The 72089-nt window shown below is 33.2% G+C and overlaps 1 protein-coding gene, 1 long non-coding RNA gene and 1 pseudogene across 2 annotated transcripts; 1 reads left to right on the forward strand and 2 right to left on the reverse strand.

Annotated features, from left to right (window-relative positions):
- The first annotated feature begins 8126 nt into the window (after nt 1-8126).
- On the forward strand, nt 8127-10595 carry LOC132307614 (uncharacterized). Its single transcript, XR_009482279.1, has 2 exons — nt 8127-8942; nt 10325-10595. It is a non-coding gene; the product is annotated as an uncharacterized LOC132307614 (long non-coding RNA).
- A 279-nt stretch (nt 10596-10874) lies between these two features.
- LOC132307606 (probable leucine-rich repeat receptor-like serine/threonine-protein kinase At3g14840) lies at nt 10875-35803 on the reverse strand (annotated as a pseudogene).
- An 11842-nt stretch (nt 35804-47645) lies between these two features.
- Nucleotides 47646-50738, reverse strand: LOC132307610 (probable leucine-rich repeat receptor-like serine/threonine-protein kinase At3g14840). Its single transcript, XM_059805420.1, has 6 exons — nt 50170-50738; nt 49678-49796; nt 49350-49560; nt 48987-49224; nt 48642-48792; nt 47646-48229 (listed from the first exon to the last, which is right to left on the reverse strand). The coding sequence occupies exons 1-6, from the start codon at nt 50177-50179 to the stop codon at nt 47861-47863; spliced, it is 1098 nt and encodes a 365-aa protein (XP_059661403.1). The 5' UTR covers nt 50180-50738; the 3' UTR covers nt 47646-47860.
- Between the last annotated feature and the right edge of the window lie 21351 nt (nt 50739-72089).

Here is a 72089-nt window from a genome sequence, read left to right on the forward strand (position 1 = left end):
TCCAATTGGTACGAGGCCTTTTGAGATAAAACCCAATAATAAAATCGTGCGGGCTTGATCCCAAAGTGGACAATATCATATTATGTGATGGAGTGGATCGTTACATAAAACCTTTGATAGGTTATAACATCAGTGCATATCATTTTCTTGTAGGCTAGAACGTCTACATCTTTTGGTCCTAATTTTTTAGTATGTTTATTGGAGAATGAGCCACAAATCTTTTTTCTTAAATTAATTATGTGATATAATTAATCATGTGATATAATATGAAACAATATTGTTATGCAAGTTCAATATTATTTTTACAAAAATTTATAATTTGAGATTATAATATTGAGATATGTAGTTGAATTACTTAGTGTATGTTGTAATTTAATTTTACAATATAACTTATTTAATGTGTGATATTATTAATTTTGTATGAGTTCATGACTGGTTTGTGTATTTAATACAACAGACAAAAATTGATTAGTCTAAGTATGTCAATTCTTCCAATAGTCAAGTGAGAAAGATCTATACTAATGTCTAAGACACGTATAGCTGTGAATGGGCTAAATAAGAAAAGATTTTCCGATAACTCTAAAGAGTTTAATGGAAAATGTTATGGATAAACTAAGCTAGTACACTGAGATAAGCTAAATCAAACTAGTTAGCTCTAATGTATAATTTAGCTAAAAGCTAAAATGTTAATGAGTTGCAAACAAGGTAGCTTAGTTATAAGTTAAAATGATTAATGAGGTGCACAGAACCTAAGAGGAAGATGGAAAATCTGTTAGTTGGTTCTAGCTCTCAACTTGGTAGTGAAAAAAAAAAAAAAAAAACACGAGGGTGACGAGTAGCTATTTTAGCCATAAGCTATTTGAGCTATTCATCATAGCTGCTCATGTAGGAGAGAATAATATTACTTGTAAAGTAGTAGTTTTTGAAGAATATTCTTCAAAACAAATTACTCTACTACCAAGATAGACCACTTAGATAAGTGTGTACTAAAGGTATGAGCTACTAGAATTGCTAGCTAAACAAATTTAACTTCAAGCTAGCGGTAATAACTGAAAAGTAGGTGCTCATCATAATTTAGTAGTGAGATATGAGAAGAGTGTGTAATAATACTTGAGAAGTGAGTGCTCACTCTGTAGTGATTGTATCCAAAGCTTAAATAATAAGATAATTATTTGCTTAAATGATTGAGTTATGTGATGTGTGACACATGAAAGGTTATAACATGTTAATATGACTGACTTAACATGAACCTAAATATGAATAACTCAATTTATAAATATAAAAGAAGTAAAATCAAATATATTAATTCGAGCCCATTGTAATTAATATCTTTAGCATTAATTCACGGTAATGTCGGTGAATTATTATAAGAATATGCTAAAGATAAAGTGAGTACATATGCACTAGAGACTGTTATATATGCTTGTTGAGAAGCGAATATGGAACCTTTAATAGGTAGATGAGGTGAAGTATTTAATATATGGTACTTTCAAAGTTGAAAAATCATAATAAATACATTAGAGATAAAATTTCAGGATTATCCCAAAGTTGTGGGGAGATATTATCCATAGATGAAATTTGTTACGAGTCACTCGTCTTAACAGAAATACTTATAAATGTGGGAGGTTCCAAGTCCTAAGAGCTTTAGGATATAACCAAAAATTATTTATATTATTATAACAATAATGCATATTATTTCCTACGAGGAAAATATTATGGAACAACTAGAAGAGTTCTTTATTCAGTTGAAGTGCTGAGTTATTTGTTCCAGTTGAAAAGTCAAATGTGCAAGCTTATAAGTCCTTGAATGGATTAAAGCTACTACCGAGACAGTGACATAAATGTGATGCGCAAGTCATTTTATGCCTTAAAATATAAATGATATACTGATTGGTATATTTGATATGAAAGATTTAACATCTGATAATATAGTATATTCTCAATAGAGTGAGATTGAGATAATACTAGTTATGATAACAAAAGCCTAGCTAACTTTTGTAGATGTAAATCTCAAATATAAATACTAGCCAAAGTATATCATTGGTTGAGATTGCAAGGCATTTTAATAACTGTATTTAATTGCACATTTTCAATCCAGGATCGGATCACTAAAAAACAATAAATTGGGTAATTGAGATACACCCTAAATCCAATATTGCATAGATCGAGGTATCTAACTAAATTGGAGGTGTAACAGTGATGCAATCTGGATATGGGATATTAAAGACTTCAAATCCAATAGTGGATATGTTTTTTATATTAAAGGTGTAGTTCTATGTTCTTAATATAACTCAAAGTTAGAAACTTTGAATAAATCAAATAGGGAAGTCAATAGACTTCACCTAGAGGACAATTCAAAGTAAGTCTACACCTGTGCCACTAAAGAAAATGATATTGCTAACAATAAGCAATTTTAGGGCACAAGGTATACAGTTGCTCTCACCTGGAGAAATCTCTGCAGAGTGTAATATTTCTAAACACAACCTTGTGGCCACATATAAAATTGAAGGTTGTACTAGAGAGCAATTGTACAGTTCATCGAGGGGAATGGGGTTTAAAGCCGAAAGTTAACGAGTCACCTTAATGGAAACCCAACCTAGCTGACTGGAGATCCCAAGATCTAGATTCAAAGGGACAACAGAAATTCTGAGTGACTCACCAAAAGCACTGGGAAGATATAAATATTCTACCCATTTCTATGATGAGACAGTGCTACCTACAACGATGATCAGGATAAGCTACGCTTTTAATGACTCTTATACCTTGAAAATTCAAGTGGGGTTTGGTAGGATACTCTTAATAAGAAGTCACCTATATGAGTGTGAAGTGGGGCCGCTTCTATGAGAACTATAAAGGCTAAGTTTTTTAGAGCACTCATTGAATACCAGGACTTGTTCAGGGCCAAAATGAACACAACAATGAGAACCAACTTTGTGAGGAAAGCTACTGTGTGTTTGTTATTGTCTTGGTTTACACAAATGGCTAAACAGTTCAAGACATCGCGTTCACTGGTTAGCCAGTAAATCCGATAGCAATACATTAGGGAAGGTTCAAAGCCAAAAGCCACCTATCCTGATGCAGTAACTTTTTGACTATACTCTCTCTAGTGTCTGCATGATCATCTTTTGCATTTTACGCAAATTTCCATTCATGTGGGGGATTGTTGGAAACGGGGGCATTAAAAACATAAACTTTGGATGAGATTTGAAATAGATTCCGTTAATAATTTTTTACGGATCTCTAGACAAGCCCGTTTCTCTCCATAAGGAGATGAATGTGGTATATTTACTTTCTGAAATCCGTTTCTGGATGAATGAGAAATTAGCTCCAAAGTGTGGTGTTTTGATAAGCCTAAATGGGTATGCAAAATGTGGGAAGTGTTTGTTCCACATGGAAAAAATGTTGAAACAAATTGAAATTTAAATAAGCTGAGTTTATGATTTGGGCTTGAGCTTGGGCCTAATTGTAAAGTCCAGATTATTCTTTTTTGGAATTTTGGATTGGGCCTAATTTTGGGCTGGGCTTATTTAAATAGGTTTTACAAATGAGTGGGTTTTTTGGGTGGTTGGTTTTTTAAATTAAAAAAAAAAAAAAAAAACTACTTTTTAGTTTTTCTAAAAGGTTACACCTTTTAAATTAAAAAACCATATTTTAGTTTTTCTAAAAGGTTACACCTTTTAAATTAAAAATCCACTTTTAGTTTTTTCGAAAGGTTACACCTTTTTCCGAACCATCATGACCCATGGTTACACCCACTCGAAAAGACACATTGCAACCTATTGGAATGGATGTGTCTATTGGTGAACAGACACCACGTGAACCATTGCAACCTATTGGAATAGATGTGTCTAGTGGTGAATAGACACCATGTGAACCATTGCAACCTATTGCAATGGTTGTGTTCAATAATGAAGAGATACACCCAATCCGAAAAGGCATTTCTGTTTCTATAAATACCCCCATTTGGATCATTTGCAATTCGTTCATTTTTCATTTTTCTTCTATCTCCCTCTCTAGACTTGAACCCAACCTAAGTGGGTTCAAACCATAGGTTAAGTGGTCCGAATCACTTAGACCCTAATCCAATTTCATCGAGCCATATTAAGATTGGTCCGAACCATTTGGTTCGGATTACACCTAATTCAGCATTTATATAGTATATAGATGCATTTTTTAGTCAGAGAGAGTATTACACAGAGGAGGTTCGCCGTATCCACGAGTTTGTAGTGCTGCTACTGGTGGATGTAGACCGTTGTATCCTGGGAGATAGACGCCACTGAGTCCGTTAGCACCATAGCGGGGCGAATCTGTCTTAAGGATATAGTATCCAATACTAGCCTCGGTCCAGGTTCATTCCTTGCATATTATTATTATTTTATTGCTTTATTTTGTATATTTAATTAAATATAGAGTTGCATATTTAATTAATGATTTATTAGCATATTGTTAATTATCTCATGACATATTAGTATAAGGGTTGTTATATCTTAAAAGTCACATTAAGCGTATATTTTACCAACACTCAATGTATCACCACACCTTCCTACTCCATTTCTCTAAATGGGGCACTCTTTGGGTTCTTTAAGGGAAAAAGAGGGATTCGACAAGGGGACCCCTTTTCCCCACTATTGTTTATCATTGCTATGGAGGTCCTCTCACTCTCCTTGTCTAACTCAATTAGCAGCAACCAGACTATAAGTATCATTGGAGATGTAGCAAACTGGCTCTTTCCTATCTATCATTTGCGGATGATGTGTTATTATTCTCACATGGCAGCCTTCCTCAGTCCAAACTCTTTATCAAGCCCTCAATAACTTCCTCACAATTTCTGGTTTAAGCATTAATGTATCCAAAAGTTTAGTCTTCTTTGCTGGGGCTGATAATCAGGTGAAAGCAGATATACTTGCCTTATTGCAGTTTGGAACTGGCACTCTTCCTGTAACCCACCTAGGTTTGCCACTCTCATCCAAGGCCCTTAGTGCAGCAGACTGTACTACACTTGTTGTTAGACTCACTGCAAGGGTGAAGAGGTGGTCTGCTAGATTCTTCTCCTTTGCAGGGAGGGCAGTCCTCATTAAGTTCATCCTTTGCTCAATGCAATCCTATTGGGCTCAGACTTTTGTGTTGCCTAAAAAGGTTATTGATGAAGTTAATCAAATTTTGATGAGATTCTTATGGTCAGGCCTTGAACTAAAGAATTCTTGTGCTAAAGTGGCATGGGATGTGGTTTGCAGACCTAAAATTAATTGAGGTTTGGGTTTTCCTAATCTTGAAATGGCCAACATCATTGCTAATTTGAAACATATCTGGAAGTTGTTTGCCAGAAGGAAGGATAGTTTATGGGTTGGTTGGGCATATAGATACTTGATTAAAGCTAGAAGCTTTTGGGCTGTGAATCCAACAGCCTTAAGTTCAGGGTTCTGGAGAAGATTACTAAAGTTAAGGGGCATGGCAAGAGGATTGTTGAAACATAAGATGGGAAAAGGCACAGACACAATGATGTGGATGGACTTTTGGCTACCAAATGGACCTTTAATTCAACAGCTCAACCTGAATGTTGGGGAAATTCTTCAACTGGACATGAGAGTCAAAGTTGGTAACCTAATTTCCTTGAACCATTGGGTTGTTCCACCCTCAGTAGCACACATCCCATTCTTCCGATCGTAAAACTTTCATTCCCAGCTTCATGATCTGCCAACCCCTTCAAATGAACCTGATACAATTATTTGCTTACCCTCACCAAACTTAAACTTTTCCCTTGCTCACACAATTAAGTACTTGCTCCCACCCACATTCGTCTTTCCTTGGCATCATATTGTTTGGTTCAAATTCCATATTCCCAAGCAAAGTTTTATTGCTTGGCTGGCAACAAAGGGTAGACTTAACACACTGGATAGGAAGTCTATGAAGCACAAACACCACATCAATGCATGCTATCTTTGTTTGTCCAACAGCAAGTCTATGGATCACTTATTCTTCAAGTGTGAATTCTCAAAGAAAATCTGGACTTTTGTTCAACACACAGCTGGATTCTACATTCAGCCAGCGAGTTGGAGGGGCTTAATTTCGTGGTGTTCTGATAACTGGAGCTCAAAGGGATTCCTTGTCCACAAGTTACTTCTCTCAGCTGCTGTTTATTTTCTTTAGATGGAGAGGAACAATAGAGCTTTTAGGAATTCCTCTTCATCCCCATCCACAGTCATTAATCAGATCAGGAATTGTACTAGAGGGAAACTTGTTTCAATCATACTGAAAAGTTCAACTGATTTGAGGAAAATGAATAAACTTGAGGACCTACAGAAGCTCTTCAATGATGGCTGCTACTTAGCAAATGCTCACTCTCTGGCTTTCTACTGAGAGTTGGTGTTCATTATGGTTGTAACTAGAAAAAAGTAGTGCATGTAACTGGAAAGTTGTTGATTTGCTTGTAGTTTTCTTTTGGTTTGCTGATGTATCTGGAAGTAGAGTTGCAAGTTGGGCGGGTTCAACCTAGCCCAGTCCCAACCCAACCTCAACCCGAATAGGGTTGGGTTGGGCCAACCCGAATTATACTTAACATGGGTTATAGTAAAAACCCAGCCCGAATATTTTTGGGCCGATCGGGTCGGGTTGACGGGTTGACTTTTTAAAAATTATTTATATTTTTTTTTTGGAAAATATATATATTATATAGATATATATATATATATATATATATATATATATATTATTAAAAAACAAAAAAAATTTAGGGCAAATCATTTCAGCCTCCCCTGTCTCATTCTCAACTCTCTCTCTCTCTCTGCAACTTCAAACTACAAAATCTACAAGAATCAGAAGTTCAAAATCCATATATTTCAGATCTGTCTGCAAGAATCAAAAGTTCAAAATCCATATATTTCAGATCATTTCAGATTGTTCAAAAAATCAAAACCCATATGTTTCAGTTTCCATCGCCGGCTGTTCCAATTCTTGCCGTTCGCAAGCTTCAGCCGTCTCAAGCTTGCCCCCCTCTCTCTCTGCAACTGCTAACTTGTATGTATGGGTTTTGTTTTTATTTTTGGAAGTGACGGCGGCGGCGGTGGATCGGCTGAGGACGGCGGCAGAGAGAGAGAGAAAGAAAAAGAGAAAGAGAAAGAAGAGAAAAGAAAAGAGAAAAGAGAAAAAAAAAAAATTCGGGCAGAGAGAGAAAGAAGAAAGAAGAAAGAGAAAGAGAAAGAAGAGAGGAGAGAGAGAAAAAAAAAATATATATTCGGGCAGAAAGAAGAAAGAAGAAAGGGAAAGAAGAGAGAGGAGAGAGAGAAAAAAAAAAAAAAAATATTCGGGCAGAAAGAAGAAAAAGAAAGAAAAGAGAGGAGAGAGAAAAAAAATTTCGGGGAGGAGAGAGAAAAGAGAAAAAAAAAAAAAAATTAATTTTGGGTTTTGGGTTGGGTTCGGGTTGAGCTCGAGCCCAACCCGAATTGTTTGGGTTTTGACAAAATCCAACCCGAGCATGAACCCGATTTGTAAATTGCGTGTCCAAATTTTAAAATTTTTGGGTTGGGGTTGGGCTGGACTGGGCTAACCCGCCCAACTTGCAGCCCTATCTGGAAGTAGTGCTTTTGCTTTGTTTCTGCTTAGGCAGTCTGTGTTTGTCCTATTTGGACTTCCCTGTAAATTCTTTCCTTCTTCTAATACAAGCTTACCTTTTAACTAAAAAAAAAAAAAGCAAAAAATTAAGAATCAAATTCCTTACATGTACTTTGTGTCTGATAAGGGAACAAAGCTTCTTGGAATTTCTCCACTTAGTTTGTTAAAGTTAAGGTCTCTCCAAGAGAAATCAGGAGAAACAAGAGATAAGTATGTGATCAAAAAGCCAATTAAGAAAATAAGAGATACATGAAAAAAGATAATAGAAAAGAAAGGTACAATAACAAGGTTTGCAACTTTGCCATTTCTCCAATATAATCAGGTATCTGTCCCATAATGTTACAGCTCCTTAATATTCTGCGATGCAATCACACACACACACACACATATATATATCACTTGAAAACACAGGAAGATAATAATAATATATATTCCATAAGAGAATATAGAAACTTTCAACGCACAGTGTCTTCATGATTTTCATATTACTACGAAGTGGAAAAGCTGCTTCGCTTCCACTTAAGTCAGCTGCTTCGCTTCCACTTAAGTCACTGATTCTCCTGCGTTTGTTTTTATTTTAATGAAGAATGAACACACATTAGATATTATTTTTACATAAAATGGGTAAATCTATGAAAAGAGGAATTTACTTACAAGTCAGTCAGATTTTTCAAGAGAAAAATTCCAGAATGAATTGGCCCATCCAAACCACTAGCCTGAATCACCCTGTCATAATTTTATTTAAATGAATAGATAAACAGAGAACATCTTCCAAAGAAAAATTGAAATACTAAAACAAGTAAAAGTCGCACAATTTTTCGAGATTTGTTCAGTTTTGGATGAAATTAAAAATCTTTCCTGTAAAGCTGTTGTCACTAATCCTATCGCAATGTGTAAAAGAATAAATGGAACAATTGATTTTAAAATTTAGACACAAATAAGTATCTAGACATAAAAAAATAAAAATAAATCAACTTTAGATACATACAATGTGATATCCTCCGTTTGTTTATTTTTAGTGGTGTATTATTTGTTTAAAAGAAAGAATGGATAATGTTATGTGGCACTTGTAGGAGTATAGTGGTGGCAACAGTAACACTTGTCCTTATGCATGGGATGAAGTTGCCAGGTGTATTTCCACTTGCATTAAAGCTTCTGGAAGAAGCTTAGTTGACTCAAAAGTCTTCAAGGCTTAGTGGAAAGTGTATATATCTTTATATAATAGAGTACAAAACCCCACACACACACACACACACACACATCACTTGGTCTCGGCTAGAGAGAGAGAGAGAGACTGGAGGGAGGAGGAAGGAGGAACCGGTAGCCATAAGGAGGTAGGTTTTCAGATCTTAATTTTTTTTTTTTATTTTCAAATCTGGTATTTAAAAGAAAAGGAAAGTTTGAAACTTTTGCTTCCGGATATTCTCTCAAAATATTGTTTTAGTTGTGTAATCTGTTGGCCAATAATCTGAAATTTTTGTAAATTTAGTCTTGTTGTGGAATCTGAACAGAACACTAGATTGGCTTTCGGAATGCTATTTTCATACTTTTACTTTTACTATTTTCTTTGAAGTTTTAAGGCATTGAAATATCCTATAAATTGAACTTGTGGAATTTTATTTGATTTGATTTACTTACCTATTGAATTCATTATGGAATCATTTTAGTGTGTAAGGTAGTCCATGGGATTACTTTTCACCCAGAAATCCCTCTATTTTGTGTGACTAAAATTAATTCCTGTATATAGTTTCTTTCTGGAATATTTATTGTGAATTTCATATTACAATCAATTGGGTTACAATTAGTTTTCGTGTATATCAGTTTGGTCAATAGAAGACTTTATACGAACTTTTGAGTAAATAATATTTTTTTTATTTGCTGAAAGATTTTTTTTAGATAGCGAGTAGCCTTGTTAAAATGGGTATTTTATGCTCATGAAGGCTGTGCACAGATTATGCTCTTTGCTGGTAGTATTTCTTTGAAGTTCTCTTTTACAGATTTGTATTGCATGTAGATTTCTTGTTTATTTTATTATATTTGTAATATTTGATTTATGAATTAGTAGTATTGATTTATTAGTAAATTTATATTTGTAAATTGTGATTATGTAGGAGAATGAAAATGTTTTTGGGTAAGGCTGCCTACGGTGGTAATTGATTATGTTTTTTTTTTCAACTGTGTATGTGACTCAGAGTCAAATAGGTAGGGTAAGAGTTTCCCTTAGGTTGAAAAACCTTAAATGGCCCGAGCCCTAACGAGGGGGTGTTCACGGTCCCGGGGTGAGAGCCCCTTAATCCGAATGACGGGGGCAGCGGTCCCGAGGGGTAGGTCCTTAAAGACGCGTGGGGGTACACAGTATTGGACCGATTTTGATTACTATTGTTTTGCGGGATTGGTTACCTTTGATGAGCAAATCAATTTCTTGATTTTTCTAGATACATGAGAGTTGATATGAGATGAATTTTGAATAAAATTTTTAATTTTTTCATTGAGTTGGAATACTATATATATTTTAGTTTTGTATTCGTGGACAGCCTACTTAAGTGTTCAGTTAAAATTTCCACATGGCTATAGTTCTTCGCTACCTCAACTATTAAAGAAGGTTCATTTGAATCTTGATTTTAAGAAAAATATATATATATTTCTATTTATTTTTCATAAAATCGGAAATTCTGGGCTCTTTTGAGCTCACCCTTTTTCTAAAATTTCTTTTCAGGTCCTAGTGGTGGTGAAAAGGTCGCGGTGCAGGAGTAGGGATGGCATTAGGCGGGTTTCTTTCATGGAGGCGTGGCAGTCCGTGGGAGACTGCTATGTATATATTTTTTTTGTACCGGCGGCTGCCTTGTTGTTTGGGTTATAAATTATGTATATAATGAGCAGCCTAGTGGGGACTTGTGTGTATCTCCTTTTGTGATTGTAAATGGAACTTTTGGTTGTATATAAAGACTATGGACGGAATGATCATGGGTACGTTAGTTGTTGTTTAAGGGTTTTTGGCTATGAGTTTGGATTTCCTTTATGTTATCAAGCAGGTTGTGATTTTTTTTTTTAGTATTGGTGTTTGATTCACGCTTTAGCGGGAAGCGGGGCGTGACATACAAGTCCTTCAAAGTGGTCAGGTCTGCAAATGTTCCCGGCAGCTCCCCAGAGAAATTGTTCGAGCTTATATTAGAAGAAAAGGCTTCCTTCAGATGAATAAGCTTTTGTTTTAGCCACAAACGGAAAAGGAAAAACAAGCAGTGTCAATTAGATGGTAGGAACAAATATATTTTAAAAGATCACTCAGCTGCCATTCATAATAATAACAAAAAGACCAAAACAAAGGACCAATATCTGATTCACTAATGCAATTCAAACACTCTTTTAAGAGAAAAATGAATCCCTTTTGCTATGGGATCTTTTTTTTATACAATGTTTCAGAAGCATTATGCGTTCATATGGCGTAAGGATAAACAAGTTGATAATCAGCGTCAAGACTCGAGACAAATAATCAGAATTCAGATTGACCAGGTAGAGATCAGCGGTAGATGTGGAAGAGGCAGTCCATTGCTCATCAGCTGACATACTTTTGATCAGGCTTTCTTTACTCATGTCAGTTTCATGGCTTTGTTGGAACACATCTTTCATTTCCTTGACATTTTTGGCGCTATTAGGAGCACTTGGAGTCAACTCCTGAGTAATTGCTCTACCTTCGAGCATGCTGACCACAGAAGACATGGTAGGTCTAACTGCTGGCGTGACATCAGTACACAGCAGAGCTATCTTAATCATCCCCAACACCTCTTCTTTGTTGAGGTCTGGTCCCAACCTCGGATCGACTAGCTCCAGCAGATCCCCATTCTCCTTCAATTCAAGTGCCTAGGAAAAATATAAAATTGCTATCTTAGAATTCAAGTATGATTGGGTAAGCATTGTGATTGGAAGTAAAGGGTACCAAATCTCTCTGTCTCAATGAAAATGAAATAAAATTTCCAAGTGTTGAACAAAGAGCATATCATTGTGATTTCAGTACTTAGTAGTATACTACTTAGCCAAAGTTTCACATGATATGAAATGAATGTGAATTATCTGCCAGCCAGTTTCGTACAAAGCGATATTCATCTTTGAAGAACTAATATATGTTACAATGAAATATTAAACTTCTTGCAATGCACGAGGTTAATGGCCAGTTATTTTAGAAGCATTTTATTGATCTGCTTTGTTTAAGCAACAAACACGGCTTAAAATATATTGACAATAAAAAACAAGTAGAAACAATAGATGCAAGAAAATGAAATTACCAAATCAAGAAGGTTAAAGCATTCCTCCTTTGAACGGTAGCTGGTGTTATTCCTCCCACTGACAATTTCCAATGTGACAACACCAAAACTATAAACATCTGCTTTGTCATTCAGGTAACCCCGCATTGCATATTCAGGTGCCATATATCCGCTGTAAAGTCATAAATCGTATCACATTCTCTATGAGATATATATGTTGTCAAAAATGTTGTTCTTACTAGATGAAATATAACTAATACTTGGTGTACGTTTCAACAGGGCACACCCATTAAGAAGGTATCAGTATATATGTGAGTAAAGAAATCTGAGTGAAAATAACGGTAGGCTCTGACTATGAATTAGAGCAGGTGACTCACTAAGTTCCAACAATCCGAGTGCTTATGTGGGTACTGTCCTCTTCATCAAGTTTGGCCAAACCAAAATCAGATATCTTAGGGTTGAGATCCTTATCAAGCAGCACGTTAGTGGCCTTGATATCTCTATGGACAATCCTTAGTCTCGATTCTTCATGGAGATAAGCCAAACCTCTAGCTATACCAATGCAGATCTTTTGCCTAGTTGGCCAACACAATTTCAACTGGAATTCTTCTGGGCCTTCAAATCATCAAGTACATAAACATAACTAATCAGCTAAAGCATACATGTATAAATAATGTCTGTCAGTCTATTTGTGGTCTGATACCAAAAGCAATAAAGCAAAGCATGTGTTTTAAGTTTACCCAATAAAGCATGAAAAAGACTGTTATTTTCCATGTACTCGTATACTAGCAACAATTGATTTTCTTCAATACAGCACCCATAGAGCTTTACAAGATGAGGGTGTTGCAATGCAGAAATCATGCCTATTTCATTCACAAATTCACGGTTTCCTTGCTTCGATTTGGAGGAAAGCTGCTTCACAGCAATTGTAGTACCGTCTGACAAAAGTCCCTTCATTTCAAAAAAAAAATTGATTTTCGCATTAGATTTTCTTTTTTAAGGAAAGAACATCACTATTTTTGTTTTTGATAAGGAAAGAGCATCACTATTATAGCTTTAAACATTAAAATGATAATGAAAGTAATCCTACCTTGTAAACAGTGCCAAAACCACCCTCTCCAATCTTATTAGCAGCATCAAAATTGTTTGTGGCAGCTTTTATTTGTCGTAAGGTAAATGAACCAGTCTGTAGGTCAAGACCCTTCAGATCTGTCAAAGAAATTGAGTTAGATAAAGAAATTGAGTTAGATAACCAAGCCGTTGCTGCAGCACCAAGTGTTAAACAGACCAATATCCAAACAAAAAAAAATTCATAAAAAAATTATTGTTCAAAGTGTTGAAATGTACAGAGGCATCCATATACCGTTACACAGCACTCATAATGACAAAACTATCTATAAAACATAACGAACAAAGCCATTTAGCTTCCTCATAAAGGAAGAATATGATGATGGTGATGGTGATGGTGATGGTGATGGTGATGATATTTAAAATTACTATTTCTCATAATTATCAGGGGCTTGCCTAAATGGTTTGCAAATACCTTGATTCATTGTATCATTTAGTCGCACGCAGCCTTTCCACCAAAGGATTCCCAGAAACAGGAAGGTAATGAATGCAACTGCAACCACAATTCCAGCCACAGAGCCTCCTGATAAACTTTTTCCATGTTCTGATAATGGAACAAAATCTGCTTGCGGAAACAAATTATTCAGCCATTAATAATATTTCAAAGAAGTCCAAAAGAAAAGGGGAAAAAAAGCACAGAAAAAGGAAGAAAGATGAAGAGAATTTTATTCTCTTTTTATTGTTAATATTTCACAATAACATGAACATAAAAATATATTTACTGGTATGATGATCTGTTTGGCATTTTCAAAGGGTCCTAAAAGAGCTGCAGAAGGAACATATAGATAGCAAACCATTCCATTATCTAATGGTAATTCAATAATTAATTAAAAAAAAAAAATGGAATTTCACCAAAAACTGATACTTTGGACTTCGAGTTCAGGTCATCTCCTGAAGTTGTACACATTCAGCCAACAATGAAAAAAAAAAGAAAAAGACGTTGTATATGATATTAAGATAAAAACCAAAAAAGACTCGGTGATAGATAACGTGAAAATTCCAGTTCAGTTCCCATTTATTTTTTCAAAAAACAGTACTGTAGTCTCTAACCATGTGAATCAATTTCCTCTGTTACATATGAAAGTAAACTTGAAACCATATTGTGAAAAGTATGGGGCAGTTCCCAACCATTAACACCATATATGATGAATAGAAACCTCACTAAAAGTATACAACTCACCAGGATCCACCAAAATAGCCGAAATTAGAGGACCATATACGCCTTTAACAGGGATAGATATTGTCCCTTTTCCAGCCCAGTAGAAGCGGATTTCCAACGTATCATTAGTGACTGCTGCATGAAAATTTCTTACGATTGCCTTACCAACACCACCCGCTTCACTTTCAATATTGAAATCCTTCAGCACCCGCTCTCGCTGCAAAATTTAATTAAATACAATTACATGCTGTGACAAGGGTTTAGATTTCAGTTTGATATTAATTTAGAAGCAGGTGAAACTCAAATTATAGTCCAAAAACTGAATTGTTTCAAAGAAGAAGAAGAAGAAGAAGAAGAAGAAAATCTTGAATTTGGTATGGTGAAGATGAAAAATCTAAATGGCCCAAAGTAGATAAAATAAAATAAAATCTTTTAGTAGATGATCACTTTTTATTTTATAGATAACGGCCTCTCATCTCATTAACATCATGAGTATTGCAACTGTATCAGATAAATAGGCTTCTTCTACCAATTCTTGATAAGAAAAAAAATGTGAAAATCTACCTGAAGGTAAATGTCAAATATGCGCCTTCCAAGGCTGAAATAGCTTTTGTCGTCAGTAAACATGATCTCTGCAAAGTGAAGCCTTACTGTGTAGTTTCCATTTTGCAGACAGAATCCATAGTAAGTCAGGGAGAGGGGAGAAATTCTTGCTTTCATGTACAACTCGGGATTTTTCATATAGAGTTTAGAAGCACTTTCCAAAGTAAAGGACTTTTCATTGGCGGAGCTGTCCAAGAAGTGACCAGTGCTGCTAAATGCCCAGTTCGTTTTACTCTTGAAGAACAATGATGGTCCACCTGATTCTGTATCACCTTCATATCTGGTTCCACAATTTATATGGAGAGAAGAGTATGGAACTGAGACCAAAAAAATAAGTTAGTCACCAGCACGCGCGTGCACAGAGAGAGACAAAAAGTAAACTCCCCCTTCTAAATTTATCCACCTACTCAATTGAAACCTCTCTAACTTTTGAGACTAATCTATCAAGTGGTGTCCAGATACGCATTGTGACATCATGTACGTATAATTGCTCTTAAACATATGTACAACTTTGAAAGAGAAATAATTTGATTTAATAAGAAAAAAGAGTAAATTTCTCTTAAAAGTGAGAATTGCATAAACAGGTTTATTGTTCACTATTGGTGCATGGCAGGACAATACATAGCCCTAGTTGATCAACTGGCGCATGTTCAAAATCAACATCTTTTATTAAAGAATCTCATCAACGATTGAATTAAAATTATTAAAGCAAATAAAGAGAAAATAAAATAATAGAAAAAAAAAAAAAAAAAAAACATGGCTTTGGTTGCACTCGTGGGATTTTTGGTGACTTGGAGAGATGAAAACTTATTTATTATGATGTATGATAATACAAGTGACCTAGATGAGTCTTTCCTTGCTGTAGCAAAATTAAATAATAAGAAATAAAGAATAAAAATAAGAACTTTGTGACACTAACCATCTAAAAGAGCAGATGACATTTTTACTTACTTCATGGACAAACAACACTTCTCATGCATGAAACAATTCCACTGAAAAAGCAACGTGGCATTAGGAACAAATTACTATCGCATATTAGAATTTTTGTAATAACAATATAATAAACTGAAGCATGTACTCAGTAACGTAATGTAAATGATGGAGAATTTTATGACGGAAATTCTTCTAATGCTTTAGAAATTTACAATGTGTTGCCCGCTGAAGAGCTGCTGAACAAGTTTCTGAAGAAAATAAACACAGTGAAAAGTTAGGCTGGTTTGAAGAAAAATAATAATGATTTAAGAACTTGCAAGTAATCTTACACGTTATTTAATTGACATTTTGGAGATGGTCCTGATTGATCAATTGTAAAGTTGTTGTATGAAAGATCACTGCATATATTATGATCCTCTTTAATCAGAATGACAATAAGAATTATGTTTCATGCATTTTAGATGATTAACTGAAAGAAATTTAAAATAAATAATAATGAATACATCTGAGTAAAGTTGTTGTATGAAAGATCACTGCATATATTATGATCCTCTTTAATGAGAATGAGCATACGAATTATGTTTCATGCATTTTAGATGATTAACTGAAAGAAATTTAAAATAAATAATAATGAATACATCTGATTGAGTCCTTGTTAAGGTGTCTGTGCGTATTAATTTTAAACAATGCAAAGGTACATTGATGATACACTAGATAGCAACACTGACAATATTAATGTAAAGGATCTTTTAAGAGGAACTTACATGGCGAATTCTTCTTTTGGCATCCAATCAGGTATGGATCCAGTTAATAAGTTTCCGGTTAAATAACTCAAAGAAGAAGAAAAAAAAAATCAATCCCATAGATTATCCTCCTTTTAATAAAAGAAAATACAGAAGACAACCTGATTTAATCCATCCATTGCTTCTTTTGTTAGAAGGTCACATGAACTTAGCAAGTGAAGACAGTATTGGCCATGTGCTTGGTTTCAAGTTTCAACCATGGTTTTTCAGGGTAATTTAAGTGAATGGATCAGCTAGAATGGTATTCCAGGCTAGCAAAAATTACCATGAAAGACCTTAAGAAGAAAACCAAAAAATTAAGAATCAAATTTCTTACATGTACTTTATGTATGATAAGGGAACAAAGGTTGTTGGAATTTTTCCACTTAGTTTGTTAAAGCTGAGGTCTCTGCAAGAGAAATCAGGAGAAACAAGAGATAAGTATGTGATCAAAAAGCTAATTAAGAAAATAAGAGATACATGAAAATAGAGAATGGAAAAGAAAAGTATAATTCCACTAACAAGGTTTCCAACTTTGTCATTTCTCCAATATAATCAGGTATCTGTCCCATAATATTGCAGCTCCTTAATATTCTGCGATGCAATCACACACACACACACACACACACACACACACACACACACATATATATATATCACTTGAAAACACAGGAAGATAATAATAATATATGTTCCATAAGAGAATATAGAAACTTTCAACGTACAGTGTCTTCATGTTTTTCATATTACTACGAAGTGGAAAAGTTGTTTCGCTTCCACTCAAGTCACTGATTCTCCTGCGGTTGTTTTTATTTTAATGAAGAATAAACACACATTAGATATTATTTTTACATAAAATGGGTAAATCTTTGAAAAGAAGAATTTACTTACAAGTCAGTCAGATTTTCCAAAAGAAAAATTCCAGAAGGAATTGGCCCCTCCAAACCACTAGCCTGAATCACCCTATCATAATTTTGTTTAAATGAATGGATAAACAGAGAACATCTTCCAAAGAAAAATTGAAATTACTAAAACAGGTAAAAGTCGCACAATTTTTCGAGATTTGTCCAGTTTTCGATGTAATTGGGAATCTTTCCTGTAAAGTTGTTGTCACTAATCCTACTGCAATGTGTAAAAGAATAAATTGAACAATTGATTTTAAAAATAAGAAATAAATAAGCATCAAGACATAAAAAAATAAAAATAAATCAATTTTAGATACATACAAGTCCTTCAAAGTGGTCAGGTCTGCAAATGTTCCCGGAAGCTCCCCAGAGAAATTGTTTGAGCTTAGAAACCTTCAAGAAAATAAATAAATAAGCCAATGGTCAATTGATCTCAAATTTCAAATTGAACCTTCATAAGTATATTTCATTTAAATTAAATCACACAATCATAAAGTACACATTCACTCAAAGCTAACCCCAGAAAATTAAAAACAGATGAAAGCGTCTTACATTCTCTCTATGAGAGGAAGTCTGCCAAGCTCTGAAGGAATGCCTCCAGAAAGCTGATTGAACTCGAGGCTTCTAAAAACCACCAAAATTAACATATTAAGAGAATAATTTATTATCACATTTACCTAAATGTGAAAGAAATGAGTTATATCCAAATCTTACAAGCCTTTGAGAGTGGTGATGTTTCCAAATTCTTTTGGGATTGAACCTGTTAATCGGTTTCCAAGGAAAGACCTGCAACAAAATTAACCATCATGTCATATATTGTAAGAATAAGAAAAATTCCAATATGTAACACACACAGACATATATTATAGAGAGAGAGAGGAGTTGATAGTATACATACATGTTCAATAGTTGCATGGAACCCCATTGTGGAGGAATTGTACCGTCAAGGTAGCTACGGGGAAGGTCACTGTACAATAATTTGAGATTGAGTATTTATTTAAATGGGTAATTAAGACGAAAATATAAGGGGATTGCAGGGATCCAAAAAAAATTGGGGGTTGAAGGTAACTCACAATTCTTGGAGATGATGGAATCCCACCAATTCGGGGGGTAATTTGCCTTGAAGACTCTGCCCTTTCAGAACTCTGTATTTCGAAGTTTCAACGCCAGTTTAAGTCAATATTATGTTTTTAAATGGCAATTCTAAAATTAACTTTACACTGTTTTCTCTCTCATCTTTAATTTGGTTTTGATTGGATAAAAATAAATTCACTATTGAAAAAATTATATATTTTTGATTTTGAATAAATTATCTTTTTAAAGAGAACCTCGCGAAAAAAAAAAAAAAAAAAAAAAAAAAAAAAAAAAAAAAAAAAAAGAAGAAGAAGAAGAAGAAGAAGAAGAAATGAGAGAGAGAGTAAAAAAAATGTTAGATTTGTATAAATGATAGCTAAAATATTATAAAATAAGAGTAGATGTCTAGATAGTTTTTTAAGTGTCTCAACAAATATATATATATATATATATATATATATATATATATATATAATAAGAGATGATGAACTAAAGAATTCAGTAATTCTTTTATTTTTTGCCCTTTTCGTTAAAAAAAAAAAAAAAAAAAAAAAAAAAAAAAAAAGGTAACTGAACAAAAATGGAGATTTAAAATATATATATATTTTACACTCACAAGAATAATTGTGGTCCAAATATGGAGTGACTATGGACAATGGGTCGGCCTCGATCTGGCCCAGTATGGAGTGATATGGGATTCCAGGCCCACCCAAACCCTAGCCCTCTGGTTTTGACTGGTCAATGATAGGGCCACAACTCAGCAGGGGCAGGTTTGGGTTTCAGGCTATTTTTTTGGTAATTATTAAATATATAATTGTTAGAGGGTGTAGTATCCTCACTCTTAATCCTAATCTTAGGGTTGTTTGGTTAAATGGAAATAGATGGTGGAAAGTGAAAGTGAAAATTAGTGAAGTGAAGAAAAAGAAAATTAAGTTTTCATAGTGCATTTGGTTAGAATAAAATTTTTTAAAGAAAGTTGTGACAAAATATTTTGTTGTTAGTTTGGATAGAATGAAAGAGAAAAGAAAATGATTGTACTTGTCAAAATTACCCTTATAATTTTAAATACTAAAAATATAAATAAATTTGAGTAAAATTAATTCATGCATCAAATTTTGTTGTTGATAATAATATTCTGAACTTGTGTAAGACACCAAGTCACCGGAATTTCTTTACTAAAAAATATTTATATATATATGATTCGGACCTTACAATTTATATAGTAATTGTAAGGATTTTGATGAAATCGAATAAGATTAGGATTGTTCCACTAGATATTTTTTTATATTAGAATAACAAAAACCAATCGAATTTTACATATAACAACCAAGTTCTTGAGACTAGAATTATATAACTATAAAAATATTTTGTATTATTCTTTTTAAGGAACGTATATATTTCATAAAATTTATAATAACTCTAGTATCAAAATTCAAAAACCTAGTTGATATGTATATACATATATTGAAAATTAATATAATGCACTTAAAAAATATCCACCATAATATGTTATATATATATATACGTATTTGGAAGGAAAAAAAAACACAGAAGAAAAAAAAAAAAAAAAAGAGGGAAAAAAAGAATAAAGCAATAAAAATAGATTAAAAAAATTGTAGGTATAATAGGAATTTAAAATATAACTTAACAACTTTTTCAAGAAATAAAAATTTTGGCGTGTTTTATACAGGAATCATTTTAAAGAAAATTAGTTACTTGCGATAATCTAGTTTCCTGAAAATTTTCCGTTTCATCCTAAACAAACGCACAAAAAATTTAAATATTTTCCGATTCTTTTCTTTTCTTGCTAGTTCTACCTAACCAAACGAACCCTTAGAATTTAATTTGATACTAAACACGTAAGCATTTCATTTGAATGTTGCGGGAAATTTACCTTCTTTTTTTTTTTTTTTTTTTTTTTTTTTAACCTTTAAATACGTAAATTGACCAAAATAGACACTCTCTCAAGGAAAAAAAAAAAAAAAAAAAAAAAAAAAAAAACATCTAAGAATTAAAATGAAAGCCATTAAAATTACATAAATATTTAGAATGACATTTGAAGACACTATAAATGGAAGCCATTAAAATTACATAAATCCTTTTCTTTTCTTTTTTTATTTATTTATTTGGAGAACTGGATTGATTTCATCGCTGGTACTAGTTATACTGGTTATAAGTCCATGGGATCTTTTACTCATTATACCTCTACTCATTCTCCATAGCATTCATGAATGATTAATTTTACTTTAAGAACTTATATTTCAACCATCCAAAGTCAATTAGAAAACTGCTAATTTTTATTTTTATTAGTCAATGAACTTGTATTTCAACCAATGAAAAAACCGTCTTTAAAGCTAGAAATTATATTTCATGAATAATTAATTTTAATTAATTGAAAAAATGGGTCACTTCCTGCTCAATAGGAAGCCGCAGTTGAACACCAATAAATATATTCATATCTATATATATATATCTATATTATTATTAAATGTGTTTCAGTGTTTCAGTATTTCAATATTTATTTATTAATATAAAAAAATATTTATTAATTGATATAAAACTCTAAAAATTAAGTAATAAAATTCAAATTACCTATTTATCTATTTGTTTCTAAAAAAAATTATCTAATAAAACAAATCACGACTTTCAAATTACTTAATAAAATTCAAATTACCTATTTATCTATTTGTTGAATTTCAAATTACTTAATAAAATTCAAATTACAAATTACCTAATAAATTTATACTATTATTAAAAGATTTTCTATAAATTCAAATTACAAATTCCCTAATAAATCTATACTATTATTAAAATAGTTTCTATAAAATTGTAACATAAAATCTATATCTTATTATTAAAAGAGTTTCTATAAAACTGTAACACAAAATCTATATCTATATCTATACTATTATTATAAATAATAAATGACATTTAGATCTCAGTTATGATTATATCTTTATCAAGAGAGGACACATGTCATTATCCTATTAATCCAAGAAGCCTATAAATAGAGGCATTAAGGAAGGAGGAATGGTACAGAAATTGAGAATTCTAGAAATCTAACGGGCAGAAATCTAAAGACGAAGAGTAACAAACACATCTAAAATTGTACGTAGGATCTAGATCAGAAGATTGTACTCAATTTTTATAAATTAATAAATTATAAATTATTTGCTTCATATGCAAAGAATACATTAGAGGATTGTACTCAATTTTTATAAATTAATAAATTAATTATTATTATAAAATATTTAATAAATCAATTGGTGCATAAAATATTGAAATAAATCAATTGGTGCATAAATAATTAATTCACCACATATTATCCACATACTTTTTTTTTTTTTTTTTTTTTTAACATCCTCGTGATAAGGTTGGTAGTGGAAACTTTTTTTTAAGTAATAAAACATTAATATATTACATTAAATATTAAAAGGAGTGTTATTGATAATTCAATTTCAAATATGTTAACTTTGATACAAATCAATTACCAATTAAAATTAAATAGGTAAAATAAAATAATTTCTCAAAAACTCTAACACAAATTAACTTTTATTATGAGTTTTTTTAATAAAAAGAAATCTAATTAGACAAGGATATATTTAACTTATTTTATTTTTAATAAAACACATTAGACAAGGATATATTTAAAGAGCCTCTGGGGGCTTGAATAAGATGGTAGAGTGTTGGCCTAAGCACCCAATCCACCCAGGTTCGAGCCTTGCCACTTCCTTTATCACCCTCGACTAACTTGCTACTGTAGTTGTGGAGCCGGCTATAGTATCCTCAGTTTGGTGCCTTTGGAGTGGGGCAGAAGGGTCCTACCTAGGGGAGTTTTGGGTCATCAAAAAAAAAAAATATATATATATATATATATAAAGAGTTTCTATAAAACTCTAACACAAATTACCTATTTATTATAAATTTTTTAATTAAAAAAATCTAATTAGACAAAAAATTATATAATATAAAAAATATTTATTAATTGATATAGAAAATAAAATAATTTCCCTAAAACTCTGACACAAATTATCTTTTATTATCAGTTTTTTAATAAAAAGAAAATTTAATTAGACAAGGATATATTTAAAGAAAATAAAATAATTTCTTTAAATCCCATTTAATTTTCAATAAAACTCTATCACATTAAACAGAGATATATTTAAAAAGTTTGTATAAAACTCAAACACAAATTACCTATTTATCTATTTATTATTTTGAGTTAAAATAAAAGAAAATCTAATTTGGCAAGAATTATTAATATAAAAAAAGTATTAATTGATATATAAAATAAAATAATTTTCCCAAAATTCTACAAAAAAATTACCTTCTATTATAATTTTTTAATAAAAAGATATCTAATTAGACAAGAATATATTTATAGAAAATAAAATAATTTATATAAAATTCTATCACAAATTACTTATTTTTTTTTCAATAAAACTTTATCATATTAGACAAAGATATATTTAAAGAGTTTCTAAAAAATTCTAACACAAATTACCTATTTATCTATTTATTATTATGAGTTTTTTTAATAAAAGGAAATCTAATTATACGAGTATTATTAATATAAAAAAATATTTATTAATTGATATAAAAAAAGATGTCTTAAAAGAATTTCTATAAAACTATAGCACAATTTACCTATTTATCTATTTATTATGAGTTTTTTAATAAAAGAAATCTAATTAGACAAGAATTATTAATATAAAAAAAATATTTCTTAATTGACTTAAAAAGAATTTCTATATAAAAATTTAACACAAATTACCTATTTATTTATTTATTATGAGTTTTTTTAATGAAAGAAAATCTAATTAGACAAGAATTATTAATATAAAAAATATTTATTATTTAATATAAAAAATAAAATATTTTTTCTAAAACCCTACCATAAATTATCTTTTATTTTGAGTTTTTTTGAATAAAAGGAAATCTAATTAGACAAGAATTATTAATATAAAAAATTATTTATTAATAAATATAAAAAAAATTAAAAGATTTACTCTAACCCATATTACCTATTTATCTATTTATTATGTATTTTTTTAATAAAAGAAAATATATTTAAACAATAATATATTTAAAGAAAATAAAATAATTTCTATAAAATTTACCATAAATTAGCGGTTTTATTTTCTATAAAACTCTATCACATTATATATTTATTATGAGTTTTTTAATAAAGTAAAATCTAATTAGAGCAGAATATATTTAAAGAAAATAAAATAATTTCTATAAAACTCTACCATAAATTAGCTATTTTATTTTCTACAAAACTCTATCCTAACTAACATTTATTTATCTATTTATTATGAATATATTTACAGAAAATAAAATAATTTTTATAAAACTCTATCACAAATTACCTATTTTATTTTATTTAAAACTCTAATCACATGTAACCTGTATTTATATATTTATTATGAGTTTTTTAATAAAAGAAAATCTAATTAGACAAGAATATATTTAAAGAAAATAAAATAAAATTTTAAAGGAGTTTATCTAAAAATTTAACAGAAATTACCGGTTTATCTATTTATTATAAATTTTTTAATTAAAGAAAATCTAATTAGACAAGAATTATTAATATAAAAAATATTTATTAATTAATATAAAAAATAAAATAATTTTTCTAAAACTCTAACACAAATTACAGTTTTTTAATAAAAGAAAATCTAATTAGACAAGGGTATATATATATTTAAAGAAAATAAATAATTTTTATAAAATTTTACCACAAATTATGTATTTTATTTTCAATAACACTCTATCACATTAAAAAATGATATATTAAAAGAGTTTCTATAAAACACTAACACAAATTACCTAAACTCTAGCATAAATTAACTATTTTATTTTCTTTAAAGCTCTATATAACCTGTATTTATCTATTTATTATTAGTTTTTTAATAAAAAAATCTAATTAAATAAGGATATATTTAAAGAAAATAAAATAATTTTTATAAAACTCTATCATAAATGAAAAATTATTTTATAAAACTCTACAGAAATTATCTATTTTATTTTCTATAAAACTCTATCACATTAGACAATGATATATTTAAAGAAAATATATAATAATATAATAATACATATAAATAAAGTATAAAAGTGTAAAGAGTTTTAGCATTTCAGTATTTATTTTTTAATATAAAAAAATTATTAATTAATTTTAAAATAGAACTCTATCACATATGACCTTTGTATTTATCTATTTATTATGAATTTTTTAATAAAAGAAAATCTAATTAGACAAAAAAATATATAAATAAAATAAAATAATTTCTATAAAATAATAAAAAAATATATGAAAAGAAAAATTCGATAAGTTACAAAACATTTATAACGTGTATCGTACGTACCTTTTACTAGTGTGTATATATATATATATATATATATATATATATATATATATATATTCAAAAATATTTCCTTTTGAAAAAACATGATGAGAACTAACCTAAGAGTTATAGAGTTCTTACTATTTTTTATTTTAGAAATTCTTAGTTTCTTTTTTCCTTTTTTCTAACGATATTATATCTGAAAATTTTAAAATTTAATGTGTTAAAGATAAAAAAAAAAAACAATAAGATTAATTTCATTGACACCACCTCAAGTTTGACCAAATATCACATTAAAACATCTTTCAAAAATTACTATCAGTCAAGCTACAATCGTTTGTTCCATCTTTCACTCGCACCCCCAACAATTATCTGCATCTGGGCTGTGACACCATGTAAAATGACATAAATACCCTTTGACTTTGTCAAAAGAACTCATTAACCATAATGAATTAGATTAAAAGACCAAAATATCCCAAAATATTTTATAAATTTACAATTATATATATACATGTGTGTGTGTGTGTGTGTGTATCTTTATTGTTTCTTATATATATATATATATATATATATATATATATATAGGGTAAAGTGCAATAAACTCTCCTCAATTATATCCCAAGTGCAACTAACTCCCTTCAACTACAAATAACCCCCCTCTAAAAAGGCCACCGTTTCCTTCAGCAACTTACATGAAATTAAATAAATTTAATAACCAATTATACGGTGACAGCTCATGTAACTTAAAATAAAAATCAGTTGTATAAGATAATACAAGCCACACACACACACACACACACATATGTATATAGTGTGAAATAGAAGGGTTAACCCAACTAAATTCTCCTAGCAGATTGAGGAAGGCGAAACAGCGGCGACAACCAATAAATTCGACGACAGCAAATAGTTGGCGAGGAATATGATAGTGACATATTTTGATGGCCACAGTAGGAATCAGTCCAGTAGCAACAACGGTAAAGGCTTAACCAACTATGATAAAAGGCCTGATGAACGACGACGGCGATGGCTGTGAGAATGTTGTGTGGTGTTTCGATGGCGAGACCCGCCGACGTGATTGCTGTAGTGGCAATGGTTTCAATTAAGGTTCTGATAATTATATGTGTTTGGTGATGATGGGGTTATGGAATTTTCAAATGGGTTTGCTTGGTAATCAGCCACAAAGTTATTGATGGAGTTTTGTGATTGGGTTTTGCTGAAATTCAAAAAATCGAAATTCAAATTTCAATTTAAGGGTTGGGTCTGTACTGTAACTCACCGGATTGAGCTATGACTTTCCCGTTCTGAAATGAAACTCTCAGGTTTGGACTGAACTTCACCGGACAGTTGGTCATTATTCTAAACCTTTTCCGATTTGGGTCACTGAAATTCTCAGGTGATGATCGTCTCATTTTAGCAGCGACCCTTCTATCTTAGATCACGTTGATCGGTACCTTATTCTCCTTCAACCAAGACTTTGGCGACGACTTGGTATATCCCATGGATAAAAGTCGCTGTCCACTATAGCTTGTTGGGTCGCTACAATAGCGACCCATCCTCCAACATGTAGCAACCCAAAGGTCGCTACCATCCACGACAAGAACCAGGTCAAAAAAACGACCTGGTCATATTCTTTCACGACGACACAAAAATCACTATAGTATTCCAATCAAGGCTATCGCCGAAGTTGATGGTGTAGACGCTGCTCTCGGTTTGGTGTGGAGATGAAGCTCTGCTTGGTTTTCAATGGAGATAGAGAAGAGAGAGAAAATTGGGTGAAGTGGATAGAGAGGAATTAGGGATTTTGGGTTGAATGGGTAACAATTTGTATAATATAAGGGTAGTATGGTATTTTTGTATGATAAGGGTTGCATGGTCATTTAATTTGAACTAGAAAATGACCATGTGCAATGCACGTAAATAAAAATACATATTGAATAATTAATTGGTATTTAATATATTATTATATCTCAAAATAAAATAAAATTGACTTCAATTTTAAATCTTTCAAAACAAAAAATAAAAGAAGAAATCATGGAAACATTGACAAACTAATAAAAATAACTTAAAATTTTATTTAATTACAATGACTCTTTTTACCAGCAAAATCATTTTGAATTGATATTTAATATTTTTTGTTGAATTTTACCGAATGATGATGCAGCTTTTTCTAATGACTCATTTGTTGATATCATGTTAATGTTGTTATTTACTTCATGATCATTTAGGTTCAGTTGTTGTATTGAAAATGTTGGACAATTAATGTTTTAATTGTTTTATCCGACATTTATTTCCTTTGTGAAAGGTTGTATTATTTGCATGAACGATTGTGTCATAATTTCATTTGATAATTGACGTAAACTTATTTAAGTTAGTATTAAATTAATAAAAATGTATACAAATAGAAAATAATTTAATTAGAGTGATAATTTAGATTAACGGAATAACGGTTAGTACAAATTAATTTTATGAGCAATTTTTTGCAGTCTTTTTTATTTTTTTCACCCTAAAATCTTAAAATATGGGATTTTGTAGCCATATATAGACGAAAAACATAACATCTTAACGGCTAAAAAAAAACCGTATTAACGTAGATAATTTTGTAAAACTATTTTAACATAAACATTTATTTCTTAGATTAAAATTGGGCATAACAATGTAAAGGAAAGTAAGAAAAGAAAGAAAAACCTGTGAATCGTTTCAAAGGAAGAGTTGGGCAACACCCAAATCTCATGACTCCAACAATTCTAACAGCAACTTTTATAGACTAAGAATAACATTTTTGCAGGGAGAAAAGAACATCATTTTTTTTTTTTTTTTCCTTATGAAATCTTAAAATATAGGACTCTCTACTTATATATAGACCGTAGACAACTCTTGACAAGAGGCATCTTAACAATTGATGACTTCTAAAATTATCATTATACTTTTTAATACGCAATGGTTTAAAGAGGTGTTAACCAAATGTCACTTAGCTTTTCTTTTAACGAAAAATAACTTTTTAAAATGTATATAAATATTATAAATTGAATACACTTTTATAGGGTATATAGATATGGGATTCAGGGACTCAATTTAACGGCAAAAAAATTTGCCGGTGGTCGGATTGGGTAAATTGCCACCAAACACCTAAGTTGAGGGCGGTTAAATGCTACTTTAGAAATTTAAGGAGGTTTTGTGCTTATTGAGGTATAGTTGAGGGGGGTTTATTGCACTTTACCCATATATATATATATATCCCTCTCCCCTCACTTGCCAGGGGTGCAACTTGGGCGGCCTAACCCGAACCTAACGCAAAATTTTTGGAACTTGGGCTTTCAAATTCACAAATTAGGTTCAAATCGGATTGGGTTAAACGATGTTCGGGTTGGGCTCCGGTTGATCCATGTTCGGGTTGAACCCGAGCCCAACCCAAAACCTTTTTTTTTTTTTTTTTTTCCAATAGTACAGTCAATGGTCTTGGGTAGGTGGATCCTACGGTCAGGATTGAGGGCTTCTGGATGCTACAACTACCTATCATTAAATTATACCTATAATCACGAAAATAATAATAATAATATTAAAAAATTTACCCTGTCCAATGAAATCTCTCCATTTTTTTTCTGCTAATAAAAATTTAATTTATTTGAAGATTATGTCTGGTTTAGATTCAGAATGACGGGGTTAAAATAATAACACTATGTACAATTTAAGAAAAAAAAAAATCCAATACTAGACAACAGGGAGAATTTTTTACTACAAAAGCATAAATCTAAATTTAAAACTTAAACTTTCGAGAAAAAATATATAAAACTTAGTAATCTACTAATTGAAGTAGATTTGAAACACCACAAAATTTTGTACGGAAGGAGCAGGGAATGCAGCCTTGAACTTTTAGTTATTTTTTTTTGCAAGAAAATAATATAAATGATTAATATGAATAATAGTTTAGTAGTATCTTCACCAGTAAAAATTTAACCTCTCAGAATTATTAGGGTGGTGTATGAATTATTTGCAAGAAAAGAATATGCTAAAATTTAAATAAAATATTAACATGGTTAAGAACCTCAGATGAAAATATCCCTTTAATATATATATATATATTCAGGAAAAAAATATCCCTTAAAAATGGTTTAGGTTGAGCCCACATGAATATAATGTTACTTTACGCCTTAACTAAAGTATGGGTGGCACCCACATACTTTTTTTTTTTAAATGGAAGTTTTTTAAATCTTATTCCCAGGTTAATTATAAGTTTTTTTAAATAGAAATTTTTTCAAATTTTCCAACCACCCCCACCCATTTAAAAAATTTTAATGTTTATAAATATGGATATGAAAAATGTAATTTGTATATTTGTAAATAAAAAAATAAAAAAATTGAGTCGTGAAATCTACTCAATTCGTTCAAAATATTCGGACTGGGTTAGAGAAATAACTCATTTTGGGTAAAATTTCAGCTGATCCAACCCAACTAGGGTTGGGTTGGAACAGGGCTAGGTTGGGCCAGGCCAATCTAGCCCCAATTTACAACCACAGTTAACATCAACCCTGCCTTATATATATGCTGCAAAGAGCCTGTAACATTGCTCAAATTGTGTGTTAACAAAGAATTTTTCTTCATCTTTCTCAATTGCTGCAAAGATCCTGTGACGTCATTATTATATGGTTTGCTTAAATCTAGCAAAGAAGATTGTTGCACCCAAAAGTAATTTTCTTCATCGCTTTCGGATGAATGGCCACTACAGGTGATAGGGAAAATATTTCCATTTGATAAGATTGATAATATTTCATTATCAAGGATAATGAAATATGACGTTGTTTAACAGGGTAAGGATAACCTTGACACAATTTGAGGAAGTCAAAGGAGTAAATCATACCCCCAACAAATCTGGCAACAAACGGATCTCTTCTTATTTCACACAAGCGGATGATAAGGGAGACCTCAACCATTGACATCGGCGGAACGAATTTGATTCCAATCGACAGCCATAAATAGGGTACCAAGCCATTAAAGAAGGTACATGAGAAAACACCCCTAGAGAGAATATACATAATTATTATGTGATACGATTACAAGTACTAACTTGATCGTCGGAGGGTCCTCGGCTGGCACCCTACCGGTGCCATTAGAAATGACGTCTTTTTATTTTGCAGGTAAACGCCGTCGTTCCGAGTCGCGAGGATTTTCGCATCAACAGTTGGCGCAGTCTGTGTGAACGATTAGTTCTCTGAAGAAATAATAATCCTGACGCGACTTGGCTCGGACGGCAAGGCGAAAGTTTCCGATCATAGAAACCATCCCAAAGTCATCAGTTGACAACGGGTTTCCATGTTCTTATATAAAAACGGGTCTCTACATCATGATTACTCGTCCATTATACTGGGGGCAGAATGGTGGGTTGCGTGATGCCATCCAGTGTACGATGACAATAATCAAAATTTGGCATGTCGACCCAGGCAGTCTAATGTGGTGTTTTCCATCTAGCGATGCTTGGTCCCCTCACTACTGAGGTTTGGTCGTCTAAGACCAGACTCTATCTCATATCGGGTAGCAGCCAATTACCAAGGCCCGATCGTTGAAGACTAAGGCCTGGTCCTCCTGCACCTACATAAATGGGTAGGTCTCCACCCATTAAGAAGATCACTACCAACAAGGGGGTCTCTACCTACTAGTAAAGCCTCTACTACTGAGGATGTCTCTAGCAACGGAGTCTTGTTACTCCGTCCGTTCTTGCAATCAGGGTGGCCTTCTACACCTAAGAATGTATCGAGGCCTTCAGGTCCAAGGAGGTCTAACGTCCATCCAGATCCCATGAGGTCTGTATTTTCAAGGAGGTTCCTAAGTGAAGGGCGGTTATTGGACCCAACGAGGTACTGGCCACCAGACCATCATCTGTCAACCGTTGGGTACCACGCCCCTATCACGCCAATCGCTGGACATCAAGCCTCCACCTACCAGACGACAGTCGTCACCTCTCTTCCTTTGCAGGAATTGCCTATCAACTTCAGATTATGCAGACCTTTTGATAATCCATGACAGGTTAATTTTCAGTAATCATTTCTAACACAGTTTAATATTTTTAGACAACTGTAAATTGTTGCAGTACCAGGCATCTCAACCGCTGTATAAACGTCTATTGAATGGGTAATCACCCAAGATCCCACCATCAGGTGCAGAATAGTGGGTCACACGATATTAATCGTCGATCTACATATTAAAGGAAGTAGGTTTTATCATCGCGGTGTCGTATATAATTAAAGCTTCCTTCATTTACTAGACGATTACCTCTCGTATTGAAGGGGTCACCCTCCTTCAGACTGCACCTCTTTCCCTATAAAGGAATGAAGGGTCAACTTCATCTTTTTCTCTCGGTAAAGAGACGACGGGTTAACTACTTCCTTATTAAAGGGAGAGCTCACAATGCTCGAACAAATCCACTTCCCTTATTAAAAGGGGCAATAAAGTAATCATTAAGCATGCTTAGCTCAGTAGAACTTGGCATTCTCGACGCTTGACAAAAATCTAATTCCCTTACTAAAGGGATACAAGGGATGATAATGAGTGTCCTGTATTAAAAGGATCCGGGCTGAATGAATCCCATAATCAATATCCCCGTACTATAAGGGATAGTAAATAACTGTCCTGTACTACAAGGATTCGGGCTGAATGAATCCCGTAATTAATATCTCCGTATTATAAGGGATAGTAAATAAGTGTTTTGTACTACAAGAACCCAGGCTGAATGAATCCCGTAATTAATATCCCCGTATTATAAATGATAGAAAATAAGTGTCCTGTACTATAAGGATCCAAGCTGAATGAATCACGTAATCAATATCCATATACTAAAAGGTATAGTAAATAAAAATTCCTTACTAAATGAACGAGTTGAGTAAAGCTCATAAAATTTAATTCCCTTATTAAAGGAGTGACGACCTGAGTAAGCTCGTACAATTTATTCCCTTACCAAGGGAAGAGTACCCAAGGGTACTAAAAATAGTACACAGGGGCAGAGTAACCAAGGGTACCAAAAATAGTACCCAGGGGCAGAATACCCAAGGGTACCAAAAATAGTACCCAGGAGAAGAGAACCCAAGGGTACCAAAAATAGTACTCAGGAGAAGAGTACCCAAGGGTACCAAAAATAGTACCCAGGGTCAAAATACCCAAGGGTATAAAAAATAGTACCCAGGGAAAGAGTACCCAATGGTACCAAAAATAGTACCTAGGGGTAAAGTACCCAAGGGTAGTACCCAGGGGCAGAATGCCCAAGGGTACCAAAAATAGTACCCAGGGGAAAAGTACCCAAGAGTACCAAAAATAGTACCCAGGGTCAGAATACCCAAGGGTACCAAAAATAGAACCCATAGGCAGAATACCCAAGGGTACCGAAAATAGTATCCATAGGCAGAATACCCAAGGGTACCGAAAATAGTACCAAGGGGAAAAGTATCCAAGGGTACCAAAAATAGTACCTAGGGGCAGAGTACCTAAGGGTACCAAAAATAGTACCCAGGGGCAGAGTACCCAAGGGAACCAAAAATAGTACCAAAGGGAAAATTACCCAAGGGTACCAAAAATAGTACCCAGGGGCAGAGTACCCAAGGGTACCAAATATAATACCTAAGGGTACTAAAAATAGTACCTAAGGGAAAATTACCCAAGGGTACCAAAAATAGTATCAAATATAATACCTAGGGGCAGAGTACCCAAGGGTACCAAATATAATACCCAGGGACAGAGTACCCAAGGGAAGATTACCCAAAGGTACCAAAAATAGTACCCAAGGGAAGATTACCCAAGAACACTGAAAATAATACCCAAAGGAAGGTTACCTAAGGGTACCAAAAATAATATCCAAGGGAAGAGTATTCAAGGGTACTAAAAATATTACCCAAGGGAAAATTACCCCAGGAAAGAGTACCCAAGGGAATACTACCCGATGACAGAGTACCCAAGGTTAGGAAAAAAAAAAAGAAAAAAAAATGGTTATTGTTCATGTGGACAGTACCCCGCGGGAATAGTACTCGGGGATACTGTTCCCGCAAAAAAAAATAAAAAAAAATAAAAATAAAAATCACATTCCCAAGTTAGACGAGCAAACTTGGGAATGGGAGACAACTGATAGGAACAATATTTCCATTGGATAAGACTGATAATATTTCATTATCAAGGATAATGAAATATGACGTGGTTCAACAGAGTAAAGATAATCTTGGCACAATTTGAGGAAGTTAAAGGAGTAAATCATACCCCCGACAAATCTGACAACAAACGGATCTCTTCTTATCTCACACAAGCGGATGATAAGGGAGACCTCAACCATCGACATCGGCGGAACGAATTTGATTCTAATTGATAGCCATAAATAAGGCACCAAACTATTAAAGAAGGTACATGAGAAAACACCCCTAGAGAGAATATACATAATTATTATGTGATACGATTACAAGTACTAACTTAATCGTCGGAGGGTTATCGGCTGGCACCCCACCGGTGCCGTTCGAGATGACATCCTTTTATTTTACAGTTAAACGTCATCATTCCAAGTCGTGAGGATTTTCGCATCAATAAGAGGGTTCAAAGATAGCAGGTAACATCAATCAATCAAGCATTTTCCTATTCATTATCTCAAAATCAACAAGGCGCTTCGCGAGCTCAACGGACTCGAGCACATCAATATGGCCAATTAAGAAAATAAGCAGTTGATAGCTCAAATTTTGACTCACCCAATAGTTGTTTTTTTAAAAATCAAACTGACCCAATAGTTTGATTATTGTCTCCTTCTCTAAAATTGAAGAAACCAAGTTCCCCATACATATACTTTTATATATATATATATATATATATATATAGATACATGTATGAACTAACACATGGACACGCATGTGATTTTTGTTCATTTTTTAAAGATGTTTGGAGTGGAATGCTTAGATTTTGGAATATAAATATCAATTTCTCCAGAATCTCTCCTTATTTATGCACTTCTAGATTACAACTAATTGGTCACACCAAGAATAATTTGGAGAATATATATATATATATATATATAAAAGCATGTTAACTTTCAAGAAAGTACCTCTCGATTGGTCAAGAAACTATGCTTAAAATCCACTTTGGTTCCTCCAAATTTTCAAAAATGAAAAATAAACAAAATTAAGGAGAAAAAAACAATCAGTGAACGACTTAAGAATTTTGCAGGTCTTCAAATTGGAAGTTCCAGATACGAGAGAGAGAGAGAGAGAGAGAGAGAGAGATGGGTACAGGTGAGAGTAACACATTTTAGATTGTTGATATTTTGAAATAAAAAATATTAAAAAATTAGTAGTAAAATGGTTTTTTCACATTATTTTAATGATATCAGTGACGAAAAAATAAAATTGGATGTAAGTGATAATAATTTTTGATAATAATTTTTAAAAGATATTTTTATGTAATATTTGATCAAATGTGAAGAGTGTCACTGAGTGATAGTAATTTTTAAAAGATATTTTTATCTGACATTTGATTAAATCTGAGAGAGAGTGTCACTGAATACGCATTTCATAATTAATAAAAGGATAAATGAAAAAGGATAAGATTAGACGAACATGTGGAGAGAGAGAGAGAGAGAGAGTTACATGACAACAACATGGCAGACGGTGGCATTGGAGAAGGAGCAATTACAGGTGACATTATTCTCAAAACCTTCAACTGAATTTTGGGTAATCCAACTTTCTTCTGCACTGCATGGATCTACACTGAAATTCCAATCAGTCTTTCCAAGCGTCTTTGCTATTTCTTTCAATAAATCCACTGCAAAAATGTAAAACACAAATGCTCCAATTATTTATAAATCTTATGCACACAGAAATATATATATATGATCAGTAACACACACATATACCATATATATCAAACCTTTACTATTTTGAAGTTTATCAAAATCTAAATGAAAGAACTCTAACAACCACACGCACACATACACACATACCTTCTTCTTTTTGAAGAGTAGCTTGGCCAGATGCAAAAGTGGCCAAGCAAATTAATACAATAACTGAAGAAGTAAGACGACCTCCTGGTGAGAAGAACATGTTCTGGTAAATTAAGTAGGTACTTAATTTGAGCTAAAAATGAGATGAAGAAATGAACCAAATGCTAAAATGGGTTATACGAGAGAGAAGTGGCATAAGATGTTCAATATATAATTGAGCTAATTAATGCAAGTAAGAGACATATATTATTATATTTCCAGAGTGGTAATACTTTTCCCGAAGAGAGGGAGGGAAGACTTAGTGGTAATACTTGTCTTGAAGAGAGAGGGAAGACTTAATGGTAACAGAGAGAGAGATAGAGATAGAGAGATATATTTCTTGAAGAGAGAGAGAGAGAGAGTGTGATAAAGAGAGTGAAGACCCTGGGAAGGTTGATACCCCACGTGACCGTCTAACATGGCGTTTTGTTTTTGATTAAAATAAAAATAGAATGTTTTGAAAAAAAAAGTATTGGAGTAGGAGTGTTTTAAAAAAAAAAAAAAAAAATATGTTTAGAAATAATATTTTATTATAAAAATGTCGGATCGTATTGTTTTACTATTATGATTTTGAACAAGAAATATTTTAGCATAACACAAATGCTTTTATATACGTTCCAATTACTTATAAATCTTATACACAGAAATATATATATGATCAATAACATATAAATATATATATATATATATATATATATATATATACACACACACACCTTCATCTGTTGGAAGAGCAGCTCCAGATGCAACAGTGGCCAAGCAAATTAATACAATAACTGAACAAGTAAGACGACATCGTAAGAAGAACATGTTCTGATCGAGATGCTAATATGTAAATTCAAGAGGAAGGAGCTAGATCGATCGAGTGTTTTTCCACATTTGAAAATTTAGGGTATTGTAAAGTAGGTAGAGCTAAAAATGAGATGATGAAATTAACCCAATGCTAAAATGGCATGGATAGGAGAGAATCCAGAGACAAGTGGACTGTTGAATAATTGAGCTAATTAATGTAACTCAAATGACATATATATATATAGTTGCACAGTTGGTCGACAAAGACTTGATGGTTGAAGAGAGAGAGAGTGCACAGTTGGTCGACAAAGACTTGATGGTTGAAGAGAGAGACAAGGAAGACCTACTGGCTGGCATGGAAGACGACACATACATGCAGAAGAAATTAAAAAGTATTGGTGCAAGAGTGTCTTGAAAAAAAATAAAAAATATATTTGTAAATGATATTTTATTATGAAAATGTCAAATCATATTATATTATTATTATAATTTTAAATAAGAAATATTTTAATACTATATAAAATAAAATAAAATCGCACCATACATATTTTTGTTTTGAAAGGGATAGAGAGCGGAAAGACTTGTGGTATCAAAGAGAGAGGGAACAGTTAATGGTAATATTTTTCTTGAAGGGAGAGAGAGAGATATATATATAGGGGGAGAGGGAAGACCTCGTCGTCTACCGATAGCTGACACTTTTCTTTCTTTTTTTTTAAAATGTGAATTCCTGATAGCTCACGTATTGTACGTTTGGAAATAGGATGAGGTAGAAATGATCTGAGCCAACCACATGATATGAGGATATGGAATATGAGGACACAAATAAATTCCAACCCTCCAGTCAAACATTATAATTTTTTTCTTTCCTCTCAATCAGTTACATACATTGTAACCACAGTTTCTCACACGTATGAGAAACAATCAGTGAAGCACAATACATAATAATTTAACTTGTTCAGCGATTAAGTACACATGTATAAATAATTATTTGACAAACACACGGTAATCATCCCACAGTAATCATAATAGTCAATCATAACACACGATATTTTAAACGTGATTCAACCAATCCTCTTTACCTATGAACACGGGAAGAAAAATTTTTAGGATTATAAATTAAGAAGAAAATATATATACAACTAAATGTTCAACCCTTGTTTCTTTTCACAAAACTCTCCAAACCCTTGTTTCTTCTCTACCTTTTTCAGTCAACTTCACATCTAGTAATAGAGTCGTCACGCATTCCTCATTTGAATAAGAATTATTATACCTTGTTTAACAATTCTTCATCTCCACAAATCTTCAACCCATAAGAAAAAATATCTTTTAATTAAAGAAGCATATTCGGCAACTCATCGGACAAAGTACGACTGGTTCGAATCGGTCGAACTTAAGTCAAACTTGTCAAATTTCTTCCGCATTCAGCAATCTTCAAGAATTTGAGATACAAACAATAATACAAACTATCTATTTGTGTTAATAGGTACATGGAATACACTGAATTTTTTAAGTAATGGAAAAAATTAGTTGTAGTGCTTTTTTGGCCAAATAATAAAGATTGATCAGTTATGTTTAAGCAATTTTTTTTTGGAGAATCTACGCAAAAAAACAGACACCTAACAATTTTAAGACATTTATAATTTTGATGGATATGCCATTGAGGAAAGTTTTATGACCAATTTATCTTTTCATTTTCTACTTCGTCTATTGGATTAAAAGAGATCAGACGCATGTCATGCCTGATAAACTCTCTCATACTTCTTAATAAGATCACGCCCAAGGGTAATCTCGTGAGGAGAAGAATCAAATAGGGAAAATTGTATATATTTTGAATTAATTGCATAAAAAAATGGTTATGTTGCTCTAATACAAATGTTGTAGTTGGGAAAGATTGAATGAGAAAATATGTCATTGCTGTAGATACAGGACAGAAAATATGTCATGTTTTCGTGTCAACAAAACCAGGTGCTTTCAAAAAAAAAAAAAAAATTTGTTACTTTTTTTCTTCATAAAGGATAGACGAACATGTGGAGAGAGCGAGAGAGAGAGAGAGAGAGAGGAGAGAGAGTACATGCTAACAACATGGCAGACGGTGTCATTGGAGAAGGTGCAATTACAGGTTACATTATTCTTAAATTCTTCAGCTTGTTGGGTAACCCAACTCCATTTTCCACTGCATGGATTTACACTGAAATTCCAATCAGTCTTTTCAAGCGTCTTTGCTATTTCTTTCAATAATTAATTCCACCGTAAAAATGTAAAACACAAATGCTTATATATATATATATATATATATATTGTAATTTATCATACTTTTTTATTCATTTTGATATATAGACCTATAAAATTATACCACTATCTTTACTGAAAATTTTAAAAAATTACACTATTGCCCCCTCACACCATTTTTTGGCTCCCTCCCTGTGTATATATATATGTTTCAATTATTTATAAATCTTATATACACAGAAATATATGATCACTTACATACATGTATATGTACCCCTCATTTCTTTCTTCATATATATCAAACCTTGCTATTTTGAAGTTTATCAAAATCTAAATGAAAGAACTCAACAACCACACACACACACAGACACACATACCTTCATCTGTTGGAAGAGTAGCTTCGCCAGATGCAAAAGTGGCCAAGCAAATTAATACAATAACTGAAGAAGTAAGACGACGTCGTGAGAAGAACGTGTTCTAGTAAATTAAGTAGGTCCGTAGAGCTAAAAATGAGATGATGAAATGAACCAAATGCTAAAATGGATTATACTAGAGAGAAGTGGCATGGGATGTTCAATATATAATTGAGCTAATTAATGTAAGTAAGAGACATATAGTTCCACAGTGGTAAATACTTTTCTTGAAGAGAGAGAGAGAGAGAGAGAGGGGGAAGACTTAATGGTAATACTTGTCTCGAAGAGAGAGAGATTGAGAGGGAAGACTTAGGGAAGACTTACCGGTAATAGAGAGAGATATAGAGAGGGAACACTTAGGTTCCGTTTGACATGCATTTTGATTCTACTGTTTTTATTTTTGCGTTATTATAGTGTTGATTTTGGCAACAAAAGTATATTTGGTGCGACCTCGTTTTATTTTACATAATATTAAAATACTTCGTAAAGAGTAGCCCAAAACCAAAACACTAAAAAGATGTTTTTTCTTGTTTGGACAACTGTTTATGACCCAAAATCATAATTGTGCATATTTCTATTTTCGACATTTTCAAAGCAAAATATCGTTCCCAAACGTGTTTTAGATTTTTTTACAAAACACTCCTAAAACAAAAAATAATGTTTCTGTTTTAGCCAAAAACAAAACGCATGCCAAATAAACCATACTTTTCTTGAAGAGACAGTGAAGACCTCGTTACGTGGAAATCGACACATACATGCACAAGGATGTTTTTATTTATATTTTATTTTATATTATTATGGTTTTTTGGAAAGGTGGATTCATGATAGTTCACTTATCGTTTGGAATGAGGAAGAGGTATCGGTAGAAATGATTTGGGCCAACCACGGAATATGAGTACACAAATAAATTCCAACGTACCATCCAATCAAACATTATAATTTTTTTTGTTTCCACTCAATCAGTTACACGTGTATAAAATAGTTATTTAGTAGACACACGATAACCATAGTCTCTCAAACATGCATGCATTGAGATACAATCAGCCAATCCTCTTGACTTATGTACAAGGAAAATTATTATGAATTAAGTAGAGAATATATATACAACCAAATGTTCAACCCTACTCATCATCTTTTGAAGTTACATTTCTCCTTCGAGAATTACATGGACTCTCTACCCTTCTCACAACACTCACGTACCAAACCCTTGTTTTTTCTCTACCTTTTCCAGCCAACTTCACTGCTAGTAATAGAGTCTTCAACGCATTCCTCATTTGAATAAGGATTATCATACATTGTTTAACCAGTCTTCAACTAATAGGAAAAAATATCTTTTAATTAAAGAAGTATATATATATCCGGCAACTCATCGGACAAAGTACGACTGGTTCGAACCGGTCGAACTTAAGTCGGACCTATCAAATTTCTTCTATCTTCAAAAATTTGAGTTACAAACCCAACAATAAAAACTATCTATTTGTGTTAATAGATAGATGGAATGCATTGAATCTTTTTAAGTAATGGAAAAAATTAGTTGTAGTGTTAGTATTATTTGATTTTTTGGCCAAATAATAAAGATCGGTCAGTTATGTTTAAGCAATTTTTTTGGAGAATCTAAGCCAAAAAACAGACACCTAACAATTTTAAGACATTTATAATTTTGATGGATATGCCATTGAGGGAAGTTTTATGACCAATCTATCTTTTCATTTTCTACTTCATCTATTGAATTAAAAGAGATTAGACGCATGTTATGCACGATAAACTCTCTCTTGCATCTTAAACTATCACAATTTTAATTATTGTCTAACCAGTTTTATATGTCAGAAAAACATACATATGCTTGTATAAATGTGTGTGTGCGTGTGTGTGTATAGTAATATGGTAAGATCACGCCCAAGGGTAATCTCTTGGAGAGAAGAATCAAATAGGGAAAATTAAGGATTTATATATTTTGATTTAATTGCATAAAATATCAAATAGGGAAGAACTAATATATGTTACAATGAAATATTAAATTTCTTGCAATGCACATGAGGTTAATGGCCAGTTTTTAGAAGCATTTTCTTGATCGGCTTTGTTTAACCATCAAACACGAATTAAAATATATTGACAATAAAAAACAAGTAGAAACAATAGATGCAAGACAGTGAAATTACCCAATCAAGAAGGTAAAAGCATTCCTCCTTTAAACGGTAGCTGGTGTTACTTCTCCCACTAACAATTTCTAATGTGACAATTCCAAAACTATAACCCTGCATTGCATATTTAGATGCCATATAGCCAGTAAAATCATAAAACTTATCAAATTCTCTGTGAGATATGTTGTCAAAAATGTTGTTCTCACTAAATAAAATATAACTAATACTTGGTGCATGTCTCAACAGGGCACACCCAAAAAGGGATCAGCATATATGTGAGTAGCCATATTGGAAAAAAGAAATCCGAGTGAAAATGTAATAAAAACTTATGCAGAATAAAAATAATGATAGTAATAACTCTGACCATGAATTACAGCAGGTGACTCACTAAGTTCCAGCAATCCGAATTACTGGACCATATGGCTAGAACTATATGATATGTGTTCATGTGGTTCGAATTACTGGACCATATGGCTAGAAAAAAAATGGAATTCTACTAGTAATATGGAAATTGAATTTGGTCCTAGCCATTTGGCGTAAACCATTTGACTACATGGCTTGAGACCACTTGGGTTCAAGTGGTGTTGGGAAAGAGGAGGGGAATTTCAGAACGTAAAATGAAATTGAATGTCTTCTGCAAATGAATCATGTGGCTATTTATAGAGGAATTGGTGACTGTTCAGGCTAGCAGGCACATTGGGGTTAGGGAGTAGGTGATTTGGCGCCCTTAACATTACTCTTCACGTTGCAAATTGCTATTGTAATGTACAAGACCAAGTCTAAGAGGCCCAACCCAAACAAAACAATTGCCTAGAAGGATAAATGACATAGAGCAGCCCAACCCAACCCAAAGACTAAAAGCCAACCACCAATCGTTGGGGTGTAAGGGTACCCACTTGATATTTATCTACGTAAGAGTAGTAGTGATAGAGTGTCCGATTTTCGGACGAATTCAATGCATTTATACTAGTGACTAATGATGTAATTATAACGACTAATATCATGATGTGACATCATTTCCACTCACATAAAATTGTCAGACATAGACTGTAGAAATGGCAACAAGGTGGATTTGGTGGGAACAGGTTTAGGAGAGTTTTATAGTTGTACTATAAATAATGAAATAATTTTTCAACCATGCATTGTAATAGAGTAATTATTCTCCCTTATGCGGATAAGACCAATATTCAAATATCAATTGAAACTCAGATTTAATCTCAAACTAGAAACATCAAAATAATACATATACGTTCTCAAATAAGAATAATAAAAAATAATAAGTGATTAGAAAAGGATAATCTAGGGGTTTACTTAATGTATACCTAATATTTTTTAATATATATAAAAAAAACTATAAGGTAAAAATTGTAATTTATCACTGTAAACGGGACGGGGCGGGGTAACCTTTCCCCATCCCGCTCACAAGCGCATGGGTTTTTAATCCTAACCTTATCCTTGCCCAAAAACTATTTAACAATCCTCATAACAGATCTAAATAAAGCAGAGCGGGACGAGTACCTGACGTGGTAAGGTGTTTTGCCATCCTTGGTTGAACTGTTGGACTATCAGATTGCAAGTCATTTTCTATCTAAGAGATTCAAAGATTCTTTTAACAATTATAGTACGTATTATATTTGAAAAAGTTATTTTATAAAAAAAAATTCAAATTATTGATATGTTTAGCAAGTTATGAAAGAGAGATTACATGGTAACAACATGGCAGACGGTGGCATTGGAGTAGGAGCAATTACAGGTGACTGCATTCTCAAAATGTAATTTTGGACTTTTGGTGACCCAGCCCAATTCTCCACTGCATGGATCTACACTGAAATTCTAATCTGTCTTTGCTATTTCTTTCAACGATTCCACTGCATCAAAGTTGAGCACAAGTATGCGCGTTGGTTCATTCCAGTTATTTATAGGGAAAATTACAAATACAGCGACACTTACAGATAGATGGAATCAAATTCGTGACTTCTAAAAAAACAAAAATGTAATTTAGCCGGACATATATACCAGAAACAAACACTGTACTACTATTTTGAAGTTAATGCGGAGTTAAAAACTAAGGCCATATTTGTTAATCGTTTTGTTTCGGGTTTTTTCTTCCGATAATGTACTGTAGTGAAGTAAAAGACGGAAACGTGTTTGGTAATAATTGCTGCAACTTGAACAATACCGGAATATTTTCGAAAAAGGGGCCAAATCTGAAAGCACCTAATTGGTGTTCCGGTTGGTTTGCAGTGTAGCAAAAATACTTGGGGCCTTTTTGATATGCATTTTGTTTTTGGTGTTTCTGTTTTTGTCAAGTGCTGTAGCAATGAACAGCGGAAGGAGCGTGTTTGAAAAAAAACTATTTTTTTTTGTATGGTGCCTAAATATTTTTGCAATAAACTTCTAATTACTATTAAAAGTACTCTACCACAAAACACTTGTTTACCAAAACATCAAAATCAGAACGAGTACCAAACAAGTTATTCCTAACAACATTATCTAAAAAACACTCACTTTTTTTTATTAGGAGGCTGTTTGGCATCTGCTTTGTTTTAGTATTTTTGTTGTAGGTTAGGTACTGTAGCTGGAAAAGTGGGTTGCAGCATGTTTGGCAGTGGATGATTGTTTTGCACATTATCAAAACATTTCACAAATTAGGCCCAAAAATTAAAATAAGAAATTAGTGTTTTTGGACGTTTCAATATTGTAGCGGGCCAAACACAACTGTAGCGGTGGAAACAAAATTAAACTACTTGCAACATTTTGGCCCACGTATAAAAGCAAAAGTTAAAATATTTTAGTCCATTTGGCCTGAAAATTTCTCTCCTCTGAAGCCCTGAGCTCTAGCAATTAATTTTGTCTTCGGGAACAGAGGGCGTGGATCTCATCAGCTCATCGATCAAGCGTGTTTAATATGTTTGTGCTTTATTTCTTTATTTTATCTTTACTGTGCTAGTCTTGATTCTTGAAATTAGTCCAAAAGCGTTCTTGAAATTAGTTCGCTGAAATTATTGTGGAATTGAAATTTTTTAATGTATCATTATATATATATATATATATATATATATCTATATATATATATTTTTTTGTTTTTTGAGTTTATCTTGCTGAGTTAGTTGAAGAATTGAAATTATTGTTTCAGTGATATGAAATTCCTCTATTTTGTTGGTGAGAAAATCTTGGCAAAAAAGATGCACTAAGTTTTTTAATCTATTTAATCCTACTTAAATATGAGGAAACTTAGATAAACAGAGTTTTGTATGTTTTTGTTCCGATATTTTCACAGCAAAATATCCATCCCAAACGTGCGTCTAATTTTTTCAAATAGTTAGATTTTTTTCAAAACACTCTCGTAGCAAAATGGCATGCCAAACTATTTTTATCTGATGGACCCATATGCCAAAGTCTTAAAAGGTTAAAATAACCCTTTACATTTGAACCAAATTATTCACTATAATCTGTTGCCTAAGATAACCCTTTACATTTGAACCAAATTACCTTACTCTCCCCTGACCCACGCTCCCTCTCCCATTGCAAGAATGGACTTACCGGCGAGAGGCGCCGATGACGGAGTAAACGGCGTGAAGAGCAGCGGCGAGCAAGGAACAGAGAATGAGAAGAATCTGACCAACGGCGAGCACTGTTCTGTGGTGTGGCGAGCAAGTAGTATATCGAGGCTGGCGATGCAGTGGACTGAGAGGTGGAGCGGCAGCTCAGGTGGCGGCGGAGGGACATGGACATGGAGTTTCCGGCAACCCACCACCGCACCACTGCCCAAGCCATTCAACAGACCCCAATTTCTAATTTGAGGTCTGCCATTTCGAAACTCTAATTTGATTTCTTCAATTTTGAAACTCCAATTTTGATGGTTACAACTTCTAATTCTTCTACCAACAATCACTACCCTCGAATCTATCATCCAAATCTCCTTTGAAGAGAATCGGAAAGATGGGAGGCCGAGGCCTCTGATCTCCCGCCATGGCGTGAAATGGTGGTTTCTTCCTAACTTCCCCTCTGTATTCTTGAAGCCATCTTGGATAGAGGTTGAACGACATGGTAGTTCGTGGTCGGCGTTGGGGGGGGGGGGGGGGGGGGGGGGGGAGGGAGGGAGGGTAGGGATGAGTAAAAAAAAAAAAAAGAGAGGGTATTTTAGGTAACAAATTAAAATAAACCGATCAATTTCATATTTTTTAAAAAAATTTTAAGACTTTGATTTCATTAAATGTGTGCGTGTCATACTTTCGTCGGTTGGCAGGGTATCTCCGGGTGCAAATATATATATATATATATATATATCTGATCTAGATTGAGGAAGGATAGCTGCTTCACGTTTACAATTTAAGGGTGTAAATTGGGAAGAGCTAAAAATGAGATGAAATGAAATGCTACAATAATGGATGTGGTGAGAAAGGGTAGGAGTGAGAGTGATCGATCAAGTAGGGTTTGAATAATTGAGCTAATATAACCGAAAAGACGCACCGAAGACTTACGTCTTTGAGTTCTCAGAGGAAGAACTCTGAAAAATCGATACATCATTTTGTTTGCGTCTGTTAATGATTAGTCGGGACGGATCCAAATAATTTTTTCGCATCATGTAACCATTATTTTCATATTCACACAAAGAAATGAAAGAAAGAAGTGGTTAGGTGTGAATAACCCTAATGACCAATTCCTACATAGGAGAGTGGAGAGGTATTAAGTTCAATTTTCCACATAAATCTGTAACACATTGAATTTGAAGGCAATGACTGAAAACTGATTGCCGACTTCTTCACATTTAAATTTGAGCTCACAGTCAACCTTGGTTAGCTGGCTTTATAAGTGACACGTGTATATATATATATATATATATAATGGTACAGCAAATTCACGCATTTTTACCCATGGATTCAACATCTCTCTCTCTTTGAGGATGCATGGAGAAGTTATATCATTGCACTATAGGCCTTTAAATAGTGACTAGTATATATAAGTAGTGAAGTTATTGACAAGTCCTACTCTTATTTATTTATTTTTTTTTTTGAAAAAAAAACCATCCATTTGTGTTATCAGAGAGATGGAATACATTGAATTTTGTAGTAGAAGCATTATTTGGTTTTCTAGCCAACTAATAAAGTTTGATCGATTATATTTAAACAAATATTTGGAGAACCTAAGCAAAAGAATAGATACCCTAGCAATGTTAAGACATTTGTAGTTCTGATCAAATTGCCGAAAGTCTCTATTCAACTTCATCAATTGGATTTGAGTCACTGGCGGATCCAGGTGGGCTCAAGCCCACTTCCAAATAAAAAAAATAAAAAAAAAATACTATACTTAATTTTAGGCTTGCCCAAAAAAAAAAAAAATTATTAATATTAACCCACTCTATTAATAATTCCTAGATCTGCCTTGGATGTAATCCATCTCATGATAAACCCTCTCATCCAACAATCACCATTTTAATAATTGTCTAACTAGTATCGTCTGCTAGAAAATGAAATATACAGATTGAAAATTCTGGAATTCATATTAGCAAGAGATACAAATCTCTGAAGTGATTGTCTTTGAAGGATAGATGTTGGAATAAATCCACTTAGCCCAAGTTGTCAAAGCTATTTTGTAAGCTTCCATGCGATCATGCCCCACATGCATCTGAAGATGCAAGAAATTTTCCCTCTGAAATTAGAAAGAACAATTCTAGAAGCTTCATAACTAACTTCTTGCAATGGCTGATCTTTTGGGCTCTTCTTGATTATGGGCTCAAATCCTTTAATCTTAAATCGGGCTTCCCATTTGATTTTCCTGTCCTGGGTTTGACTAATGAAGATTTGGTCCAGAACGGTTGTCCTTATCTAACCTATTCTTAGCCATCTGGATCGTACCCGACCCAGGTCATTTTTGGTATTTTCATCTGTCCTCGTAATCTCTCCCTAATTAATTAGGGTGAGATTATCAAAAGGACACAATCATGACATGACAGCTCGAAGTGATGACGTGGGGAAGCGAATGGTTGGTTCAGAGACCCATGTTTTGAGATTTGCTGCACCATCTTCAACTCAGCTCATTGAATGTTGAACCATTTTTACTTTAAAAATCCCAACCTCTTGTTTTTTTGCCTTTCTTCAACCTTTCTCATCTCCATCTTCTAGTGTCATCCCCTCCGATTATTTCTGTCACTCACCTGTACTTTCCGGCGGGCTTCCTTTGCTTTCTCCGGCGAGTTTTTTTTTTCCTTTGCTATTTCGACTTTCGCTTCATTACCAGGTACTTTGCACATTCTTCTTTTCAAGGTTAGTCCCTTCCCCTTGCTGCTCTCTTTTAGAAGAAACAAAAAGAAGTTTACACATAAAAATTTCCTCCCCTTTTCAAATGGCTCCCCTTGATTTGGATTCTATTCGTTCAAAGAACAATATCCTAAACGACGTCTCCCTTAGGGTTTATCTTGCAAATCTGGATGAGAGCACCGGTGAGGGTCTCCTTCCTGGGGAGATTCTCTTCTCGGCTCTTCATTTGAATGTAATCAGATTTCCCTTACACCCGTTCTTTTGTTATGTCTTCAGCAAATTAGGGCTTTCCCCTTTTCAGGTTAACCCTAACTTCTTTAGGGCGATATCGGTACTTTTAATTTTGAATCGTGATAGGGGTTTTGGTTTAGATATCATATACCTTCTCCTTTGTTATTAACCACGTGTCCCAGGAATTGCCCCGAGCCCACGCCGAACGAACACTTGGTTGGATTTAGCTTCATTCCATACCTCCTCAATACACCGAACACATTGTGCAGATGCCCTAAGTGATCGTCCTTCTTCTTGCTCTTTACCACCATGTCATCAATATAAGTTTCCACGGTTTTTCCCGTCTGATTTTTGAAAATCTTACTGACCAACCTTTGGTAAGTGGCCCTAGCATTCTTCAATCCGAACGGCATGACCTTATAGCAATAGGTTCCTCGTTCAGTTACAAAAGAAGTCTTGTCCTCATCGTTCGGATCCATTGGGATTTGATTGTATCCTGAGTATGCATCTAGAAACACTTATATTGTGAATTATGCTAAGTAACATAAAATGAGAATGGGAGTACGAAAGTAACAAAATTTAAGTCATACACAATAAAAAAGAGAGCGAGAGCGCACACGGAGCGTGAGAACAACAACCATTTAGAAGCACTGTTTGACTTAGCTTATCAACTATATAAAATAGTAATTAAGTAGCTGGGAAATGTGATTTAAATAAAAATTCATGATAAATGTTTTCCAAGAAAAATATATTTGAAGAAAACGCATAGCTTTTGTTTTAGCCACAAACGGAAAAGGAAAAACAAGCAGTGTCAATTACATGGTGGTAACAAATATATTTTAAAAAGATCGCTCAACAGCCATTCATAATAATAACAATAATACAAAGAAAGCATCCCAAAAGACCAAAACGAAGGACCAATGTTTTTTTTATACAATGTTTCAGAAGCATTATGCGTTAGGATAAACAAGATGATAATCAGTCAAGACAACATGTACCATTTGTCTAATTTCTGTTTGACAAATAATCAGAATTCAGATTGACCGGGTAGAGATCAGCGGTATATGTAGAAGAGGCAGTCCATGGCCCATCAACTGACATACTCATGTCAGTTTCATGGTTGTGTTGGTACACATCTTTCATTTCCTTGACATTCATGGCGCTACTTGGAGCACTTGGAATCAACTCCTGAGCAATTGCTCTACCTTCGAGCATGCTGACCACTGAAGACATGGTAGGTCTAACTGCTGGTGTGACATCAGTACACAGCAGAGCTATTTTAATCATCCCCATCACCTCTTCTTTGTTGAAGTCTGGTCCCAACCTCGGATCGACTAGCTCCAGCAGATCCCCCTTCTCCTTCAATTCAAGTGCCTAGGAAAAATATAAAATTGCTATCTTAGAATTCAAGTATGATTCGAAGTAAAGGGTACCAAACCTCTCTGTCTCAATGAAAATGAAATAAAAACTTTCCCAGTGTTGAACAAAGAGCATATCATTGTGATTTCAGTACTTAGTATACTACTTAGCCAAAGTTTCACATGATATGAAATGAATGTGAATTATCAGCCAGCCAGTTTCGTACAAAGCGATATTCATCTTTGAAGAACTAATATATGTTACAATGAATAATATTAAACTTCTTGCAATGCACATGCATGAGGTTAATGGCCAGTTATTTTAGAAGCATTTTCTTTATCTGCTTTGTTTAAGCAACAAACACGGCTTAAAATATATTGACAATAAAAAACAAGTAGAAACAATAGGTGCAAGAAAATGAAATTACCCAATCAAGAAGGTTAAAGCATTCCTCCTTTGAACTGTAGCTGGTGTTATTCCTCCCACTGACAATTTCCAATGTGACAACTCCAAAACTATAAACATCTGCTTTGTCAGTCAGGTAACCCCGCATTGCATATTCAGGTGCCATATATCCGCTGTAAAGTCATAAATCGTATCACATTCTCTTTGAGATATATATGTTGTCAAAAATGTTATTCTTACCAGATGAAATATAACTAATACTTGGCGTACGTTTCAAAGAAGGGATCAGTATATATGTGAGTAAAGAAATCTGAGTGAAAATAATGGCAGTAATAGCTCTGACTATGAATTAGAGCAGGTGACTCACTAAGTTCCAGCAACCCGAGTGCTTATGTGGGTATTGTCCTCTTCATCAAGTTTGGCCAAACCAAAATCAGATATCTTAGGGTTAAGATCCTTATCAAGCAGCACGTTGGTGGCCTTGATATCTCTATGGACGATCTTTAGTCTCGATTCTTCATGGAGATAAGCCAAACCTCTAGCTATACCAATGCAGATCTTTTGCCTAGTTGGCCAATCCAATTTCAACTGGAATTCTTCTGGGCCTTCAAATCATCAAGTACATAAACATAACTAATCAGCTAAAGCATACATGTATAAATAATGTCTGTCTGTCTATCTGTGGTCTGATACCAAAAGCAATAAAGCAAAGCATGTGTTTTAAGTTTACCCAATAAAGCACGAAAAAGACTGTTATTTTCCATGTACTCGTATACTAGCAACAATTGATTTTCTTCAATACAGCACCCATAGAGCTTTACAAGATGAGGGTGCTGCAATGCAGAAATCATGCCTATTTCATTCAAAAATTCACGGTTTCCTTGCTTCGATTTGGAGGAAAGCTGCTTCACAGCAATTCTAGTGCCATCTGAAAAAAGTCCCTTCATTTAAAAAAAAAAAAAGAAAAGAAAAGATTTTCGCATTAAATTTTCTTTTTTAAGGAAAGAGCATCACTATTATAGCTTAAAACATTACAATGATAATGAAAGTAATCCTACCTTGTAGACAGGGCCAAAACCACCCTCTCCAATCTTATTAGCAGCATCAAAATTGTTTGTGGCAGCTTTTATTTGTCGCAAGGAAAATGAACCAGTCGGTAGGTCAAGACGCTTCAGATCTGTGAAAGAAATTGAGTTAGATAAGTAGTATGTCTATAAAACCGGCATTTCTAACATTTTAAAACAGGTATTTACACTAGATCCAGATATCTGTGCCTAAAAGAGAACCAAGCCGTTGCTGCAGCACCAAGTGTTAAACAGACTGATATCCAAACAAAAAAGTTTCATAAAAAAATTATTGTTCAAGTGTTGAAATGTACAGAGGCATCCATATACCGTCGCACAGCACTCATAATGACAAAACTATATATAAAACATAACAAACAAAGTCATTTAGCTTCCTCATAAAGGAAGAATATGATGATGATGATGATATTTAAAATTACTATTTCTCATAAATATCAGGGGCTTGCCTAAATGGTTTGCAAATACCTTGATCCATTGTATCATTCAGTCGCAGGCAGCCTTTCCACCAAAGGATTCCCAGAATCAGGAAGGTAATGGATGCAACAACTGCAACCACAATTCCAGCCACAGCGCCTGCTGATAAACTTTTTCCATGTTCTGATAATGGAACAAATTCAGCTTGCGGAAACAGAGAAATATAAAGATAATTTTGTTCTCCTTTTATTGTTACTATTTCACAATATTAAGATATTGTATATGATATTAAGATAAAAACCAAAAATACTCCTTGTGAAAATTCCCATTTTGTTCTTCCAAAAAAACAGTACTGTAGTGTCTGACCATGTGAATCAATTTCCTCTCTTGTACTGAATTTCCTCTCTTACAATCAGTACGTTACATGTGAAAGTAAACTTGAAATCGTATTGTGGAAAGTATGGGGCAGTTCCCAACCATGACAAAAAGTATACAACTCACCACGATCCACAGAAATAGCTGAAATTAGAGGACCATATACACCTTTAACAGGGATATCTGTTGTCCCTTTTCCAGCCCAGTAGAAGCGGATTTCCACCGTACCATTAGTGACTTCTGCAGGAAATTTTTTTACGACTTCTTTACCAACACCACCCGCTTCACTTTCAATATTGAAATCCTTCAGCACCGGCTCTCGCTGCAAAAATTTAATTAAATACAACTGTAGTTTATATGCTGTGACAAGGGCTTAGATTTCGATCAGTTTGATATTAATATAGAAGCAGGTGAAACTCAAATTACAGTCCAAAAACTGAATTGTTTCAAATAATAATAATAATAATAATAATAAAGAAGAAGAAGAAAATCTTGAATTTGGCATGGTGAAGATGAAAAATCTAAATGGCCCAAAGTAGATAAAATAAAATAAAATAAAATCTTTTAGTAGATGATCACTTTTTATTTTATAGATAACGGCCTCTTATCGATCTCATTAACATCAAGAGTGTCGCAACTGTATCAGATAAATAGTAGATGATCACTTCTTCTACCAATTGTTGATAAGAAAAAAAATGTGAAAATCTACCTGAAGGTAAATGTCAAATATGCGCCTTCCAAGACTGGAATAGTTTTTGTCATCAGTAAACCTGATCTCTGCAAAGTGAAGCCCTACTGTGTAGTTTCCATTTTGCAGACAGAATCCATAGTAAGTCAGGGAGAGGGGAGAAATTCTTGCATTCTTGTACAACTCGGGATTTTTCATAGAGAGTTTATAAGTACTTGTCATTGTAAAGTATTTGGCAATTTCGGAGTTGTCCAAGAAGTGACCAGTGCTGCTAAATGCCCATTTCGTTCCACTCTGGAAGAACGATGATGGTCCACCTGGATCTGTATCACCTTCATAGGTGTTTTTATCGACAGTTTCTTCTCCTCCACAATTTATATGGAGAGAAGGGTATAGAGCTGAGACCAAAAAAATAAGTTTATTAGTCACCAGCACGCGCGCGCGCACAGAGAGAAACAAAAAGTAAACTCCCCCCCTAAATTTATCCACCTTCTCAATCTAACTCAGTTGAAACTGTCGGGAAACGGGCTAGTTTTAAAAACTTTTCGAGGGATTTTAATTCATAAATCTTGATTCATCACATAGAGACAAGTTTTATGCAATAATAAAACATGATGTATCATTCTATTAAAAGATTGAAAACTTACATCAAAACCTTAGATCTCTCCTCTAAAGTGAATGTTCTCACTTATTGTAGATCCCTTTTGCTAGACACCTTTTCCATGGATCTCCATCTTCTTGGTAATAGTCTTGCCTTTAGGAATCACTCATAAGCCTCCATGAATGACCTTGGAAAACTAGGCTTGTGGGAGCCTCCACTAGATGAGAACACTAACCCTAATTTTCTAGAGAGAGAAAATTTTTCCTTTTTCCTTCTTCCAAAAATCACCCCTAAAATATACATAGACCATGTATATTTATAGGTAACATAAAAATAAAGAAAAGGAAATAACAAGTACTACTCAATCTCTAATTCATATGTCTCAAATCTAATATGATTCCAATATCAAGTTGGGCTATGAGTGAGAATCCATTGGGCCCATTATTTTATTGGTTACAATGAATTAATAATTGGCCCGTCCATAGACCCAATTCAATTAATTCATAAATTAATTTCTACTCTACTAAAAGAAATTAATTGAACTCCAATTAAATAATAAATAACCTCTAAATCAATATTGCACTTTGACCCCTCTATGCATAATTAGTTATCGGATAAATAAAGCCATCAATCCGACTACTTAATTAATATATTTATTTTGGTACCATTGATTATTTCTGACCCGATCACAATAAAATATTTGTTTGACAAAAATAATAATTTAATAAATAAATATATAATAAATAATTTTGTCTAAAACCACACGAAGGCCTTCGAATTTACTTTGTGATCAACCATAATCAAGACAAAATAAATACAAGTAGCAATGATGCAAATATTGAAAATATAACCCTCTAACTATTAATCACATAACTACCCAAAGTATCGGTCTAAGGATCCCGAAGAATCCGCCGAACAAATCAAAGTAATTATTAATTAATAAAAGAGTCTATAATTTTCTCATGCTTAAGAGTCAAATGCCATGACGATGATAGGGAGCAATTGCATACGACGGCTCTCGCAATATATCTCAACCTAACGCGGATCTAGTTCAAGTCTTAATTAATTATGAGTCCATCCATAATTACTGACTATAAACAATTTATAATTACTATTCATATATCATGCATTGATTGCCATCACATACATATATATAAATATTTCTTGTAATCACAAAGACACTATCAATTTCATAGTGAATCGAAACATAATACATTGAATTCACTAATTATATAAATCATAAATATTTCAGATATGTCAGGAACATATGTCACTATAATCCAGATAGGAATTTGCTATGCCAGGGCATATAAATCCCAACAGCTCCCACTTGCCCTTATAGCCAATTCAAATTGCACCTAACTCCAATGTTATCCAGATGATGATCAAAAATTTTAATCAATGACACCTTTGATAATGGATTAACAAAGTTGTGTTCCAATGTAATGTTCTGGGTACAAGTACATTTTCTTGCCAGACAATATCATGTAGAACATGATACTTCCTCTCAGTGTATCTTGTTCCTCTATAGAACCTTGGGTCATTGGTTTGGACTACTTCTGCACTATTGTCGCAACATAGCTCAATAGGCAGGCTAGTATACTCCACAACCTCTAAATCAGTGAGATCAAACCAATAGGCTTCCTTTGCAGCCTTTAAGGCTGCAATGTATTCCACCTGCAGGTTTGAGTCAGCAGTTGAAATCTACTTAACAATCTACCAACTGATTTCCCTTCCATTAAGTGAACATACATTAAGTCATGAACCTCATAGTATCTACTTCTGATTAAAAATCAAAACTAGCATACCTGACTAGGACCATATCATCACATCCATAAATGAGTATGATATCCTTGGTCCTCCTTAGGTACTTAATGATATTTTTCACAACAGACTAGTTATCAAATCCAGAATTGGATTGATATCTTTTGACTATCCCTACTATGTAGCGGATGTCCTATTTGGTATAGACCATGGCATATATGAGACTTCCATATGCCAAAGCATATAGTTACAGTCTCATTTACTCAATCTCCTCTGCTAGTCTTGAAAAACTACTTACTAGAGAGAGCAATCCATATCAATAAAGTAAGAACTCATTCTTTGAATTATGCATACCAAACCTGGTCAAAACTTTATCAATGTAGGATTATTAAGATAAGCCTATTTTCCTTTTAACCTGATCTTGCAAAAGCTTGATTCTAGGAATATAACTTACATCTTGAAAATCCTTCATTTAAAAGTAATTGAACAACTATCTCTTTATTGATGACAAAACTTCCACATCATTCTAAATGAGTAGGATGTTATCAATATATATATAGAATCAGAAAAATAATGACATTCCCTTGTGCACTCATGATTTATTCACTAAGAAATCTTCTGGTATCTTTTTGTAGATTAACTTGCCTTCCATAGGTATCACCCTACTAGAAAATTCTACAAGATCCCAGAATTTATCAAAATACATAGATTCCAACTCTGATTTCATAGTAACTCGCCAAAACGATCTGTATCTATATCGGTTCACGCTTCCATGCAGCTTACTGGGTCCAACTCATGTTTAACAGGGATATCCATAACGGTCTCACCTAAAAAATATGATTCTGTCGGATTGGATAATTATCCTCCCACTACATCAATGAACCGATGAAGGAATCTGTGTACTAGATGATGCTGACGCATCAATAGGGAATTCATCTATAATTCTAAATCTCTATACTAAGTGTGTTCATATGTGGTACATCTGGTACTCATACCATATTCTCTAACACTATGTTACTAGGTATGTGATTCATAATATGATTCTCCTATAGATAAATAGTGAGTGTAAACAATCAATTTTTATTATTGAGATCATAAAATAATCCGTCCTAGTGACTTTTAGAGTAGCTATCAAATCTATCACGCGTATGATCTGTTTCCAACTTACTTGTCCATATCAAGCGCACATGTGTAAGACTACCCCATATGTGCATGTGATTCAAACTAAGATTTAGTAAAAAACACAGCTCAACGGTATCCTTGAGACAGACTAAGATGGAATGCAGTTCATAATGCGCATCAATGTCATTAACGCTAAACTCTTAAATGAAAGAGATACTGTGGCATAACTGATCATAGATCTAACCATGTTAAGTGGAATTCTGTTATTCCTATTTGACACCTAAATACATTTAGCGTCAATTGCAGAAAACTGGTACACAACACCCTTATTGACCATATAGTCTTTGTACTATCCCAAGAAATACTTATATCCTCGATCAGATCGAAGTGTCTTGATAAGTTTACCTAATCTGTGCTCCACATCAGTCTTAACCTTCTCAGAATATACCAAGAGTTTAAGACTTGTGTTACATCAGATAAACTTATCCAAATCGTGAGTAACTTGCTTGGATGTTCATAAGACCACACGTGTCAGTGTGTACCGACTCCAATTGTCCTTTATGTCTATTTCATCTGGCTGATTAAGCCTTTAGAGTTATCTATCCTTCAAAACAGGGTTCACAAGTTTGGTTTAGGCTCCTCTGCCTCACTAGGTAATTAACCTTCTTTGACCAATCTTTGAATCTCATTTTGACTGATTACAACCCAAAAATAGACACTAAAAATACAATGAGTCAGGAATAACAATTTTTCTCTTAACATTCAATCTAGAAGATGCAACATTAGTTTCTACATCTTGCAAATCTTAAGAGTTTGTGATTATAGTATATTAACCATCTTTTAATGCACCAGAAGCAATCGCATATCTATTCAATTTCATAAAACCAGTTTTACAAAATAACAACACAGTTTTTATAAACCACAAGTGAAACAAGAATTAGATAGCGTCTAACTTCTGTGCATAAAGATAGTTCTCTAATACTAATATCCTCATACACTCTAATTTCAGATGTAATACTCCCACTGACTTAGTTACAACCTTGACGTCAGGTCAAGTACAAATATATTCCATATCATCGAGGCTTCTGGAATCCTGAAATCCTTGCAACGAATTGCAAAAATGTTTAATGGCTCCAGAATCTATCCATCAGGAATTAATAGATACAACCACATAACATGACTCAATGATTAAATATATATTTTCCTATGCTACGTCATTGCTTAGACAGTTCGTCCTTTAGTGTCTTCGTTAGCAGCAAAAGAAACAATTTAATTTGCCCTCAACATACACTGCTTTATTCCCTTTAACCTTTTGGATACCCATGTTTTGTGCTAGCCTAGTCCTATTATCATCCTTCTTCTTTGCTTTGCCCGTCCACTTGGGCCTAGAAGAAGATGGTATAGACTAGGTTAGATTGATAGGAACGCCCATACTCTTGATTATCCCTTCATCTGTTACCAATTCTATAAGAATATTAGCGAGTGTGAACTCAAACTAATTCTTTATTTAGTTCACTCTAACAGAGTCGAACGAGTTTGGTAACAAGGCAATAATCATGTCAACTTAAAACTTATCACCCAAGTCAGCCCTATTCATCTCCAACTAATTTTTAAATAATAAACAATCATTTTTAAAATACAATTTCATACTGGAGTTCCTTAGGCTATCTTGATGGTGTTCAAGTTTGACATAGTACGTAAGCATACGCCTTATCTAATCTCACTAAAACATTTCATTAAGTATTTTAAAGTAAAGGAATTAGGTATAGGAGTATTAAATACATTTTGTACCCTTACGTTGTGAATAAAATATCTAAGTTCATTTTCCAGTCATTATAAATGAAGTCCACATACATTGAATATGTTAGCAGGCAGATAACATGGATTGGACATAATTAATCTGAATAAAAATGCATTCATACAATATGCAAGGTGAATTATTAATACTGTCATGCATATTTAAAATTAAAATAAGTTTGTTAACCACATAATATAATAAATCTCAATCGAACAAGAGATCATTATCATTATTGGTGAACAATCCCTTTTAATTAATGCGGGTCCCTCAACCCTGTAGCATAATAAATCAACCAATCAATATGTCAATAACTTATCCTGTTAGAGGAGTTCATTATTACTATTGTTGAGATTCATTTGCTATTAAGCGAGCACTTCCATTAAAATAGTATGTAGGTCCCTTAACCACTGCATGAAAAAATGGATAACCAATACACCAATAACTTATTCGGTTGGCGAAGTTCATTATTATTATTGGCGGGCAAATCCCATCATTTCCATATCTCTTAAGACAATGCCTTGTCTATCTATATGAAATGATTCCCGATTATGTTTAGCCTTTCTAAAAGCACCTAGTGTAGACCACTCCGTTGGGGAGCTAACACTATTGATTTTAGATTGAGTGTATATTGTTATTAATGCTCTAATGAAAAATAAAACATTAAATATCTTGTCATTATAATCTAGACTCTTTAAATCATGCGTAGGGCCTTATTTTTAAAGATCTAATTACAATAAACATTTAATATTTTAATTTTCATGAGACAACCATTCTTGTAATATTAAGACTCTTCAAATCATGCGTGGGGCTTTATTTTTGAAGATCTAATTACAATAGTTTTAATAACGAAGGCTATGGGGCAATTTTTTAAAAAAAACCCCGCTCCCACTTAATTTTTAATCATTAAAAATTAGGGTTTTGAATTTATTCATTTACATGATATAATGCATACAAAACACCTTGATTTTAATCCAATTAAATTTAGAAAATATTTGGACTTTAAATGATTCACTAATATTTAATTTGAAGCACACTTTAAAAATAATTTTTCGTTTCCCAATAAGTGCCCTCAAATTAATTAGTAATCAAATCCAATTAATTTTCATAATTTAATTAATATAAATCAAGTCATTTAATTAAATATCATGGATCCAATGCATGAATAATAATTAATAAACAATTATCTATTCCATGCATTAAACAAATAAATAAATAACAGACAAAAACAATTTAAATGGTCAATGGAATCAGCTTTTAACATTCAGAACTAAATAATTATTAAGTGCAATCTTTATTGCACCCTATTAAACTCCCACTATCTTTAAATAATGGAAAATAATTTTAAAATCCATTTTGGGGCAATAATTCACTCTTTAATGATGAATACGACACAAAATAATTATCAAAAGAAGCTTGGAGTTCCACCATATGGTCATGTGCACCAACAGAAGACAAAAACTTGTCCCAGCAACGTTCACGCGCGCCCCAATGAGTTCCACGCGCTCCCCACGAGCCAAAATACTCCTGCACGCGCTTGTACGCGCCACGAGAAAGTGGCAGCGCGTGGCACGCGCTGCCACGCGCCATGTGGCTCTGAAACTTGCAGGCGCGTGGTCCACACGTGCCTGGTTTAAGGATAGTTGTTTGGCGCGTGTACTTCACGCGCCAGACTTGATGGATCAGCTTCTTTGGCTGGCGCGTGGTCCTCACGCGCCAGCTTGTTGGCTCAGCTTGGAGCGCCCTTTAGGCGTGTACACTCTGAATCTTTTTCTCCTCTAATTTTAGATCCAAGGTTGGCTGGTGCAGGTACATGATAAGAATGTGTACCGTGCCACACCTGATTACTAGACATCTTCCGGCCAATTCCTCGCCGCCGGCAACTCTCCAGTAGCCGGAAAAACGCCGAAAATTCCAGAAAATATTTAAAAAATTCCAGAAAATATAAATTAAGCCCAAAAAATTTCAGAAAAATTCTGAAAAATTCCGGAAAAATTCCAGAAAATTCATGAAGCCTAATTTAACCCTCTTGGACCTTCTTGAAGCTTCATAGCATCCTTTGATGAAGATTACATGGCTTTAAAAATATTTACAATTTGAAATACAATGAAAAAAATTAAATTACATCATTGAACTTTCAAACGACTAAATCAAAGCCTTAATTACATTCATCCAAAGATAAAATTACATTCAATAAACCTATAAGCTTCATCTATGGCCCAAACACACATCATCATCCATTCACAATTATACATACATCATCATGTATTAATATATTAAATCATACATCAATATATATATATATATATATATATATATATATATATATATATATATATATAAAATTTGGATCCATGATAATGATTTTCATAAAAACATGATCTCTAGTAATGAATCAAACCTGCTCTGATACCACTGTCGGGAAACGGGCTAGTTTTAAAAACTTTTCGAGGGATTTTAATTCATAGATGTTGATTCATCACATAGAGATAAGTTTTATGCAAAAATAAAACATGATGTATCATTCAATTAAAAGATTGAATACTTACATCAAGGTTTGAGTAAACCTTAGATCTCTCCCTAAAGTGAATGTTCTCACTTATTGTAGATCCCTTTTGCTAGACACCTTTTCCATGGATCTCCATCTTCTTGGTAATGATCTTGCCTTTAGGAATCACTCATAAGCCTCCATGAATGACCTTGGAAAACTAGGCTTGTGGGAGCCTCCATTAGATGAGAACACTAGCCCTAATTTTCTAGAGAGAGAAAATTTATTCCTTTTTCCTTCTTCCAAAAATCACCCCTAAAATATACATAGACCATGTATATTTATAGGTAACATAAAAATAAAAAAAAGGAAACAACAAATCCTTCTTAATCTCTAATTCATATGTCTCAAATCTAATATGATTCCAACATTAAGTTGGGCTATGAGTGAGAATCTATTGGGCCTATTATTTTATTGGCTACAATGAATTAATAATTGGCCCGATCCATGGACCTAATTCAATTAATTCATAAATTAATTTCTACTCCAGTAAAAGAAATTAATTGAACTCCAATTAAATAATAAATAACCTTTAAATCAATATTGCACTTTGACCCCTCTATGCATAATTAGTTATCGGATAAATAAAACCATCAATCCGACTACTTAATTAATATATTTATTTTGGTACCATTGATTATTTCTGGCTCGATCACAATAAAACATTTGTTTAAAAAAAATAATAATTTAATAAATAAATATATAATAAATCATTTTGTCTAAAACCACACGAAGGCCTTCGAATTTACTTTGTAATCAACCATAATCAATACAAAATAAATACAAGTAGCAATGATGCAAATATTGAAAATATAATCCTCTAACTATTAATTACATAACTACCCAAAGTGTCGGTCTAAGGATCCCGAAGAATTCGCCAAACAAATCAAAGTAATTATTAATTAATAAAAGAGTTTATAATTTTCTCATACTTAAGAGTCAAATGCCATGACGATGATAGGGAGCAATTGCATACGACGGCTCTCGTAATATATCTCAACCTAACGCGGATCCAGTTCAAATCTTAATTAATTATGAGTCCATCCATAATTACTGACTACGAACAATTTATAATTACTATTCATATATCATGCATTGATTGCCATCACATACATATATATAAATATTTCTTGTAATCACAGGGACACTATCAATTTTATAGTGAATTGAAACATAATACATTGAATTCACCAATTATGTAAATCATAAATATTTCAGATATGTCAGGAACATATGTCACTATAATCCAGATAGGAATTTGCTATGCCAGGGCATATAAATCCCAACAGAAACCTCTCTAAATTTTGACACTAATCTATCAAGGGGTGTCCAGATACGCATTGCGACGTCATGTACGTATAATTGCTCTTAAACATATGTACAACTTTGGAAGAGAAATAATTTAATTTAATAAGAAAAAAGAGTAAATTTCTCTTAAAAGTGAGAATTGCATAAACAGATTTATTGTTCACTATTGCCGCATGGCAGGACAATAGCTAGCCCCGGTTGATCAACTGGCGCATGTTCAAAATCAACATATTTTATTAAAGAATCTCATTAACAGTTGAATTAAAATTATTAAAGCAAATAAAGAAAAGAAAATAATAGAAAAAGAAACCCAAAGAGAAACACATGGCTTTGGTTGCACTCGTGGGATATTTGGTGACTCGGAGAGATGAAAACTTATTTATTATGATGTATGATAATATAAGTGACTTAGATGAGTCTTTCCTTGCTGTAGCAAAATAAAATAATAAGAAATAAAGAATAAAAATGAGAACTTTGTGACACTAACCATCTAATAGAGCAGATGACATTTTTTACTTACTTTGTGGACAAACAACACTTCTAATGCATGAAACAATTCCACTGAAAAAGTAATGTGGAATTAGGAACAAATTAGTATCGCATATTAGAATTTTTGTAATAACAATATAATAAACTGAAGCATGTATTCAGTAACGTAATGTAAATGATGGAGAATTTTATGACGGAAATTCTTCTAATGCTTTAGAAATTTACAATGTGTTGCCCGCTTAAGAGCTGCTGAACAAGTTTCTGAAGAAAATAAACAGAGTGAAAAGTTAGGCTGGTTTGAAGAAAAATAATAATGATTTAAAAGTAAGAACTTGCCAGTAATCTTACACTTTCTGTAATTGACATGTTGGAGATGGTCCTGATTGATCAATTGTGAAGTTGTTGTATGAAAGATCACTGCATATATTATGATCCTCTTTAATGAGAATGACAATGAGAATTTTGTTTCATGCATTCTAGATGATTAACTGAAAGATATTTAAAATAAATAATAATGAATACATCTGAGTCCTTTGTTAAATTTTTGTGTTTATATCTTAGTATTAATTTTAAACAATGCAAAGCTACATTGATGATTCACTAGATAACTGTTGGGATTTATATGCCCTGGCATAGCAAATTCCTATCTGGATTATAGTGACATATGTTTCTGACATATCTGAAATATTTATGATTTATATAATTGGTGAATTCAATGTATTATGTTTCGATTCACTATGAAATTGATAGTGTCCCTGTAATTACAAGAAATATTTATATATATGTATGTGATGGCAATCAATGCATGATATATAAATAGTAATTATAAATTATTCATAGTCGGTAATTATGGATGGACTCATAATTAATTAAGACTTGAACTGGATCCGCGTTAGGTTGAGGTATATTGCGAGAGCCGTCGTATGCAATTGCTATCTATCACCGTCATGGCATTTGACTCTTAAGCATGAGAAAAGTATAGACTCTTTTATTAATTAATAATTACTTTGATTTGTTCGACGGATTCTTCGGGATCCTTAGACCGACACTTTGGGTAGTTATGTAATTAACAGTTAGAGGGTTATATTTTCAATATTTGCATCATTGCTACTTGTATTTATTTTGTATTGATTATGGTTGATCACAAAGTAAATTCGAAGGCCTTCGTATGTTTTTAGACAAAATGATTTATTATATATATATTTATTTAAATTATTATTTTTGTCAAACAAATGTTTTATTGTGATCGAGCCAGAAATAATCAATGGTACCAAAATAAATATATTAATTAAATAGTCGGATTGATGGCTTTATTTATCCGATAACTAATTAAGCATAGAGGGTCAAAGTGCAATATTGACTTAGAGGTTATTTATTATTTAATTGGAGTTCAATTAATTTCTTTTAGTGGAGTAGAAATTAATTTATGAATTAATTGAATTGGGTCCATGGACCGGGCCAATTATTAATTCATTGTAGCCAATAAAATAATAGGCCCAATGGATTCTCACTCATAGCCCAACTTGATATTGGAATCATATTAGATTTGAGACATATGAATTAGAGATTGAGAATGATTTGTTGTTTCCTTTTCTTTATTTTTATGTTGCCTATAAATATACATGGTCTATGTATATTTTGGTGGGTGATTTTTGGAAGAAGTGAAAAGGAATATATTTTCTCTCTCTAGAAAATTAGGGTTAGTGTTCTCATCTAATGGAGTCTCCCACAAGCCTAATTTTCCAAGGTCATTCATGGAGGCTTATGAGTGATTCCTAAAGGCAAAACAATTACCAAGAAGATGGAGATTCATGGAAAAGGTGTCTAGCAAAAGAGATCTACAATAAGTGAGAACATTCACTTTAGATGAGAGATCTAAGGTTTACTTAAACCTTGATGTAAGTATTCAATCTTTTAATTGAATGATACATCATGTTTTATTTTTGCATAAAACTTGCCCTTAGGTGATGAATCAAGATCTATGAATTTAAATCCTTCGAAAAGTTTTTAAATATTGCACGTTTCCCAACAGTGGTATCAAAGTATGATTTGATTCATTACTAAAGATTATGTTTTTATTAAAATCATCATCATGGATCCAAATTATATATATATATATTGATGTATGATTTAATATATTGATACATGATGATGTATGTATAATTGTGAATGGATGATGATGTGTGTTTAGGCCATGGATGAAGCTTATAGGTCAATTGAATATAATTTTATCTTTGGATGAATGTAATTAAGGTTTTGATTTAGCCGTTGAAAGTTCAATGATGTAATTTAATTTTTTTCCATTATATTTCAAATTGTAAATTTATTTAAAATCATGTAATCTTCATCAAAGGATGCTATGAAGCTTCAAGAAGGTCCAAAAGAGTTAAATTAGGCTTCCGGAATTTTTTGGAATTTTTTTGGAATTTTTCAGAATTTTTCTGGAATTTTTAGGGCCTTAATTTAATTTCTGAAAATTTTTTTATTATTTTTTCTGGAATTATCGGCAATTTTCCAGCGACCGGAGCATCGCCGGTGGCGTGGGCAGTACTGGAAAAAAAGGATGGTTATTCCAGCGCTTCGCGGTACACCATCATATGGTGCAACCGCAATTTCAATCTTTGGATAATCATATAAAAAAAAAAAAGGCGAAAAACGATGAGGTGCACCACACCTATGGTGCGCACCATGCACCACCAACCAAGGGGCGCGTGTGTAACATGTGCCAAGGGACAAGTCATAGGGATGAGCTACTGGCGCGTGAGGAGCACGCGCTAGTCATTGCATAATCCCTGGCGCGTGAGGACCACACGCCAGGCATTCCAAGATTCAGCCAGCGCGTGGAAGCGCGTAGGCGCGCGAGCCACGCGGTGCAACAAAGACAAGGCGCGTGACCGCACGTGAAGGCGCGTGCCACGCGCCACAGCACTTTCCTGGCGCGTGTTAACAAATGCAGGGTCCTTCGGGAGCGTTCCAAAGGCCGTTTTGCTTCTCCAGGCGCGTACTTGACTCCTACAGGTGTTTGCAAGTGGTTGGAGGACCCTCGCGCAATACTTAGAGCAATTAAATGTCAAAAGTTGATTCCATTGGCCATTTAAATTGCTTCTATCTGTTATTTATTTATTTAACTGATGCATGGAATAATTAATTGTTTATTATTATTATTCATGCATTGGATCCATGATATTTATTTAAATGACTTAATTTATATTAATTAAGTTATGAAGATTAATTGGATTTGATTACTAATTAATTAGAGGGCACTTATTGGGAAACGAAAAAATTATTTTTGTAAATTATTTTTAAAGTGTGCCTCAAATTAAATATTAGTGAATCATTTATAGTCCAAATATTTTCTAAATTTAATTGGATTAAAATCAAGACGTTTTGCATGCATTATATCATGTAAATGAATAAATTCAAAACCCTAATTATGAATGATTAAAAATTGAGTGGGAGCGGGGATTTTTAAACATTGCCCCATGGCTTTCGTTATTAACACCATTGTAATTAGATCTGCAAAAATAAGGCCCCACGCATGATTTGAAGAGTCTTAATATTATAAGAATGGTTATCTCATGAAAATAATAATATTAAATGTTCATTGTAATTAGATCTTTAAAAATAAGGCCCTACGCATAATTTAAAGAGTCTAGATTATAATGACAAGATATTTAATATTTTATTTTTCATTAGAGCATTTATAACGTTATACACTCAATCTAAAATCAACAATGTTAGCTCCCCAATGGAGTGGTCTACACTAGGTGATTTTAGAAAGGCTAAATATAATCGGGAATCATTTCATATAGATAGACAAGGCATTGTCTTAAGAGATATGGAGATGATGGGATTTGTCCGCCAATAGCAATAATGAACTTCGCCAACCAAATAAGTTATTGGCGTATTGGTTATCCGATTTTTCATGCAGTGGTTAAGGGATCCACACACTATTTTAATGGAAGTGCTCGCCTAATAGTAAATGAATCTCAACAATAGTAATAATGAACTCCTCCAATAGGATAAGTTATTGACATATTGATTGGTTGATTTATTATGCTACAGAGTTGATGGACCCGCATTAATTAAAAGGGATTGTTCACCAATAATGATAATGATCTCTTGTTCGATTGAGATTTATTATATTATGTGGTTAACAAGCTCATTTTAATTTTAAATATGCATGACAGTATTAATAATTCACCTTGCATATTGTATGAATGCATTTATATTCAGATTAATTATGTCTAATCCAGTTTATCTGCTTGCTTACATATTCAATGTAACTGGACCTCATTAATATTGACTGAGAAAGGAACTTAGATATTTTATTCACAACGTAAGGGTACAAATGTATTTACTACTCCTAAACCTAATCCTTTTACTTTAAGATACCCCAAGAGAACATTAATACTTTGAATAAGTGAAATAAGGCAAATGAGATGACTTGGTGCAATATTCTAGAGTTTACCTCGAATACGCTCCAAAGCTAACATTTACATCATTTTATTTTCTTTAAGCATCATGTTAAATTTCAATAAGATGTTTTGGTGAGATTAGATAGAGAGTATGCCAAAGTACTGTGTCAGACTTGAATAGCATCAAGATAGCCAAAGGAACTCCAGTATGAAATCGAATTTTGGAAAATGATTGTTTATTATTTAAAAATTAGCTGGAGATCAATAGGGCTGACTTGGGTGGTAAGTTTTAAGTTGACATGATTATTGCCTTGTTACCAAACTCGTTCGACTTTGTTAGAGTGAACTAAATAAAGAATCAGTTTGAGTTCACACTCGCTGATATTCTTATAGAATTGGTAACAGATGAAGGGATAATCAAGAGTATGGGCGTTTCTATCAATCTAACCTAGTCTATACCATCTTCTTCTAGGCCTAAGTGGACGGACAAAGCAAAGAAGAAGGATGATAATAGGACTAGGCTAGCACAAAACATGGGTATTGAAAAAGGTTAAAGGGAATTAGGCAGTGTATGTTGAGGGCGAAGAAAATTGTTTCTTTTGTCGCTAACTAAAACACTAAAGGACGATCTGTCTAAGCAATGACATGGCATAAGAAAATAAATATTTAATCATTGAGCCATGTTATGTGGTTGCATCTATTAATTCCTGATGAATAGATTCTGGAGCCACTAAACATGTTTGCAATTCATTATAAGGATTTCAGAAATCCAGAAGCCTTGATGATATGGATATATATTTATCTTTTGACCTGATGCCAAGGTTGTAGTTAAGTCAGTGGGAGTATTACATCTGAAATTAGAGAGTATGAGGATATTAGTATTAGAAAACTATCTTTATGCACATAAGTTAGATGTAATCTAATTTTTGTTTCACTTGTGGTTTATAAAAACTGTGTTGTTATTTTGTAAAACTGGTTTTATAAGATTGAATAGATATGCGATTGCTTCTGGTGCATTGAAAGATGGTTAATATACTATAATCACAAACTGTTTAGATTTACAGGATGTAGAAACTAATGTTGCATCTTCTAGATTGAGTGTTAAGAGAAAATTTGTTATTCCTGACTCATTGTATTTTTTTGGTGTCTATTTTTGGGTTGTAATCAATCAAAATGAGATTCAAAGATTGGTCAAAGAAGGTTTATTACCTAGTGAGGCAGAGGAGCCTAAACCAAACTTGTGAATCCTGTTTTGAAGGATAGATAACTCTAAGGGCTTAATCAGCTAAATGAAATAAACATGAAGAACAATTGGAGTCGGTACACACAGACACGCGTGGTCTTATGAACATTCAAGCAAGATTACTCACGTTTTGGATAAATTTACCTGTTGCGACACAAGTCTTATACTTTTGGTATATTCCGAGAGTGTCAAGACTGATGTGAAGCACAAATTAGGTAAACTTATCAAAACACTTCGATCTGATCGTGTATATAAGTATTTCTTGGGATAGTGCAAAGACTATATGGTCAATGAGGGTGTTGTGTACCAGTTTTCCGCAATTGACACTCAATGTATTGAGGTGTCAAATAGGAATAACAGAATTCCACTTAACATGGTTAGATCTATGAATAGTTATGCTACATTATCTCTTTCATTTAAGAGTTTAGCGTTAATGATATCAATGCGCATTATGAACTGCATTCCATCTTAGTCTGTCTTAAGGATACCGTTTGAGCTGTGTTTTTGACTAAATATTAGTTTGAATCACATGCACATATGGGATAGTCTTGCACATGTGCGCTTGATATGGACAAGTAAGTTGGAAACAGATCATAGGCATGCTAGATTTGATAGCTACTTTAAAGTCACTAAGATGGATTATTTTTTGATCTCAAAGATAAAAGTTGATTGTTTACACTCACTGTTTATCTATAGGAGAATCATATTATGAATCACATACCTAGTAGCATAGTGTTAGAGAATATGGTATGAGTACCAGATGTACCACAAATGAACACACTTATTATAGAGATTGAGAATAATATATGAATTCCCTATTGATGCATCAGCATCATCTAGTACACAGATTCCTGCATCGGTACATTGAGGTAGTGGGAGGATTATCATCCAATCTGACAGAATCATGTTTTTAGGTGAGACTGTTATGGACATCCCTGTTAAACATGAGTTGGACCCAGTAAGCTACACGGAAGCGTGAACCGATATAGATACAGATCGTTTTGGCGAGTTACTATAAAATCAGAGTTGGAATCTATGTATTCTAATAAATTCTGGGATCTTGTAGAACTTTCTAGTAGGGTGATACCTATGGAAGGCAAGTTAATCTACAAAAAGATACCAGAAGATTTCTTAGTGAATAAATCATGAGTGTACAAGGGAATGTCATTATTTTTCTGATTCTATATATATTGATGACATCCTACTCATTTAAAATGATGTGGAAGTTTTGTCATCAATAAAGAGGTAGTTGTTTAATTACTTTTAAATGAAGGATTTTCAAGATGTAAGCTATATTCTAAGGATCAAACTTTTGCAAGATCAGGTTAAAAGGAAAATATGCTTATCTTAATAATCCTACATTGATAAAGTTTTGACTAGGTTTGGTATGCATAACTCAATGAATGAGTTCTTGCTTTATTGATATGGATTGTTCTCTCTAGTAAGTAGTTTTCTAAGACTAGCAGAGGAGATTGAGCAAATGAGACTAGAACTATATGCTTTGGCATATGGGAGTCTCATATATGCCATGGTCTATATCGAACAGGACATCCGCTACATTGTAGGGATAGTCAGATGATATCAGTCCAATCCTGGACTTGATAACTGGTCTGTTGTGAAAAATATCATTAAGTACCTAAGGAGAACCAATAATATCATACTCATATATGGATGTAATGATATGGTCCTAGTCAGGTATGCTAGTTCTGATTTTCAATCAGAAGTAGATACTATGAGGTTCATGACTTAGTGTATGTTCACTTAATAGAAGGGAAATCAGTTGGTAGATTGTTATGCAGATTTCAATTGCTGACTCAAACCTGCAGGTGGGATATATTGCAGCATGAAGGCGGCAAAGAAAGCCTATTGGTTTGATCTCACTGATTTAGAGGTTGTGGAGTATACTAGCGTGCCTATTGAGCTATGTTGTGACAATAGTGCAGAAGTAGTCCAAACCAATGACCCAAGGTTCTATAAAGGAACAAGATACACTGAGAGGAAGTGTCATGTTCTACATGATATTGTCCGGCAAGAAAATGTACTTGTAGTTAGAACATTGCATTGGAACACAACTTTGTTGATCCATTATCAAAGGTGTCATTGATCAATAATTTTGATCATCATCTGGATAACATTGGAGTTAGGTGCAATTTGAATTGGCTATGAGGGCAAGTGGGAGCTGTTGGGATTTATATGCCCTGGCATAGCAAATTCCTATCTGGATTATAGTGACATATGTTTCTGACATATCTGAAATATTTATAATTTATATAATTGGTGAATTCAATGTATTATGTTTCGATTCACTATGAAATTGATAGTGTCCCTGTAATTACAAGAAATATTTATATATATGTATGTGATGGCAATTAATGCATGATATATAAATAGTAATTATAAATTGTTCATAGTCGGTAATTATGGATGGACTCATAATTAATTAAGACTTGAACTGGATTTGCGTTAGGTTGAGATATATTGTGAGAGCCGTCGCATGCAATTGCTCCCTATCACCGTCATGACATTTGACTCTTAAGCATGAGAAAAGTATAGACTCTTTTATTAATTAATAATTACTTTGATTTGTTCGACGGATTTTTCGGGATCCTTAGACCGACACTTTGGGTAGTTATGTAATTAATAGTTAGAGGGTTATATTTTCAATATTTGCATCATTGCTACTTGTATTTATTTTTTATTGATTATGGTTGATCACAAAGTAAATTCGAAGGCCTTCGTATGTTTTTAGACAAAATGATTTATTATATATATATTTATTTAAATTATTATTTTTGTCAAACAAATGTTTTATTGTGATCGAGCCAGAAATAATCAATGGTACCAAAATAAATATATTAATTAAGTAGTCGGATTGATGGCTTTATGTATCCGATAACTAATTAAGCATAGAGGGGTCAAAGTGCAATATTGACTTAGAGGTTATTTATTATTTAATAGGAGTTCTGATAAACGCCGAATATTGCATATTCAAGCGCCCTAAATTGCATTAGTTAAATCCATTATTTGATTTTATTATGTAGATTATCTTCATTTGTGCATTTTTGTTTATTTTCAGGTTCATTGGCTTAAAAGAAGCAAGAATGATGTCTTGTTGAAATTTTGAATGCAAAGGCACAATGCTGAAGCTTGGCAGCAGTGGAACCTGACTTTTGTTGCCATTTTCGACCAAGAAAACTCAAGAACTGGACTTCTATCATAACATAAAAGATTTAGAGCTCTAAATCAGCTTTCCAAATCTTCAAGCGGTTTGTCATTCAGAGTTCGGACCAGAGAGTTATGATCTTCTTATAAGAAGTGCTCAGAACTGCCTGGCAGCAATGAGTTTCTGCCTTGCTCTTCAATTTCGACCAACCAGACTTGAGAATTGGATCTCCACCAAAACATAAAGTTTTTAGAGCTCTAAATCAGCTTTCCAATTCTTCAAATGGTTTGTCATTCGGAGTTTGGAACACAAAGTTATAGCCATTTTACCAAAGTAGGTCCGGGCAAAGCAAAGCAAGCATGGAGCAATCTGCTCCATTTTCGAGTGCACGAGGCCTTGCTTCGAGTGCTCGAATTTTGGGCAGATTCTTGTTCGGGAATAGCCCATTTCAGCCACTTGCACTCTATAACCACCAACTTGGGATTTCCCTATTAATGGGTGGTTGGGGATGTTTTTGGAAGAGGAGAGAGAGCCTTGGTTGGTGGATTATGTCTAGATAAGAAGAGGGGGAGACCACACATATCATTATCCTTCATTTCTTACAAGATTAGAGGAGAGAAAAGAGAGCAAAGAGGGTGTTCTTCAAGCTCCAAAGAGGGTGCACGAAAATGGAGATGAGGATGATGCTTCTTCCTTCTTCTAGCTCACCAATGGGCAACTAAACCTCACCTAGGGAGGTGATGAAACCCCTCCCTTGTAAGCATGTGTTAGTATAGTTTTATTTTTGGGGATTACAATGTATTTTTGATAGTCTTTCCATGATCAGGAGCCCTATTTTTGTTGTAATGAATGTTGAATGTTTATAAATGATTATTGTGAGTTATTCATCTTGTCTAGGATGGTTACCTTTCTTAATCATATTGCTTGCACTTCTATGATGACAATGGAAGTTAGATCATGGAATGGATTTAATGGCATGGAGTTGGAGAACCTAGATAGTTCATGGCTTAGGGTTTCCCTTTGATGGTCTATACTTGATTCTTAGCTTTATGTGCATTCATCATTTAAATTAGGGCTTGATAATCCTTGACTTAGTAAGCATGTTCTAAGCTACATTTTAGTTTAGGTAGTTGATCATGTGAACCTTTGATGGTTTATTCTTGCCTTTCTATTTAAATGAACTTCTTAAGGATATTATAGCAACCTAGTATTGTTATGTATCATGACTATCATATATGTTGTTTTTTTCCTTAAATTAATCTTAACCTAGCATGTGTATAGGGATGGAGGTGGATTCATTTCCCTAGCCTTCTCTACTTGCATTTCACCTCTTTACATTCCTTGCAATCTACTAGTTTATGCATCTTTACATTTCTAGTTTAGTGACAAACAAACAAACCCTTATTACCCTTTATCATTCTAAGAATGATTCTAGACATTTAGGTTGCCTTAGACTAGCGCAGTCCCAGTTGTTCGACTTACCCGACCAATAGCCTTATTTTACAATGATTCGTGCTATTGCGAAGGTTGATGTATGATTGACCAACCGATCAATTTTTGGTGCCGTTGCCGGGGACTGTAAATGGTTTAGCAACCAAAGTTTAGGGTTAAATTTAGTTTGATTGTGCATATTGTGTTTTGTGCATTTTTTTCGTGTGGTTTAACCATTTTCGTGTTGTAAGATTCTAGGGACTCGAATCTCGCCGTGGGAACGCTAGCAAAGCGTAAGTCTAGAGGACCCCAGGTAAGTTTCTTGACCTTTTAGTTTCACATTGTAAGATATCGTGCATGTGTTAAGCTTAGAAGTAGTTAATTTATTTGCAAGCCCTTGTTGAGGCTATATTATTGTTTTAATTCTGTGTATAAGCATCGGTCCTTGTCGTGGCCATTTATTTTCTGTCTTGATAATTGAGGAGAAAGGGAACATCGTATGTGGAGTTGTGGATAATGAATTGCTTTGTTGATTATATGCTGTGCTGTTGATGTTCGGTCGTAAGTCACTCTCTCTACCCACAATCGATTCGCCCATTGATATCAATTCTCTTGAAAGAACTCTTAGAAGAAACCTTAGGGAACCTACTCTTACAAGGAATCTTGAAATAAATTTAATATAATGGGAGATAATATAGGAAATTCGGGGAATGAAAGGGCTGAAATTCCTAATATCGAGCCAATGACTCTTAGAGATCATTTCATCCCTACCACCTATGCTTCTCCTTCTTGCATAGTAATGCCAAACATCGATGCAGCTCAATATGAGATCAAATCAAGCACCATCCAAATGCTTCCATCATTTCATGGCTTTGATAATGAAGATCCATATAAGCATCTTGATGAGTTCCTTGAAATCTGTTCGACCATCCGGTTGAGAGGTTTTCCGGACAATGCACTCTATCTCCATCTTTTCCCATTCTCCCTAAAGGATAGGGCAAAATACTAGTTGAACTCCCTCGCTCC

This window comes from Cornus florida, unplaced genomic scaffold (assembly GCF_030987335.1).
Source record: "Cornus florida cultivar Cherokee Brave unplaced genomic scaffold, ASM3098733v1 CherokeeBrave_3.0.0_Hap2_Chr05, whole genome shotgun sequence".
NCBI lineage: Eukaryota > Viridiplantae > Streptophyta > Magnoliopsida > Cornales > Cornaceae > Cornus > Cornus florida.

Coding starts and splice junctions, on each gene's coding strand:
- LOC132307610 (XM_059805420.1), bottom strand. Junction 49,561..49,677: donor GTTTTGGCCCTGTCTACAAG/GTAGGATTACTT, acceptor TTTTAAATGAAG/GGACTTTTTTCAGATGGCAC. Junction 48,230..48,641: donor GCTTTAACCTTCTTGATTGG/GTAATTTCATTT, acceptor TATTTTTCCTAG/GCACTTGAATTGAAGGAGAA.